This window comes from Zea mays, chromosome 5, assembly GCF_902167145.1.
Source record: "Zea mays cultivar B73 chromosome 5, Zm-B73-REFERENCE-NAM-5.0, whole genome shotgun sequence".
In the NCBI taxonomy this organism is placed as follows: Eukaryota; Viridiplantae; Streptophyta; class Magnoliopsida; order Poales; family Poaceae; genus Zea; species Zea mays.
Genome location: NC_050100.1, coordinates 178716812 through 178786597, shown reverse-complemented (window position 1 = coordinate 178786597; position 69786 = coordinate 178716812). Strand labels below are relative to the sequence as shown.

At 44.8% G+C, this 69786-nt stretch overlaps 6 protein-coding genes across 12 annotated transcripts; 5 read left to right on the top strand and 1 right to left on the bottom strand.

Annotated features, from left to right (window-relative positions):
* The first annotated feature begins 22805 nt into the window (after positions 1-22805).
* On the top strand, positions 22806-27023 carry LOC100280394 (putative protein phosphatase 2C family protein). The gene is made up of 9 exons (NM_001153317.1): positions 22806-23190; positions 23615-23786; positions 24137-24287; positions 24370-24433; positions 25259-25366; positions 25571-25696; positions 25768-26012; positions 26128-26330; positions 26427-27023. The coding sequence occupies exons 1-9, from the start codon at positions 22942-22944 to the stop codon at positions 26447-26449; spliced, it is 1341 nt and encodes a 446-aa protein (NP_001146789.1). The 5' UTR covers positions 22806-22941; the 3' UTR covers positions 26450-27023.
* A 1698-nt stretch (positions 27024-28721) lies between these two features.
* Positions 28722-30140, top strand: LOC100285323 (thioredoxin-like 2). 2 transcript variants are annotated; one of them, XM_023302514.2, is made up of 3 exons: positions 28722-29232; positions 29337-29515; positions 29639-29771. In XM_023302514.2, the coding sequence occupies exons 1-3, from the start codon at positions 28774-28776 to the stop codon at positions 29640-29642; spliced, it is 642 nt and encodes a 213-aa protein (XP_023158282.1). In that variant the 5' UTR covers positions 28722-28773; the 3' UTR covers positions 29643-29771. The 2 variants fall into 2 exon arrangements, with proteins under 2 accessions (XP_023158282.1, NP_001151688.2); NM_001158216.2 differs by lacking the exon at positions 29639-29771 and adding an exon at positions 29778-30140 and having other exon boundaries at positions 28753-29232.
* Positions 30141-30327: 187 nt separating this feature from the next.
* On the top strand, positions 30328-40130 carry LOC100303836 (uncharacterized). Of its 5 annotated transcripts, none has more exons than NM_001165459.2 (3): positions 30699-30958; positions 39410-39478; positions 39580-40130. In NM_001165459.2, exons 1-3 carry the CDS (start codon positions 30791-30793, stop codon positions 39778-39780), a joined length of 438 nt encoding a protein of 145 aa, NP_001158931.2. In that variant the 5' UTR covers positions 30699-30790; the 3' UTR covers positions 39781-40130. The 5 variants fall into 5 exon arrangements, 3 of the variants coding, with proteins under 3 accessions (XP_035824012.1, NP_001158931.2, XP_023155780.1); XR_002748254.2 differs by lacking the exons at positions 39410-39478; positions 39580-40130 and adding exons at positions 33344-38004; positions 38103-38917 and having other exon boundaries at positions 30727-30958; XM_035968119.1 differs by lacking the exons at positions 39410-39478; positions 39580-40130 and adding an exon at positions 31678-38917 and having other exon boundaries at positions 30328-30958.
* Positions 40131-40344: 214 nt separating this feature from the next.
* LOC100285861 (uncharacterized) lies at positions 40345-42790 on the top strand. Its single transcript, NM_001158751.2, has 4 exons — positions 40345-40673; positions 40807-40903; positions 42075-42227; positions 42380-42790. The coding sequence occupies exons 1-4, from the start codon at positions 40532-40534 to the stop codon at positions 42414-42416; spliced, it is 429 nt and encodes a 142-aa protein (NP_001152223.2). The 5' UTR covers positions 40345-40531; the 3' UTR covers positions 42417-42790.
* A 2248-nt stretch (positions 42791-45038) lies between these two features.
* LOC100273262 (uncharacterized) lies at positions 45039-51171 on the top strand. Its single transcript, NM_001351936.1, has 11 exons — positions 45039-45384; positions 47912-48011; positions 48107-48165; positions 48266-48468; positions 48803-48866; positions 49601-49673; positions 49777-49897; positions 49987-50074; positions 50160-50285; positions 50373-50482; positions 50572-51171. The coding sequence occupies exons 1-11, from the start codon at positions 45281-45283 to the stop codon at positions 50718-50720; spliced, it is 1197 nt and encodes a 398-aa protein (NP_001338865.1). The 5' UTR covers positions 45039-45280; the 3' UTR covers positions 50721-51171.
* Positions 51172-51249: 78 nt separating this feature from the next.
* On the bottom strand, positions 51250-57564 carry LOC100279778 (uncharacterized). 2 transcript variants are annotated; one of them, XM_008645257.4, is made up of 6 exons: positions 56794-57564; positions 54615-55051; positions 54252-54533; positions 54063-54149; positions 51807-52769; positions 51250-51695 (listed from the first exon to the last, which is right to left on the bottom strand). In XM_008645257.4, the coding sequence occupies exons 1-6, from the start codon at positions 56888-56890 to the stop codon at positions 51567-51569; spliced, it is 1995 nt and encodes a 664-aa protein (XP_008643479.1). In that variant the 5' UTR covers positions 56891-57564; the 3' UTR covers positions 51250-51566. The 2 variants fall into 2 exon arrangements, with proteins under 2 accessions (XP_008643479.1, NP_001146208.1); NM_001152736.2 differs by having other exon boundaries at positions 51263-51695; positions 54252-55051; positions 56794-57540.
* Positions 57565-69786: the final 12222 nt, after the last annotated feature.

The window sequence follows — 69786 nt, the reverse complement described above, 5'->3', positions numbered from 1 at the left end:
TACCGTGGGCCTACATGCTCCGCCACCCCGTGACGGGAACTTAGTATCTAGAGTTATAAGTCCTGCGTGTCCGACAACCTCGGGACCGGAGCTAGAGAACGGACATTAGTCTCCTAGTGTGGTCTGGAGCCCATGCAGCCGCTCAGCCTGGTCCCGTACCGTGGGCCTGCACGCTCCACCGCCCTGCGACAAGTGTCCTAGTATCTAGAACCGCGACCCAAGGGGTCCGGACACGCAACTTGGCCACCCGGACTAAAACCTGCAGGTCCCGAGCATGTATCAAAGGGCGACTAATGTCAGACGGAGAACCCTATGAGGTGTACTACTAATGCTTCCTAGCTAAAAGTTGTGGACAGATCCAGATCCCGGCGAGGTTGCCTCCCGAGGATTGTTGACAACCTTTTCAGAAACGCTGGTATCCAACCTCAACACATCAAGCCTGCATCCTAGGCGGGGGGCCAGGTACTAAGGAGGAGTCAACAACATCGCACACAACAGGAACAGGCGTTACACAGATAAGTGCTAAATGCTACTTAGAAGGCAATATTTATTTCTTTACAAAAACAGGGGAAGGCCTGGGGGCCAGTTCTAAAGAACGGATGCCCGTTCCATAGAGTGGTTTGGAGCCTGTGTGGCCGGTTAGCCTAGTTCCGTACCCAAAATCTTGCACACTCCACCACTCCGTGGCGGGTGTCCTAGTATTTAAAACTAAAGTCCTGTGCGTCCAACAACCTGGAGGTCCGGCTCTAAAGAACGGGCACTTGTCTCCTGGGGGGTCCAGAAACCATGTAGCCGCTCAGCCTGGTCCCATACCGTGAGCCTGCATACTCCACCGCCCTGCGACAGGTGTCTTAGTACTTGAAGCCACCATCTAGGGGGTTCGGACACACAACTGGGCTTCGCAGGCTAAAATCCTGTGTACATATGTTATTACATTTTGCTCTCAAGCAAATGGCATTACATTCCCTTACAAGCGGAACGCCAGCTCCATTTCTGCAGGAATGAACTGCCTCCACACCAGTAAGAGCCGCGGGATAACAAGCCCCGAGCGGCTCGCCAGCGGAAGCGACCGCATCAGCTCCGACGGCGACGGCCGCCTCTGCACCGACGACTCGCCAGCAGCGCTGATCATCTCAGCATGTGCGCCCCTACGGATAGGTCCTCGCCCCCGTATTCCTACGGGGGGCGATAACAGGCCATTAAAGCCAAAGAGTCGGAGGCCCGACGACAGGCAGCACAGATGGTCTCACCAGCGATGACACCCACCCCTGCACCGGTGGGCGACGGTTGCCTCGACGCGCTTGTAGGTCCTCGTTCCCGTCTTTGCTAAGGGAGTGAGGACATCCAAGAACACGGCCACCGCTCCCGCAACGTACGACGCCATGTACGGCCCACCAGTACGACCGGCGATGCGAGAGAAGCGTGGGTGTGGTGGACCTGCACACGGCGCGACCGTCGCCCGTGCGGTGAACGGGCAGCCGCGCCCCGACCCAGCAGCAGAAGGCAGCGTCGGAGGCAGCGCTGAAGCCATCCATGCCAAGACATCGGGCACGCGGTGGCTGGCGACACCCGCAGTCGGCCAGCCCCGCGTACCCGAAGTTCGCCTCCTCCGCATGAATAGCGAACGCCCTTCTCCCCCGAATACTGAGGGAAGAAGCGGACCACTACCCACGCGGAGGTGGGGCCCAACTCGGCACACCCTCCTCCCCAGCATGGATGATGAACATCCTTGAAGCTGAGGACAGAAGGGAGGCCGCGGCCTGACTTGCTTCTCCCCACCACAAGGCTGGTAGTCATCCTTCTGGATGACCACCGGCGGGAGACTGCAGCCGGGCTGCATGATGAAAATCCTTGAAGCCGAATGATGGTGGAAGGATACCAACTCCCATGGGGTTGCACCCCTCCAACAGCAGCAAGAAGAAGACGAGATCGGCAACACCACCACGAGCACGCACTCTCCGATGATGAAGTCGCCGGAAGAGACGGCCTTGACGCGGATCCCTCCAGAGAACACCGGCGCACCCCATCTGGAGGCCCGAAAGGCGAAAGGGCGTGGTGGTCGCAAGAGGAGCGAGGCATGTTTACTGACCGGGAGATCTACCCCTTCTTAAAGGAAGATCCCCCCACTCGCGCCCCTGAAGCGTCATGGGTGAAGTCTCCCCCGGCGTGCACCAAGGATCCCACCTTATAACACGGGGGCCAGGTCCCGCATGTCATTCAAAACCAACCCTAAGAAGGAGCGTGCAACTACCCTACGGTTATGTGCCCCTTCATTTTCGGAGCAACCAGCGGTCAGGAAGGCGAATCGCCGCGCAAGGGGCATGCAACCGCCCCACGGTCAAGCGCCCCTTCATCTTCGCCGTATCCAGCGGTCAAAGAGGCGAACCGTCGTGCAAGAAGCGTACAACCGTCCCACAGCTGTGCGCCCCCTCAGCTTCGCCACAACTGGCGGTCCAACTCAGGGGCCCAGGCCCACATGTCATGTAACCGGCGTGCCGGTTACCGAGTGTGAAGAAACCGCACCGCCGCTTGCGCTAATGCCACGTCTTCTCGGGGTTGTCACGGGAGTCTGAAAAGGTAAATTTTTCAGAACCAGTGCAGCGACTCGAGGCAGTCCCGCGCATGGCCCAACAGTGCCATTAATTACGATGGTCACGGGCCAGTCAGCCATGGGAATAGGCGTGGCAGTTGGCATGGCCATAGGCGGGCCGACAGTAATTGCAGCAACAGGCACGCAGGAGCAGCGGTCCAACCGCCAATCAGACTCTGGTCCCAACTGCAGGCTCGCATCCTCCCCTGAGGCGGGACCGGGGGCCACTGTCGGTACCCTAAATCAGGGGTACCCTCTTCTACAGCATGAAGACGCCGCACCCATGCGACGTCTCCAAGCCACACGGGGGACGACGCCTGACCCCACCGCATGGGCAGGCCAAAGGGCGCCACGTGGCAAGAAAAGACAACACATCCCAATAAGTCCGGACCCCCACAGAAGGACACCGGGACCCTATACATATAAGTCTGGAGCCTCCGGGTAGGTCCGAACCTCACCAGGCTCCGGGAACGAGAAGGACCCTGGTGTGAGCAGGGGTCCGGTGCTGACACGTGTCCGGGCCTTGCCCTCCACTTCCCGCTCAGGCGGAGACCCGCTGCTTGTGGCCCATGACATAAGCTATCGGGCTGAACCTGGCGTGAGGTCGTGCAACCCCTGCATTTATTGAAGAAAGGACGCGCCGCCTGCCACTGCGCTGATGGGCGACGTGCCCTCTCAGCACTTAATGCGTCCCGTCCCATCCGCCGGCAGGCGGTGTCAAGGTCATCCAGCAGGCGGCGCGCCTGCTGGGTCTGCTGGCAAAACAGTGCGCCCGTACCGAGTGGCACGCTATACTCATCCTCCCTTCTACAAGAAGCTTCCCCTGCATGCCAAGGATACGCAGATCTTGGGCGCCAGGGCACAAGAAGATTGTCTCGGCAACAGACATTAGTAGGCTCCAAGCACTATATTCTTTATGTCCCTGGGCCCACAAGTCGGGGCCCAGTCCCTTTGTGCATGCCCCCCTTCAGCTATAAAAGGGGAGGCATGCGACGTTACACACACACGCAATCTTAGGTCACACCTTAGACTCGCAAACTCATACAAGCTCACAAGCAATACATCTCACAGTGGAGTAGGGTATTACGCTTCGGCGGCCCGAACCACTCTAAATCCATGTGTGTTCTTGAGTTCTTCCTGTTCATTCCAACGATCAAGCAAAACACCTAAGCCCCTCCTCATCTCAGGATTTAGGGCGGGTGCACTCCGCCACCCGGGCGGAGATTTACTCTCCGATAGTTTTCCTTAATAAGGAATTCCTCTTGGCTATCCAAGAGTTCATCCTTCTCATGAATAACACCTATCAATTCATTCAATTTTTCTTTCTGTTGTATGTTAAGGTTGGCAAAAAGGGTAAGCAAATTATCCTCATCTTCACTAGAGCTACCCTCATCACTAGATGTTGTATATTTGGTGGAGGCTCTAGATTTTACCTTCTTCCTTTTGCCGTCCTTTGCCATGAGGCACTTGTGGCCGACGCTGGGGAAGAGGAGACCCTTGTTGACGGCGATGTTGGCGGCATGCTCGTCGGAGGAGGAGTCGGTGGAGCTCTCGTCGGAGTCCCATTCCCGACACATGTGGGCATCGCCGCCCTTTTTCTTGTAGTATGACTTCTTTTCCTTCCTCTTTCCCCTCTTGTCGTCGCCCTTGTCACTATCACTTGACATAGGACATTTAGCTATAAAGTGACCGGGCTTACCACATTTGTAGCACACACTTTTGGAACGGGGCTTGTAATCTTTTCCCTTCCTTTGCTTGAGGATTTGGCGAAAGCTCTTGATGATGAGTGCCATCTCCTCGTTGTCGAGCTTGGAGGCGTCGATGGGGAGCCTACTTGATGTAGACTCTTCTTTCTTCTCCTATGTCGCTTTGAATGCGACGGGTTGCACCTCGGGTGTGGAGGTGCCGCCTTGGTCCAAGTTGATGATTTGTTTGGAGCCTTTGATCATCAATTCAAAGCTCACAAACTTTCCTATAACCTTCTCGGGAGACATTAGCTTATATCTAGGATCACCATGTATTAATTGAGCTTGTGTAGGATTGCGAAAAACGAGTGATCTTAGAATAAACTTGACCATTTCATGGTCATCCCATTTGGTGCTCCCGAGGTTGCGCACTTGATTCACCAAGGCCTTGAGCCGGTTGTACATAGCTTGTGGCTCCTCTCTTTGGTTGAGGATGAAACGACCGAGCTCCCCCTCGATCGTCTCCCGTTTGGTGATCTTGGTCACCTCATCTCCCTCGTGCGCGGTCTTGAGCACATCCCAAATCTTCTTGGCGCTCTTTGAGAGCACCTAGAGGGGGGGGGAATAGGTGATCCTGAATTACTTAAACTTATAGCCACAAAAACTTGTTAAGTGTTAGCACAATAATCGCCAAGTGGCTAGAGAGAAGTCTCAACAAAACACAATACCACAAAGGATCAAACACAGAGATGACACAGTGGTTTATCCCGTGGTTCGGCCAAGACCAACGCTTGCCTACTCCACGTTGTGGCGTCCCAACGGACGAGGGTTGCAATCAACCCCTCTCAAGCGGTCCAAAGACCAACTTGAATACCATGGTGTTTTGTTTTGCCTTTCAATATCCCGTTTGCGAGGAATCTCCACAACTTGGAGCCTCTCGCCCTTACACTTGAGATTCACAAAGAAATACGGAGTAAGGGAGGGATTAGCAACACACACAAATCCACAGCAAAATGTGCACACACACGGCCAAGAATCGAGCTCAAGACACTATCTCAAAGTTCTCACTAGAACGGAGCTCGAATCACTGAGAGTGACAAACGAATGCGCAGAGACTGAGTGTGGATGATCGAGAATGCTCTAAGGTTGCTTGGTGTTTTCCTCCATGCGCCTAGGGGTCCCTTTTATAGCCCCAAGGCAGCTAGGAGCCGTTGAGAGCAAATCTGGAAGGCCAATCTTGCCTTCTGTCGTCGGGTGCACCGGACAGTCCGGTGCACACCGGACACTGTCCGGTGCCCGATTTCTTTCCTTAAACAGCGCAGCCAACCGTTGGAGATCTGGGAGCCGTTGGCGCACCGGACATGTCCGGTGCCCACCGGACAGTCCGGTGCCCCCTTCCGACCGTTGGCTCGGCCATGTGTCGCGCGCAGATTCCGCGGCCGACCGTTGGCCCGGCCGACCGTTGGCTCACCGGACAGTCCGGTGCACACCGGACAGTCCGATGAATTTTAGCCATACGCCGTCGGCGAATTCCCGAGAGCGGCCACTTCACGCCGAGTCAGCCTGGCGCACCGGACACTGTCCGGTGCACCACCGGACAGTCCGGTGTGCCAGACTGAGCTGAGTCTTGGCTGTACACAGCCAAGCCTTTTTCACCTCTTTTCTTTTCTTCTTCTTTCTGTTTCTAACACTTAGACAAGTATATTAGTACACAAAACCAATGTACTAAGGCTTAGAAACATACCTTTACTCTTGATTTGCACTTTGTCCATCCATGAGCATAAATTCACATTTAAGCACTTGTGTTGGCACTCAATCACCAAAATACTTAGAAATGTCCCAAGGGCACATTTCCCTTTCAATCTCCCCCTTTTTGGTGATTTATGCCAACACAACATAAAGCAATTATAACAAGTGCAATATCACTTCAAATAAAACTTCGAATTTATTTTGATTCAATTTTGGCATATATGGATCATCCTTTGCCACCACTTGGTTTGTTTTTGCAAATCAAACTCAAATCTCTATCTCTAAGTCAAACACACATGTTGAATCATAAAGAGAGTCATTCCAAAAGAGATTGATCAAAGATTTCAAAAACTCCCCCTATTTCCCATAGTCAACACTTTTCCCCACAAGAGGCCAACTTTTGACAAAAGGCAAAAACTCCCCCTATTTCCCATAGTCAACACTTTTCCCCACAAGAGGCCAACTTTTGACAAAAGAGATAATGCAAGAGTTTTGACAAAACAAAAAGCTCTATTTGGCTATTTTCAAAATTTCTCAAGTGGTAGCTGATCCATTTATTGCTTTGGCCTTTATTTTCTCCCTCTTTGGCATCAAGCACCAAAACGGGATCAATCTTGGCCCTTTAACCCCAGTGCCTCACCAAAATCTTCAATTAAGAGCAAATGGCAATAAGAGTTCATGAGATGAACTTGGAATAAGTTACCCTCTCATCGGAGTGCAGTGGAAGTCTTTCATGGTCCAAGTCCACCTTTTCCCTTTCAATTCTCCTTCGAGACTAAATCAAGCAAACTCAAGTATATGGTTAGTCTCAAAGGGTCAAGTTGTAACACAACTCCCCCTAAAAATGTGCATCACTTACACACGGACTTGTGAGGGCCAGGGAATGTTTGTACAACTTGAGCACCACAATAAGCAACAAAATGCAGAATGAACATGATCAAAGGCATAAGCACATGTATGCTACAATTCAATCCAAGTTCCGCGAATCTAAGACATTTAGCTCACTACGCAGCCTGCAAAAGGTCTTCTCATCTAGAGGCTTGGTAAAGATATCGGCTAGCTGGTTCTCGGTGCTAACATGAAACACTTCGATATCTCCCTTTTGCTGGTGATCTCTCAGAAAGTGATGCCGGATGTCTATGTGCTTTGTGCGGCTGTGCTCAACAGGATTTTCCGCCATGCGGATAGCACTCTCATTATCACATAGGAGTGGGACTTTGCTCAGATTGTAGCCAAAGTCCCTGAGGGTTTGCCTCATCCAAAGTAGTTGCGCGCAACACTGTCCTGCGGCAACATACTCGGCCTCAGCGGTGGATAGGGCAACGGAAGTTTGTTTCTTAGAATTCCATGACACCAGGGACCTTCCTAAGAATTGGCACGTCCCCGATGTACTCTTCCTATCGACCTTACATCCAGCATAGTCAGAATCTGAATATCCAATTAGGTCAAAGGTAGACCCCTTAGGATACCAGATCCCGAAGCAAGGCGTAGCGACTAAATATCTAAGGATTCGCTTCACTGCCACTAAGTGACACTCCTTAGGATCGGATTGAAATCTAGCACACATGCATACGCTAAGCATAATATCCGGTCTACTAGCACATAGATAAAGCAAAGAACCTATCATGGACCGGTATGCTTTTTGATCAACGGACTTACCACCTTTGTTGAGGTCGGTGTGTCCGTCGGTTCCCATCGGCGTCTTTGCGGGCTTGGCGTCCTTCATCCCAAACCGCTTTAGCAAGTCTTGCGTGTACTTCGTTTGAGAGATGAAGGTGTCGTCCTTGAGTTGCTTCACTTGGAACCCAAGGAAGTAGTTCAACTCGCCCATCATCGACATTTCGAATTTCTGTGTCATCACCCTGCTAAACTCTTCACAAGACTTTTTATTAGTAGAACCAAATATTATGTCATCGACATAAATTTGGCACACAAAAAGAACACCGTCGCAAGTCTTAGTAAAAAGAGTTGGATCGGCTTTCCCAACCTTGAAAGCATTAGCAATTAAGAAGTCTCTAAGGCATTCATACCATGCTCTTGGGGCTTGCTTAAGTCCATAGAGCGCCTTAGAGAGCTTACACACGTGGTCGGGGTACCGTTCATCCTCGAAGCCAGGGGGTTGCTCTACGTACACCTCCTCCTTGATTGGCCCATTGAGGAAAGCGCTCTTCACATCCATTTGGTACAACCTGAAAGAATGGTGAGCGGCATATGCTAGCAAGATACGAATTGATTCTAGCCTAGCCACAGGAGCAAATGTCTCCTCAAAGTCCAAACCTGCGACTTGGGCATAACCTTTTGCCACAAGTCGAGCCTTGTTCCTCGTCACCACCCTGTTCTCGTCTTGTTTGTTGCGGAACACCCACTTGGTTCCCACAACATTTTGCTTGGGACGAGGCACCAGTGTCCAAACTTCATTGCGCTTGAAGTTGTTGAGTTCCTCCTGCATGGCCAATACCCAATCCAGATCTAGCAAGGCCTCCTCTACCCTGAAAGGCTCAATAGAAGAGACAAAAGAGTAATGCTCACAAAAATTAACTAATCGAGATCGAGTAGTTACTCCCTTGCTGATGTCACCCAAAATTTGGTCGATGGGATGATCCCTTTGAATCACCGCTCGAACTTGGGTTGGAGGTGCCGGTTGCGCTTCTTCCTCCATCACGTGATCATCTTGTGCTCCCCCTTGATCACACGCCTCCTTTTGATGAACCTGTTCATCGTCTTGAGTTGGGGGATGCACCGTTGTTGAGGAAGAAGGTTGATCTCGTTCACCTTGTTCCTGTGGCTGCACTTCTCCAATTGCCATGGTTCGTATCGCGGCCGTCGGAACATCTTCTTCATCTACATCATCATAATCAACAACTTGCTCTCTTGGAGAGCCATTAGTTTCATCAAATACAATGTCGCTAGAAACTTCAACCAAACCCGATGATTTGTTGAAGACTCTATACGCCTTTGTATTTGAGTCATAACCTAACAAAAACCCTTCTACAGCTTTGGGAGCAAACTTAGAATTTCTACCCTTTTTCACTAGAATGTAGCACTTGCTCCCAAATACCCGAAAGTAAGATACATTGGGTTTGTTACCGGTTAGTAGCTCATACGACGTCTTCTTGAGGAGGCGATGAAGGTAGACCCTGTTGATGGTGTGGCAAGCCGTGTTCACGGCTTCCGTCCAAAAGCACTCGGGGGTCTTGAACTCTCCTAGCATCGTCCTTGCCATATCGATGAGTGTCCTGTTCTTCCTCTCTACTACACCGTTTTGCTGTGGTGTGTAGGGAGCGGAGAACTCGTGCTTGATCCCTTCCTCCTCAAGGAATTCCTCTACTTGAAGGTTCTTGAACTCGGACCCGTTGTCGCTCCTTATCTTCTTCACTTTGAGCTCAAACTCATTTTGAGCTCTCCTGAGGAAGCGCTTGAGGGTCCCTTGGGTTTCAGACTTATCCTGCAAAAAGAACACCCAAGTGAAGCGGGAAAAGTCATCAACAATAACTAAACCATACTTACTTCCTCCTATGCTCAGATAGGCGACGGGTCCAAAGAGGTCCATATGCAGCAGCTCCAGCGGTCTTGAGGTGGTCATCACATTCTTGCTGTGATGTGCTCCTCCCACTTGTTTACCTGCTTGACAAGCTACACAAGGTCTATCTTTTTCGAATTGCACGTTAGTCAAACCTATCACGTGTTCTCCCTTTAGAAGCTTGTGAAGGTTCTTCATCCCCACATGTGCTAAGCGGCGATGCCACAGCCAGCCCATGCTAGTCTTAGCAATTAAGCATGCATCTAGACCGGCCTCTTCTTTTGCAAAATCAAATAAGTAAAGTTTGTCGTCTAATACACCCTTAAAGGCTAGTGAACCATCACTTCTTCTAAAGACAGACACATCTATATTTGTAAATAGACAGTTATATCCCATATTGCATAATTGACTAACCGATAGCAAATTATATCCAAGAGACTCTACTAAAAACACATTAGAGATAGAGTGCTCATTAGAAATTGCAATTTTACCTAACCCTTTTACCTTGCCCTGATTCCCATCACCGAATATAATTGAATCTTGGGAATCCTTATTCTTGACGTAGGAGGTGAACATCTTCTTCTTCCCCGTCATATGGTTTGTGCATCCGCTGTCGATAATCCAGCTTGAACCCCCGGATGCATAAACCTGCAAGGCAAATTTAGGCTTGGGTTTTAGGTACCCAACTCATGTTGGGTCCTACAAGGTTAGCACAAATATCCTTAGGGACCCAAATGCAAGTTTTGTCTCCCTTGCATCTTGCCCCTAATTTTCTAGCAACTATCTTCCTATCCTTTCTACAAATAGCAAAGGAAGCATTTAAAGCATGATATATTGTGGAAGGTTCATTAACTTTCCTAGGAACATCAACAACATTTCTCCTAGGCATATTATGAACAACATTTCTCCTACTAATATTTCTATCATGCACATAGGAAGAACTAGAAGCAAACATGGCATGAGAATTAAAAGCATTATATGCATTATAACTCCGATAAGCATTTCTAGATTGTCTCTTATCATGATACAAAAAGGCATAGTTCTTTTTAGCACTACTAGCCATAGGGGCCTTCCCTTTCTCCTTGGCGGGAATGGGAGCCTTATGGCTTGTTAAGTTCTTGGCTTCTCTCTTGAAGCCAAGTCCATTCTTAATTGAGGGGTGTCTACCCACCGTGTAGGCTTCCCTAGCAAATTTTAGTTTCTCAAAATCACTTTTGCTAGTCTTAAGTTGGACATTAAGACTAGCTACCTCTTCATTTAATTTAGAAATGCAAGCTAGGTGTTCACTATAAGCATCAAGGTTAATATCTTTACACCTAGTGCACGTTACAACATTTTCTACACAAGAGGTAGATTTACTAGCAATCTCTAACTTAGCATTCAAATCATCATTAATGCTCCTTAATTTAGAAATTGTCTCATGGCAAGAAGATAATTCACAAGAAAGCATTTCATTTCTTTTAACTTCTAGAGCATGAGATCGTTGAGCTTCTACAAATTTATCATGTTCTTCATACAACAAATCCTCTTGCTTTTCTAAAAGCATATTCTTATCATTCAAGGCATCAATCAACTCATTAATTTTGTCTACCTTGGTTCTATCTAGGCCCTTAAACAAACATGAGTAATCTACTTCATCCTCATCACTAGATTCGTCCTCACTTGAAGAAGCATAGGTAGAGTTCCGAGTACATACCTTCTTCTCCCTTGCCATAAGGCATGTGTGATGCTCGTTGGGGAAGAGGGCTGATTTGTTGAAGGCGGTGGTGGCGAGTCCCTCATTGTCGGAGTCGGAAGAGGAGCAATCCGAGTCCCACTCCTTTCCTAGATGTGCCTCGCCCTTGGCCTTCTTGTAATTTTTCTTCTTTTCCCTCTTGCTCCCGTGTTCCTGGTCACTTTCATTATCGGGACAGTTAGCAATAAAATGACCAATCTTACCGCATTTGAAGCATGAGCGTTTCCCCTTTGTCTTGGTCTTGCTTGGCTGCCCCTTGTGACGCTTTAGCACCGTTTTGAAGCGTTTGATGATGAGAGCCATCTCTTCATCATTAAGTCCGGCCGCCTCAATTTGTGCCACCTTGCTAGGTAGCGCCTCCTTGCTTCTTGTTGCTTTGAGAGAAAGAGGTTGCGGCTCGTTGATTTGTCCATTCAAGGCGTCGTCCACGTACCTTGCTTCCTTAATCATCATTCGCCCGCTGACGAATTTTCCTAGGACTTCTTCGGGCGACATTTTGGTGTACCTGGGATTCTCACGAATATTATTCACCAAATGAGGATCAAGAATGGTAAAGGACCTTAGTAATAGTCGGACGACGTCATGGTCCGTCCATCGCGTGCTTCCATAGCTCCTTATTTTGTTGATAAGGGTCTTGAGCCGGTTGTATGTTTGGGTTGGCTCCTCGCCCCTTATCATCGCAAACCTTCCAAGCTCGCCCTCCACCAACTCCATTTTAGTGAGCATGGTGATGTCGTTCCCCTCGTGGGAAATCTTGAGGGTGTCCCATATCTGCTTGGCATTGTCCAAGCCGCTCACCTTATTGTACTCGTCCCTGCACAAAGAGGCTAGCAACACAGTAGTAGCTTGTGCATTTTTATGAATCTGTTCATTAATAAACATAGGGCTATCCGAGCTATCAAATTTCATTCCATTCTCTACAATCTCCCATATGCTTGGATGGAGAGAGAATAAATGACTACGCATTTTGTGACTCCAAAATTTGTAGTCCTCCCCATCAAAGTGTGGAGGTTTGCCAAGAGGAATGGAAAGCAAATGTGAATTCGAACTATGTGGAATACGAGAATAATCAAATGAAAAGTTCGAATTGACCGTCTTCCTGTAGTCGTTGTCGTCGTCCTTTTGGGAAGAAGAGGATTCGTCGCTGTCGTAGTAGACGATCTCCTTGATGCGCCTTGTCTTCTTCTTCTTCCCATCTTTGCGCTTGTGGCTTGAGCCCAAGTCGGTAGACTTGTCATTCTTCGGCTCGTTGAAGATAGACTCCTTCTCGTTGTTGTCGACCACCATCCCCTTTCCCTTAGGATCCATCTCTTCGGGCGATTAGTCCCTTCTTGAAGAGAACGGCTCCGATACCAATTGAGAGCACCTAGAGGGGGGTGAATAGGTGATCCTGAATTACTTAAACTTATAGCCACAAAAACTTGTTAAGTGTTAGCACAATAATCGCCAAGTGGCTAGAGAGAAGTCTCAACAAAACACAATACCACAAAGGATCAAACACAGAGATGACACAGTGGTTTATCCCGTGGTTCGGCCAAGACCAACGCTTGCCTACTCCACGTTGTGGCGTCCCAACGGACGAGGGTTGCAATTAACCCCTCTCAAGCGGTCCAAAGACCAACTTGAATACCACGGTGTTTTGTTTTGCCTTTCAATATCCCGTTTGCGAGGAATCTCCACAACTTGGAGCCTCTCGCCCTTACACTTGAGATTCACAAAGAAATACGGAGTAAGGGAGGGATTAGCAACACACACAAATCCACAGCAAAATGTGCACACACACGGCCAAGAATCGAGCTCAAGACACTATCTCAAAGTTCTCACTAGAACGGAGCTCGAATCACTGAGAGTGACAAACGAATGCGCAGAGACTGAGTGTGGATGATCGAGAATGCTCTAAGGTTGCTTGGTGTTTTCCTCCATGCGCCTAGGGGTCCCTTTTATAGCCCCAAGGCAGCTAGGAGCCGTTGAGAGCAAATCTGGAAGGCCAATCTTGCCTTCTGTCGTCGGGTGCACCGGACAGTCCGGTGCACACCGGACACTGTCCGGTGCCCGATTTCTTTCCTTAAACAGCGCAGCCAACCGTTGGAGATCTGGGAGCCGTTGGCGCACCGGACATGTCCGGTGCCCACCGGACATGTCCGGTGCCCACCGGACAGTCCGGTGCCCCCTTCCGACCGTTGGCCCGGCCACGTGTCGCGCGCAGATTCCGCGGCCGACCGTTGGCCCGGCCGACCGTTGGCTCACCGGACAGTCCGGTGCACACCGGACAGTCCGGTGAATTTTAGCCGTACGCCGTCGGCGAATTCCCGAGAGCGGCCACTTCACGCCGAGTCAGCCTGGCGCACCGGACACTGTCCGGTGCACCACCGGACAGTCCGGTGTGCCAGACTGAGCTGAGTCTTGGCTGTACACAGCCAAGCCTTTTTCACCTCTTTTCTTTTCTTCTTCTTTCTGTTTCTAACACTTAGACAAGTATATTAGTACACAAAACCAATGTACTAAGGCTTAGAAACATACCTTTACTCTTGATTTGCACTTTGTCCATCCATGAGCATAAATTCACATTTAAGCACTTGTGTTGGCACTCAATCACCAAAATACTTAGAAATGTCCCAAGGGCACATTTCCCTTTCACTCTTCAACCCTTGCACTTTATTATACTCCTCTCGACATAGAGAGGCAAGGAGTATAGTAGTGGCTTGGGAGTTGAAGTGCCGGATTTGGGCGACCTCGTTCGAGTCGTAGCCTTCATCCCCCACGGATGGTACCTGCGCTCCAAACTCAACAATATCCAGTATACTTGCATGGAGTGAGGTTAGGTGATGCCTCATTTTACCACTCCACATACAATAGTCCTCACCATAAAAAGCGGCGGTTTGCCTAATGGAACGAAAAGTAAAGGAGCGCGCTTTGAAATACGGGGATAGCGAAGTGGCATCTTACTATACTTCTTGCGCTCATGGCGCTTAGAAGTGACGGACGCGGCGTCAGAGCCGGAGGTGGAGGGCGACGAAGAGTCGGTCTCGTAGTAGACCACTTTCTTCATCTTCTTCTTCTTCTTGTCGCCACTCCGATGCAACTTGTCGCAGGGAGGTGATTTCTCCCTTCCTTTGGCGCCGGACTCTCTTGATGGGGCCTTCCCGTGGCTTGTGGCCTTATCGCCGGTTTCCATCTCCCTCTTGGCGGATCCTCCCGACATCACTTCGAGTGGTTAGACTCTAAATGAAGTACCGGGCTCTGATACCAATTGAAAGTCGCCTAGAGGGGGTGGATAGGCGAAATCTGAAAATTATAACTTTAAGCACACACTACAAACCGGGGTTAGCGTTAGAATGAATATTAAGTCCGGGAGAGAGGTGAAAACAAATCAACCAAGAAATAAAGCGGATGGACACAGTGATTTGTTTTACCGAGGTTCGGTTCTAAAGAACCTAGTCCCCGTTGAGGTGGTCACAAAGACCGAGTCTCTTTTAACCCTTTCCCTCTCTCAAACAGTCACCTAGACCGAGTGAGCTTTCTTCCTTGATTTCTCGGGTCACTTAGACCCTGCAAGGATCACCACACAATTGGTGTCTCTTGTTTCACTTACAAGGCTTTGAGAATAAGAATGAGAGAAAGAAGAAATCCAACTAAGCAACAAGAGCAACAAAGAAACACAAGAACGATCCTCTCACAAGTCCTAAAGCACTACAATTGAATTGGGGACTTTGATTGGATCAGTGGCTTTGGTTTGTATTTTGGAGTGTTGCACTTTGCTCTTGTATTGAATGGAGAGTGATGAATGCTTGGATGGTTGGAGTGGAGGTGGTTGGGGGTATTTATAGCCACCACCAAAACAATCGTTGGGGGTGGCTGCTGTCGATGGGCGCACCGGACAGTCCAGTGCGCTAGCCACGTCACCCAACCGTTAGGGTTCGGGCGTAGACGACCGTTGGAGGCTTTGTCTTCTAGTGGCACCGGACAGTCTGGTGCCGCACCGGACAGGTACTGTTCACTTTCCGGTGCGCCTCTGGCGGCTGCTCTGACTTCTGCGCGCACTATAGCGTTCGCAGGTGTCCGTTGCACGACCGTTCGCTGGTAGCCGTTGCTCCGCTTGGTGCACCGGACAGTCCGGTGAATTATAGCGAAGCGCGGCCTCAGAAACCCAAAGGTGGCGAGTTCGGAGTTGTACGGTCCTGGTGCACCGGACACTGCCTGGTGGCACATCGAACAGTTCGGTGTGCCATACCAGGGCACCCTTAGGTTCCTTTTGCTCCTTTCTTTTTGAACCCTAACTTGATCTTTTTCTTGGTTTTGTGTTGAACCTTTATGCACCTGTGGAATATATAATCTAGAGCAAACTAGTTAGTCCAATTATTTGTGTTGGGCATTCAACCACCAAAATCATTTATAGGAAAAGGTTAAACCCTATTTCCCTTTCACTGGGGTCCTAGTTTGGGACACCTCTCTTGGCCATGTATTGCACACATTGAGGACATACAAGCCTCCAAACCTCTCTCACTCACATTCATTGCTTGGAGTTGCATTCTAGTGAGTAGGAGAGAGTGTTAGTGCATCGATTCATCATGGTTCTTGAGGCACTAGGTGGTTCATCAAGCAAGCGTCATCAACTTGTTTGCCTCCTCGTAGACGCCTTGGTGAAGTCCCCATCAAAGCGATGGTGATTGTGTGAGACATGCACTTGCCTCACCGGAGCGGTGAAAGGCGGCGATAGTGGAATAGAAAAGGAAAAGGAAATATTTATAACCATAATCTTCTTTATATTTGGGATATTTGGAAATTTAAAAAGGAAACGAAAAAGGAACATTCGTGGAATATTCAAAAAATCAAATATTTGGGATATTTGGAAAATAAAAAATAAAAATGTATTTATGAGTGGAGTAACAGGAAATATTTATGGTTGTTCATGAGTAGAGATTCATGTTGGTATCAACTGTTCCTGCCTACGGTATCAAATGAGACACAATAGTTAGGTGGGATTGAGACATCTAGAATACTATCATATCGTGGCCCACGCGAGTTGGTATCTTGTCCTAAGGTTTTAATAAAAATGATAGCATATCCATACAAACAGGGTTTACCTTATTTTTGAAAGTCTGTCTCAAAATAACCTTTAAGTTAAGTGTGCTTAACTTGAAGAAATTATGTGATGTGTGACCAATTGGAAAGTTCTCATTGAAAGGAAAATCATAGTCATTAGAGTTCGTATGACTGATATACTAGCATAGTAGGTTTTAGATGAGCTGAAAAGGGAGAATTTCGGCAACATGATGGACGAACGGTGAATAGTTGAATGAATGGTCGAACGAACGATGAATAGTTGGACGATCGAACGATAGGACGAACGATCAGAATTTCGGCAGCATAATGGACGAACAATAAATTAATTGTATGAATGAATGGGCGATCGAACGAATGATGAATAGTTCAGTGAAAGAACGATCAGTCGAACAATGAATAGCTGTATGAACGAAGGGACAAACAGTGAATAGTAGGACAAACAAATGATCGAACGAACGAACGACAAATAGTTGGATGAACGAACCAATGATCGGACAAATGAACGATACAAGTGCTTGTGTTGTACTTGTGTGGGAGTGAATGAGAGGGAGTGGGTAGTCATGAAATAGCTCGGGGTCGCCCCTTACCCTTCTATTTATAGGCAAGCTGGAGGATTAGTGGGACAAGTGCGAGAATTAGTGAGAGATAAGCATGTGATTAGTTGCGGTAACTATAATTAGTATGTAGGTCTCATCGTATGATAGCAGGGGCGTATGTATGTGTATAGGCAAAAGCAGTGTAAGGGAAATTATTAATAAATTATTTGTAGAGATTTTAAAAATAATTTTGAGGGTACTTCTCATAAGGAAAAATATTTGGAGAAATATATATAGAAATATTTAGGCAGTATTTTTGGAAGAATTTGAATAATATTTGTAGAATATTATAGGAGACTTCTGCAGGAAAAATAGACCACATGTTTAAGAAATTTTCTATGTTAAATTTTTGAGGTGTTACATACATCCATATAGATATTGTAAAACCCAGGTGATAACATGTACAAATAGAGATAATTACTCGATAATCTAGGACAGACTCAGCTAGGCCTTGTTACTATCCATATCCTATAATCTATCTAAATACAATTCCTCTAAGCGCTGCTCCTCCTTGGACTATGAAGAAAGGGTCAGGCAGCCCAAAGAGAACAGACCATTAGATCCTATTGCATAGGCAATATACAATGCTATAAGTATGACATATGATATTATCTCATCTCGAGGCTTGAACCTATTTAAATTCTAGTCAGGGACATCCCTCTAGGCATGCAGACTGTGCGATTGCACAAGTCCCAAAATCTATATCAATATATACATATATATTGCAAATAAAAAATATTTTGTATAAAATATTGGCTAAAATGTGGTCTAGAATTGCAAGAACGTTGAAATGGATCCGTTCTTTCTATTGTTAATCAAGATATTTCTTCACTTACAAGAAGATTTTAAATAGTATTAAGGTTATAAAAAATATTTGATTTCTTATTTATATCTAGTGTGTTAATTCATTAGGTAAAAAAGATTAAAATCTTGTAGTCATCACCTAAAGGCTGCACTTAAAAAGATGAACAATCCGATTTGATGCAAGTTACCTATTTGTGGAGTTGACTTTTCCTCCAAGATTTTATTGTACAAGAAAATGTTCCCTGTTGATATTCTAAAATTTTCAAAGTAGCATGAATATTTTACTTATGCAACTCGTGCATACGCATATAGAGTTCTTTTTTACTATTCTTGTAACAGTCACATAAGACGAGTGAAGTTTTCTAATTTAAAGTTATTGAAGTCCTATTTGCACTAAAATAGTAATTATTTTTAATAAAGATTATGTAATTAATGCAATATTTAGTGATCATTATATTATGTGTACATGTATACATAATGTTATTTAATATTTTTTGTCATGTTTTGCGCATGGCCTCCAAGACACCCCTAATCCTAGTGTATCTTGTGTCTTTCCCTTCATCTTTTGATTATATGACTACCTCAAAAATTCACCGTTAAATAATATTCGACAATGCGTCAGGTATGACAAGTCACGCTAATCAAACTGTGTCCAACAGCTTACCCATATGATCGTTTAAACCACTGTTTTACACTGCACTGTTCGCAGTGTGGAGTTTGAATATAGGCACGTGGATGGTTAATGTGCTGGAGATAAACTAGAGAGTTGAATACAACCATGAGTTTCACACTAGGAGAAACATTCATCATCTTTGGTACCATGAGATTTTTCACTAATTCGCGCGAAAGCCTCAGACTTATCCGATCCTGCAACGTTTTCCGTGCTCCATGTTTAAGATTTGAAGATCCGGTCTACACACGTTAACATCAACTCGGAGTTGGCTTCGAGTCTAACTTAAACTTTAACCCGGACCTCAACTTAGGGTCGGACTTAAACTTCAACCCGGACCTCAACTTAGGGTCGGACTTAGATCCACACCATGCAAAAGATAGCATCTCATGCCGAGGCTCTAGCAATTCCACGGTCAAGACATGACCAGGCCGAGTCCTTGTGTTACCGAACTTAGAACGAGCAAGAACCTTCGGTAATTATCACACCCGAATTTAATAATAAATCTAGATACATCTCATATGTCTGCTAGAATCAAATTTCACACATTTGATAACTCAATTTATAGAAACAAGTGTCACAAACTTTAATATATAAGAAAAATGTCTTAACAAAATAACTAAATAATAGAAGCTAAAGAACAATTATGACGACGGTGGCCACTATCCCGATCACAAGCCACAAACAGGTTGATCGGATCGACGACAATCTAGAACTCGTCAAACTTATCATAGTAGACTTACTCTTATTGACCTGATTCTGAGCAACAAATCCTGCAAGGGTTAGCACACTTATAGTTGGTACCCAACAAGTGTGTAGAAAAAAAGTGCAGTGTGATGCTTACCAAGGAATAATACCAGCAATAAATATACATGTGATTTACTCATGTGAGAGGTCTTTGAGCCGCTATTGACCATGAGCATAGTTGATATATAAGTTTTATACTCTGCAGAGGTCACATATATTTCCCCACAAATCGTGTATCCCTTCTATCCCGAGTTAGCTAGACATTTAGACACTTTCGAGGTGAATGACTAGGGATACACTACGAGGTCTTTTCAAAGATCCACTTGTATGAGAAAACCCGCTACAAATTTAGACAGACGTGGTATAGATCATCATGAGGTATGAAAATCCATTGCAGCATGATCAGTCCCATCACTATACTTGATCAACTCATCCCACTTGCCTATTTTCGGTAAGATTCTCACACACTAGATTCCCTAATTAATTAGCCAAGACTAGAGTCATAATAGTCTTGTGGTTGCATTGTTTTCTCAATTTGGCGCTTCATGTTCCAATTAAACAAAATGACCTTATCATGTATAATAATAAAGCCAATAATAACTAACCATAATAAAACATGATCATGATTAAGGTATGTCATTATCCTAAAAACCAGGTATATCACTAGCAAGTCTACCCAATAATAAGTAATCCAGGTGTAAATAAGGTATAGGAAAAACAAATCTAAGGTAACCTATTAGATCCCGTCAGGTTAACATAACTGCGCAATGCATAAGTGAGAACATAATAGCAAATATTGTTAGGTCAAACAACGTTATCAAAGACATAACTTGCCTTCCATAGTAAACTCCTATTGCTCAGATGCTTTTGTAGATTGGGCAAACTCCTACTGCTCGAATGCTTTTATAGGTTGGGCTTCATGTCTCTCTATCTAGAATTTTCCCATAGTGAATCTATAGGGTAGGCTAGACAGGTTCGCGCTCTCGTTGTAAGATAATACCCTCCATCCAATTTTTTAGTGGCTAATAATTTGTTATGTTTTGGTCTACCCTCTCGGGGCTCCCCACCTCACCTAATAATATAGTTCACGAGGTAGACGATTACATAATAGATCTAATCTGGTAACCTAGTCTTATGAGAATTTAACTCTCCTTATTCGTTAGAATCATATCTTACCTGCTTAGGACTCTATCTTATATGTTGGGAACTTGGGATATTGTCCTATCTGTTTAGGATCTAACTTATCTATCCTATTCCAATAATATTTTTGTCATATTTATACTTGTAGAGTTCTTATATTAAATCTTTCTAAAAATCATGACGATTGAATCTAGAGACTCTAGATAGGAGATGACTTTAATAAGTAGGCCCTACGTGTAAGTCACTATGATTCTCGCTAGCACTCGGTGCTTGCGCAGATAAGGAAAAGTCCCAATCGTCCAGAGGGTACGTCTGGGGTCACAAATAAGAGAAAATAGGAAAACCTCTTTTTAAATTTCTAGAAAAGGGTTTAAATCCAAAATCAAATTTGTAGATGCAAATTTGAATTCTCACATGCAAAAGCAATGCTCCAGTATACAGAAACAAAGTATTTATTTTTAAAAAATATCTTTTAAATGTATGATCCATATAAGAGTCCTCCAAATCAAATAAATCATAGGAGATATTTTTATTTGAAATCAAAATTAGAATTTTGGATGTTACACACGATTTAGAAGTAGGATTTTCTTAAATTAGAATTTTAGGTGTTACACACGATTTCTTATAGGCATCCGCCTGTGGCCCCCTGCCCATGTCTCGCCCCCGCACCCCGCCTCGAGTCGAGCCGGCGCGCACCCTGCGCCCGCCCACGAGCTGAGCCGCTTAGCCCAGCACGCGCTCGCTCACAAAGTCGAGCTATCGTACCCGCGTGTGCCTCCTCACGAGCCGAGCCAAGATATAATAATTTACTGAGCATGAATGACTTGGCGCGTTTAAATAACTTAATGTTTTTGTACAGTAGATGACTTAATGATATCTAAATGCTTGAAATGACTTAATTTTGTCTAGAATAACTGAACTAAAAAGTAATACTTGAAAAAATATGAAAAAATGTCTGGAAACGAAAATGACTTAATGTTTCCGGTATGCTGGAATGACATAATGTTGACTATAATGACTAAACAAAAACAGGAAATGTCTGGAAAAACATGAAGAACGATTGAAAAACAAGAATTACTTAATATTTCTTGAAATGACTTATTATTTCTAGAATGACTGAATCAACATAAGAAATATCGGTGAAAACTCAGGAAAAACGACTTAAACAATAATAACTTAATGTTTTCTATAAAATGACTTAATATTTATGTTATCTAGACTTTGGAATGACTTAAAGTTACCTAGAATGACTTAAATCTTGTATGGACACTAGAATGACTAAATATTTTATGAAATGACTGAATCAATAACATAAGAAAATGTATAAGAAAACCCACAAAATGGCTAAAAACAATAAATAACTTAATATTTTCTAAAAATAACTTAATATTTACTAGAATGACTTAATATTGATTGAAGTGACTTAATGTGGCGTGGGGAGCGGAGCCGTGGCGTGGCAGAGCCGCTCGGGGCCGAAGCCACACGGGGCGCGAGCCATGCTGGAGGGGGGAGGCGCCAGGTGGTCTAGATATACAAGCAACTAACTAGTGGCATATCAATCAAATTTTCTCTAGGTTCGTCACCGAGGACCATGGTGGTTATCTCCGCTGTATAGTAATAAGCGGAGGGAGATGTTATAACGTCTAAAGACGAAAAGCGGAGAGAATTTGTGTTGAGGACGACCTGTTTATGTAAACTAAACGTCACTGCATAATACAATATTTCCCTTCGATCCTGACATAACCGAACAATTCTTTGACGAGGCTCGTAGCTTTCGACCTTGCCTTGACCCTCCGGTAGGCGATCGAGCCATGGCGAAAAGGGTTATTAAAGAGCGATGTGGATGGTTGCCGACTTGCCGTGTGCTAAGTACGCATAGTTACAACTGATTATCGATAGAACTTCTCATACCGGAGTACGTACGCATGCATGCCCCGTCGGTAATGCTAACGCGTGTCATTGTTTTCATTTATCTCAACGTGTGTCATTGTCGATGACAAAAGGGAATTTTGAATATGGAAATCAATTGACGCGTGCATAACATACTTGAGTGTAAATGGTATAGATATTATCTGTCTATATTTAAATTTAATCTGTCTAAGAGAGCTAAGATTAAATCTATATTCGAGTCTGACTATTTATTATTCAATCCGTATCTGTATACTCAAAGCTGAATATTTAAGATGTCGATATTCATTCTAATTTTATCCAACATAACTCAATAATATCTATACCAGATCCAAATTCGAAGAGAAAATATAAAAACATATAATATAAACAATATCCGTCCGTAGTAGATCTGTAATCACCCCTGATAGCATATGCATAGATCATGATCGTCGGGTCTGTACTTTGTACCCTGGAGCCGTTCAAAGAAAAAACGAAACCGGAGTACGGACACGCGGAAATCCAACCCGCCACGCGCATGTGACCCATCCGATCCGACCACCCTCTCCTCTCCTCTCTTCCTCTTCCTCTTCGTCGCACCACCACCACCACCACCCTCCCTCTCCTCGCCTCCCAAAAAAGGCGCGGCACCAAAAGGCGCGAGAGAGAGGCACGGGGACCGCCCGCCTCGCTCGCCTGCGCACCGGATTCGTCGCTGCGGCGGTGGTTGCAGCGGCGGCGGCCTGGCGGGGAGATGTCTTCGCGCTCGGGGTCCACGGGCGGAGGGAGCACCGGCGGCGGCAGCAGCGCGGGGGGAGGCGGCGCGGTGCCGCTGGCCGTGCTGCTCAGGCGGGAGGTGGCCAGCGAGCGCACCGCGTCGGAGCGCCCGGAGCTGCACTGGGGCCTCTTCAGCCAGGCCAAGAAGGGCGAGGACTTCACCTTCCTCAAGCCCGAATGCGAGCGCGTCCCTGACGTCCCGTCCTCCTCCTTCTCCGCCTTCGGCGTAAGCCCACGCCCCCTCCCCACCTTCTCTCCGACTCTCCACTCCCCTCACACCGCGATCGCTGCCCCCCGATCTGGCGTCACGTGGATCGCTGCCCTGCCTGGCGGCATCTAGGTGGGGTGGCGATGCGCGATCGGCTTGGTGCGCCAAATATTACTAAGTCTCGGGGTGAATTTCGTATCTGGGATAGGTGGTTATCGGAATTAGGATTCATCTGGTGCGAAACAGAAGCGCTCTGATTTTGACATTTCGGGCCGTATTCATTATAAATAAATGCAGCTAGTTTCACATCGAAATTCTATTGAAAGCGCGATGCTCCCTCCACGCCAAAGAGGTGGTTAAAAGTGTTTACATAGGGAAAACGTGTGCTTGAGCCTGGATCGCCAAACAAGCCCCATTTCTAAGCGCCGTCTTTTTGTTGCAGCTGTTTGATGGGCATAATGGGAACGGAGCCGCAATTTACACCAAGGAGAATCTCTTGAACAACATCTTGAGTGCGGTCCCAGCCGATCTGAACAGGGAAGACTGGCTTGCTGCACTCCCAAGAGCGCTGGTTGCTGCATTCGTCAAAACCGATAAGGATTTCCAGACTAAAGGTATGTTAGAAAAAAAACTGATGCAGCATCAACTAATCTTTATGTATTGTATATCAATTAACTTGTCTAGCCATCTAGGTTCTTTTCCTTGTCTGTTATCTTGTAGACAACGCATAAAGAAGATTGAGATGTCATACCATAATTTCGGATAATCGGATGTTACTGTTCCTATCGCCACTGTCATACATGCACAACATATTGAAGATAGCGTATCTCTAAATCTTAATAACAGCAAAAGGAAATATGTTTCCTACTACTAGATTATACTGCCATATGTTTTACCATGTGGACTATGACGAGAACCATCTTTACGCATTACTATATCGTATCTGTTGGGTTGTCTTTTACAGCACGTTCTTCAGGGACAACTGTGACATTTGTCATAATAGATGGATTGGTCATCACTGTTGCATCAGTTGGTGATTCCCGTTGTGTACTACAAGCTGAAGGTTCAATTTATCATCTATCCTCTGATCATCGGTTCGATGCAAGCAAAGAGGAGTAAGATTGTTTTCTCCTGATGCACGTCTCTTCCCCATTCTCATGGCAACTCTTTGCTCCTTTAACTTAATTTGGTGTGCAGGGTTGATCGTGTAACAGAATGCGGAGGTGATGTTGGAAGGCTAAATGTTGTTGGTGGTGCTGAGGTTTGAACTTCGCCCATATTTTTTTCCTGTTAGCTAATGTGAGGACTGATCATGTTGGTCATATTGCTTAAATTCATTGCATGAATATCCAATATGACATGCAAGTTCTCCTCATGTCACGTAATAGTTGGTTGTGCTTCATGCAGTTCTAATATTACATCAACAACTAGTTTAGGTGGCTTCTAGTTGCATATGCATGTTTTTTTTTCCAATTATGCTTACCTTTTGTTTTTCACATATGAGATCTTTGAATTCAGCCCTTCATTTTATGTTAAATCAAGAAATAGGTTTCGAACCTGATCTAAAGTGTTCTACCAATAGTCAATTTGAAAACCTTGATTATTATAATTTACAGTGCTCACCGTCCGTTTTATATATTTGCTACCAGGCCTAGTGCAGTGGTGAGAGCTGTCTCACTATATCACTAGGTCATGGTTCGAAGCAGCCTCTCAACATTTGCGGGGAAGGCTTGCCTCGATTTATCCCTTCTTCAGACCCCACTCATATGGGAGCCTTCGACACTAGGTCTCCCTTGCCATGTTATATGTTTGCCAGACATATAATATGTCTATAAGGAGTGTTGCATCTATCATTAATTGTAGGAGTGCCAGAAGCGAGTGCATGTGCCATGAGGGTGGAGGGAGGGGGGGGTGCAAAGGTATAGAGTGGGAAGAAGGAAAGGTGGTAGAGTGACCTCTGTCAGGCGGGGTAGGATAGGAGGGTTAACACCATGGGCAGGTGATGGTTTTGGAGTTTTGGTTAATTGCTCTTTGTATATTTTTTCTTTCCACTTGCTTGACCTATATTTAATTTTTTTACCTCCAGATTGGCCCCCTTAGATGTTGGCCTGGAGGTTTGTGCCTATCAAGGTCAATTGGAGATCAAGATGTTGGTGAATTTATCGTTCCAGTTCCTCTTGTGAAGCAAGTTAAGGTATCACTGTTTAATTCTTCACATCAGCTTCGCAGGACTGCACTTGTTTTGCTTTGAAATCTTATGCCTTACCCTTTCCTCTTGATCTCCAATATTACTAATAAAGTTACAGTTTCTCCAAGTCTCTCCTAATATGTGTAGCTATTCAGCATTATGTCAATATCTTCAGCATTCAGACCGTATTCTGCCTCATAATATGTGTAGCTATCTACTGCGGGTGGCCGACTCATTATTGCAAGTGATGGTGTTTGGGATGTCTTGTCTCCAGAAGTAGCTTTTAACTGTTCACGTGAACTTCCTCCAGTGCCTGCAGCTGAGCAAATCGTTAAAGTAACCTCCTTTCTATGTGCAGCCATAAATCTTGAATGATACTCTTATTTACATATCTGAAACTTTTGCAGACTGCTGTGCAATCAAAAGGGCTGAGGGATGATACCACCTGTATTGTTGTTGATATAATAGTAGAAAAAAACAACTCTTCCATGCCACTTGCTAAAAGGCAACCAGGAATTGGTGTCTTCAAAAATATGTTCGGCAAGAAAAAATCATCGGATTCATCATCCCATTCCCATTCAGATAGAGAATATATGGATCCAGATAACGTGGAGGAAATATTTGAGGATGGGTGTGCGCTTCTTTCTAGACGGTTGGCTCCCTAATTCATCTTGATAATTAGCTCTTGTAGAATTAAATGAAAACTTGATTTTATTTTAAACATTTTGCAGCAGGAATCATAAATATGGATTTTGTGTTGAATGCAGGCTGGATTCTGAATACCCTGTTCGAAATATGTTCAAACTGTTCATATGTGCCATTTGTCAAGTAGAGTTAAAGCCAAACCAAGGTATATCTGTACATGAAGATTCATCACAACCTGGGAGCTTGCGTCGCTGGGATGGTCCATTCCTTTGCCAGAGCTGTCAGGAAAAGAAAGAAGCAATGGAGGGAAAGCGTCGTTCACGAGGTCTTATTTGGAGACCTGATATCTATATTTGATTATTTATCACGAAGCATGAATATGCCTTTTCTTATACTGTCTACCACCATGAATATTCTGCAGATTCATCAAGAAACAGTGGGTAAGTGAATAGTTGACATGTGTAGAGTGATCAGGTAACTACTGACCAGCAACACCCCAGCACCACCATTTTGCAGCATTTCTTCTGTTGTGGCACTTCCTTGATCACATTCACATGTAATATCTGGGAGTTCTGATCTAGAACTAGATTGAAGTATTGAATTGCTACTGTGGAGGTGGCTGCTGCTTATAGCTCTCATCCCAAGTGAGGAGCATGCCTTGTCCTCAGCAAGGTCCTTGCCCAGGAATGTAGGCAGCTTTACTCAGCCCTTTGACCTTGATGGCACATACAGGTTGAAAGATTAACGATGCCAAAATGATATGGCTTGTATATTCTAAGGTCCATTGCTGCGACGATCTTCTTATAGAGTTCTGACAAATAGCTATGGCACTGTTTCTGAATTAGAACTAGGCGCTTACATCAATTCTTCCCCGTTCGAGCTAGCCTTAATTTATGGCTAGAGACCTTAGTATTATCAGTCCTGCTGAGGTCCAGCCTTCGCTGACACCAATGTAATTGTCATCTAAAATATTCTTTCAAGCAGCTGTGATTCATCAGTAAGACATTAGTTGTCATGTACAATGTACAAAATCTTGCTAACAAGACAGATCTGTTTCGTCATTACTTGGATGAAAATCAATTGGTGTCTCAATTGGAGGAAAGAAATTGTTCTAATAAATGTGGATGGTAGACTTGCTTGAGTCACTCGAAGTGTCACTGACCCTTTTTGTATATTTTATTTTAGAGTAAAATACACTCTAAACTTGTAGCGTTATGTCATTCCAGTCCTAAAACTTTCAAAGTGCACATTTAAAGTCTTTAAATTTGTGAAATTGCATCGTCCTTATCTCTAAACTTTTAATATGCACATTTCAATTCTTATACTTGTATGGTTGTGTCATTTAGGTCTCTAAATTCTAAATTTATTTTTAGTGTAATCAAAAGTCAAAACTATTTGAATCTGTGATAACAGTAAAAACAATTTTATGTACCTAGACGATACACAACCTAGAAGTATAGGGATTAGAAATATGTATGTTAAGAGTTTGGAGATACAACTTTAAGTTTGGAGACTTTAACCGTGTACTTCTAGAGTTTAGGGATCGGGATGATATAACACTATAAGTTTAGGGGCCGACAATGTATTTTACTCTTTATTTTATAATTTGTAATAATGTCTTATAGTTCTGAGTATGAAAAATGTTTCTGCACGAGAGATTCCCCAGCCAAAAGTATGCTTAAGGCTGTCTCTAGAAGATTGTGTATGTTCGTGTAAACTGTAAAATACTGTTTTGTAATGTAGATTATACTGTTTATAGAGTAAAGTTTGAGAGATAAGATAAGTAAGATGTTGGAGACATACCAATATAGTGTACGCAGTTTAGTCGAAAATACTCCATATGCAGAATGATGCAAACATGTCTCTATTCCATCAGAAGACTAATGACCAAAATGAAAACTAAGGCTGCAAAAAATTTCTATCTACTACAAGTCTATAATGTATCATTTAGAAAAAGTAAAATTGTACTTTACTAATAAACGTGTCTTTGCATTGTAACGGAATAATATGTATTGGACTTACTACTTATCACGATAGACGAGTTGTTTTGAGTGAATATCATGAGTTTGAGTCACATATGAGTTTACAAAGCGCATATGAAATCAAATTCTCTACATCGATATATGCGAGTTGTTATAACTTGGTTAATCATATAATATGGACGTGAGTTTTTATAACTCGTAGAGTATGGGTTATAAGTCTAGGTTAAATAAGAGTTTGAGTAAATAAAAAAAGCAGGACAAAAGAAACTCTTCACTATAGGTGCTTATCGAGTATATAGACATAGATACTTAAAAATAAATCATATTTGTAAAATTTTGAAATCTCATTTTAGAGTGATGAGCATTTTAATACTCTAGAGCTAATAGTTAGTTGATTGAAAAATTGCTAATGGAATTAGTTAGCTAAATATTAACTAATTTATTAAAATTAGTCAAAAATTAAATTATTAGCTAGTCTGTTTAGATGTCTCTAACTAATTTTATCCACTAATTATTAGCTTTGGTACATTCAAACACCCCTAATTCTGTCAAATCGAAACATTCAACAGTCAAGCCATGCTTGAATGCTTCAATGTCAACAGGTCTGCCAAATTCCATTGTGCAAAAAAGGGCGTATCTGCTTCCTGAGTTCCTGTAAAGAAATCCAGCCACATGGAGGTCCTTTTTCTCCCTTCGAACCCAGAATAAAAAAAAAAGTTTTTGTAAAGTAGCAATATCCACAGGCCCCTCGAGTTATCGACGCACACGTACCACTAGAATGCAGCCATGATCGTCTCCTCCTTCCTCCCGCTCCGCTCCTCCGTCTTCGTCCTCCCCTCCAGCGCCGCCTCCCGCTCCCGTCCCGCCACCGCCACCCTCCTTCCCTTTCCAAGGATCACCCTCAGCCGGCGCCGCCGCTTGGCCGCCGCCGCGACTGAGAGCAGCAGCAGCAGCAGCGAAGAAGGAGAAGGAGAAGCGGCGGGCGGGAGTACGAACGGGTCCCTCCCGGGCCTGCCCCCTGTGGAGGAGGAGGAGGAGCTGTGCCCCGTGGACTGCGTGACGGAGTTCAAGACGGACGAGGAGTTCCAGCGCCACCTGAACCGGTCCAGGGCCACGGGCGCTCTGGTGGTGGTGGACTTCTACCGGCCCTCCTGCGGCAGCTGCAAGTACATCGAGAAGGCCTTCACGCGCCTCTGCAAGGGGTCCGGCGACGACGGCGCTCCCGTCGTATTCCTCAAGCACAACGTCCGTACACACTCACAGGCTATTGCTGTGTGCAGCATATAATCGGGATGCAACGCAACACGCGTGGTTGATTTGGGGGTAATGCCGCGCCGCGGATGGTGCAGGTGATCGACGAGTACGACGAGCAGTCGGAGGTGGCGGACCGGCTGCGCATCAAGATCGTGCCGCTCTTCCATTTCTACGTGGACGGGGTGCTGGTGGAGTCGTTCCCAACGAGGGACAAGGAGAGGATCATTGCCGTCATCCGGAAGTACACCTCGGTCGAGCCAGAACCAGAACCTGAGTAAGTCACCACTCTCTGATATGCTTTGATTTGACAAAGATACCATCAGAATTCAGAACCCGATCTTGAACCAACGATCTCAACGACTAAGATGTGAAGATTTTTTTTTCCCCGAATATGTAGCTGAGTGTGGATAAGTGTCGATCAACGATCAACGATCGAAGGGACGCATTTTCTCTCTCTCTGAACATGAACACATCGCTACGCTTTTGCAGCTGTTGTAAGAATTCGAGTCGAGCTGACATTTCCATTTCCCTCGCAGGGAAGAGCAGCAGGAGTGATTCCATTTCCACTCCAGTGGTGGACATCAGTTTCCTCGAGGGTGCAGATAGCCTGCTGAATCAGAGATATCATGCACAACAGCACCACAGGATTGTTTGGAGATTGGAGTTTATACACCTATCCCAGCATTTGGGATGTGTGAGCTACCACCAGCAGTATATCATGAATCTGGATCAATGTACCACTATCTGTAATACGAGATGATGTATAGTTTCTGAATCAAACATGAGCACTTATCTTGTACGCCGTATCTCGAACGGAACTGTGCAGGACGCAAATTAGAACCTATAAAATTTGATATATCGGGAGAGTAAATAACAAAGTACATCAATACATTTTTTGAGAGGTTTGCATGAGTCTTGATAGTTTAATTATACGGAAAGTTTGATAATTAGACAGTTATGATTCCAGCCGCTTCAAAAATACAGATACTGAGAATGAAACTGTTCTTCATTGGTCTCGTGGATCCAGTCAAGTCAAGCTATACAAGATCAGTTGATCCAGTACTGTTTTCCTTTTAAACGTAAATAAATTTTTTTTTATAACACACCTACATTCGTTTAGTTGTTCGGGAATAAAATTACAAACACCATCTGGTAGGTAGGTAGTGACGAAAACCATACAAGTGCTGCTAATTAAAGAGCTTCTAGCAAACCTGTGTGCATTACCACCGTTGGTTCTGCGATTTTCATGAACAAACCACCTACCCCAATCCATATGGATTGAGGGGGTTTCAATCCCTAGCAAATCAAAATCTTCTCTAATCCATATCAATCCCCTACAATATATATGAATTGAAAATAACCGAACAAAAGCCAAACGGTGAAATGGAGCTTCTGGACAAGAATGTCCTTAGCCGGAGCCAGACCTTCTCTTCAGACCACACTTGTTGGGCTCTATCAGGGTTCATTGAGGCCCATAATCGGTTCGCTGATACAGAATGCAGTGAGGCCCACGTCCCTCTCGTCTCGTACAGACGACGACGGAAAGAGGATGATGCGGGGAGTCGGAGGTCCGCTGCTCACCATCGGGGATCTACTCAGCGACCTCGCTGTCGACGACCCACTCGTCGGCGTCGGAGATGCGTCTGTCCCATCATCTCCATCGGCGGCGCAGCAAGCGGGGAAGGCCAATCCGTCCGATCTCAGCCGGCTCTTTGAGGTCAGGGCTCGTTTCCCCCCCATCCTCCTCGCATGTTTAGATGTTCTCGAATCTGAGTACCCATGCATCGGTTCTTCCATCGTGGGGGTACTCGTATACCTTCTCTCCTCGGCTCGTAGAATTTATCCCCCAATTTGGAGTTAGCAAGTAATCGTAATCCATTAGTTTCCCGTTATATTAAGCAATCAGCTGTTGCGATATATGCCGGGCGAGCTGTTACTGGCGCCTGGCGGTGCTGCTTTCTTGCTGGCACCAAAGCACGCCTTCCTTGCTTGGGTTTGCATGCTACACGTGAGCGCGGCTTGGTTTGCAATCGCATTGTCGCGGCCGGTGTGACTGAAGCCGACGTGTCTAAGCCTGCAGTTGCTCTATGCAGCACCATATTTCTCATTTGCAGCAAGTGTTGGCTCAACTCAGACTGCATCAGCTATATATGAAAGTGAGTAAATGCTCCTTTGGCCAAACTTCTTTGCATTATTTGGGCCACATTATCTCTCAGGAGGGCGTTGCTACTGACCCAGCAAAAACAGATGCGATGTTACAGTGGCCCATTCCCACCACAGTTACTGAACTTCGGGGTTTTTTTGGGACTCACCGGTTACTATCGCAAATTCATCAAACATTATGGTCTTATAGCTCGACCCCTGACTGGTTTGCTTCGTACTAAACACTTTGTATGGACCCCAACAGCTCAACAAGCCTTTAATCAATTGAAACAGGCAATGGTCACTGCCCCAGTGTTGGCTATTCCAGATTTTTCACAACCCTTTATTGTGGAAACTGATGCAAGTGATACCGGCATTGGCGCTGTACTAATTCAGCGAGACCAACCAGTGGCTTTTCTCAGTAAAGCACTTGGGCCCCAACATCAGAAACTTTCAATTTATGAGAAGGAATTCCTAGCGCTTATCATGGCGGTGGAAAGATGGCGCACATATCTCCAACGACAGGAGTTTATCATCCGAACTGACCATCAAAGCCTCTCATACCTCACTGAGCAACATCTTCATTCAGACATGCAGAGAAAGGCCATGACTCGTCTGATGGGTCTGCAATTCAAAGTAGTCTATCGCAAGGGCAAAGAGAACATTGTGGCTGATTCCCTGTCCCGGGTGGGGCACCTTTGCAGCACTACAACAGTGTCTCATGTCCAACCAGTTTGGCTGCAAGAGCTTTTGAACAGCTACAATACGGACCTAGCAGCACAGGACTTACTTGCTAAACTGGCCCTCCATTCTCCGGATGAGGCAGGATTTTCTTTATCCCAGGGTATCATTCGATACAACAACAAGATTTGGGTGGCCAATAATTCAGCGTTGCAAACCAAATTGATCAACAGTTTTCACTCAACTGCGGTTGGGGGTCATTCAGGTTCTAAAGGGACTTATCATCGCATCAGCCAGTTGTTTTACTGGAAAGGTCTCAAAAGTGCTGTGGAGGATTTTGTGCGTCAGTGCTCGGTATGCCAACACGCCAAACACAGTAACACTCATCCAGCTGGTCTTTTGCAGCCATTGCCCATTCCTGTTGGCGCATGGCAAGACATCACTATGGACTTCGTCGAAGGGCTGCCATCATCTGAGGGTTATAATTGCATACTCGTGGTCGTGGACAGGTACACTAAGTACGCACATTTCATTCCATTGAAACATCCATTCACAGCACAGCTAGTGGCGCAGGCTGTTCTAGACAATGTGGTGAGGCTCCATGGTTTTCCCAAGACCATTGTTTCAGATCGCGACCGCATTTTTCTCAGCGCATTTTGGAAAGAACTGTTTGCTTTATTTGGCACTGGTTTACTTCGGAGCACAGCCTATCACCCTCAAACCGACGGCCAATCGGAGCGCGTCAACCAATGTCTTGAAATGTACTTGCGATGTGCAGTTCATGACAATCCCAAGCGTTGGAAGCACTGCATTTCCTTGGCTGAAATATGGTACAATACATGTCTTCATTCTTCCCTGGGTTGTTCTCCCTTCAAGGCATTGTATGGCTATGAGCCTGACATCGGTTTTTCCATTGCTCCTATACAAGACACTCCAACCGAAGCTCTCACTTGGGTCACTGAAAGGGATGCTCATATGCAACAACTGAAGGACAATCTTGCTAGAGCTCAAAACAGAATGAAGCAGCTCGTCGATCGCCATCGTGTGGATCGCCAATTCCAAGTTGGAGAACAAGTACTCCTAAAGTTACAACCATATGCCCAGAGTTCAGTGGTGAATCGACCATACCCCAAACTAGCATTCAAATTTTTTGGCCCATTTGCAGTGCTCCAGCGAGTTGGTTCTGCAGCTTATCGCCTTAAATTACCTGATGGCTGCCTCATCCATCCAGTTTTCCATGTCAGTCAACTGAAACCCTTCACACCAAATTACACGCCAGTTTTTGCAGATCCCAAAATGCTGCTGGATTTCAGTACCACTGATCTTCAACCTGAGCGGGTTCTGGAGCGTCGTCTGGTGTAGAAAGGCTCTAAGGCTGTCCCACAGGTGCTGGTGAAATGGACTCACCTTCCAGTGGACTCGGCGACCTGGGAAGACTGGTATGTTCTACAGGCCAGGTTTCCTTCGTTCGTTGCTTGTGGACAAGCAACCGCTGCAGGGGGGAAGCTGTCGCGGCCGGTGTGCCGGACGCGCCTCAATGACTGAAGCCGACGTGTCTAAGCCTGGGTTAGTGGCCTAAGTATGCCAGATGTCATGGAGTCTGTAATTAGGGCACCACCTGTGGGCCCAGTCGTCAGTGCCTATGTGCAGAGTATGTAATAAGCGAGACTTGGGAACTTGAGAGACAAGAAAGAAAAAGAAACAGAAACTTGCCGCCGGAAACTTTCCTGGCGAGCACCCACCTCTCCCTCGTTCGTTTGAGTACGCACCTCACGCCATCGGAGATCCTCGGTGGCCACGGGGCACAACAGTTGGTATCAAAGACCAGTTGATCTTCGGCACGCTACCGCGGGTGTCTGCAATTTCCGTCGATCGTCACCGTAATAGGCACGGGTTTGGTGAGTTCTCGACGTTTGCCGCGCAGCACCGGCGGCGTCGATTGAATCCCCGTGATTCCCACGCCACCACGGTCCGATTTGCGGGTAGTCACCACGGCGCCGCCGAAACCTTCCGTCCAGACTCGTTTCGTCCTAGACGCGATGGCCGCCGCGGGGGAACGTGAGGACTGAGGAGGAACGCTGGAATCACCTCAATCAGAGCATTGATCTGTTGTTTACAAGGCTAGGCGACGTCACGCGCGCGCAAGAGCAGATGCAGATCCACCAGGACTTGGGGGTGAAGGCTATGGAGCAGGTTCTCAAAGATCAAGCCACCTTCGCGCAACAACTCGAAGCCACAGGCAAGGCGGTGGATCTTCTCACACGCGAGCGCCGACCTTCGGCGGAGTGGGACACTTCCTCACAGTTCTCCAGGGAGGCGCAACCCTCTCTGCATCAGCGTCCACCCCGTCCCGCTGGTTACCACCCTGGTGAGCATCATCATCATCGCCCCCACCAGTTATTCCTCGCGATTGGAATGAAGGCATGCAAGGGTATCGTCGTACCACACCCAAGTTGAACTTTCCAGAGTTTAATGGGCGCGATCCACGTATCTGGCGCCGGCAGTGTGAGGATTACTTTCTGTTCTACAATGTTCCTGAGCACCTTTGGGTTACTTCTGCAACAATGCATATGAGGGATAATGCTGGGAGGTGGATGGAGGTGCAGCGCCTCAAAGGGGGGTTTTCCTTCCTGGGCCCAATTCATGACCGATGTGGAGGATAAATTTGGTGCTTATGATTATGATCATGCTATGCAGGATTTGTTCACTCTAAAGCAAACTGGTTCAGTTGATGAATTTTATTTCCAGTTTCAGTCTCTGCAATTTCGGCTAGAGATGCATAACAGTGGTTTTGACAGAATGTTCTTCATCAATCAGTTCACTCGCAATCTAAAACCCGAATTGGCTGCGCTGGTCCAATCTCACATACCTCGTACAATGGAACAGGCGGTGCATATTGCCAAGATCCAAGAAGCCTTATTCGATCGTCCACAATTCAAGTACAGTAAACCTGCATTTCCACACAAGGCTCAGTTTGGAATTTCTGGTCGCCCTGAGGTAAAGATGAGTTCTACTTTCAATTCTCCATTGACTAAAGAACGCCAGAAGAGGGACTATTGTCGGGCCAATAATCTATGTTTCTATTGTCTGGCTCCTTTTGACCCTGCTCATTTAGCCAACTGTCCCAAGCGTCCCAAAACACAGTTGAATGCTGTCGTGGTGAATGATTTGGATATTCCTCTCACAGAAGATATTCTTCATCAGTTGGACATGGAAGATGCTCTTTCCTCTGAGTTTGGTCAGTTGTCCCTAAATGCACTTGCAGGAACTGATACAGGCCGTACATTGAAACTCCGAGCTATGGTAAAAAACAAGGTCATGCTGACCCTTGTCGACAGTGGGAGCTCGCACAGCTTCGTCAGTGCCGCTTTCCTTAAGACTTGTGGTATTCCATCTACACCTCGGTCTCCTTTAACAGTGAAAGTAGCCAATGGAGAGCTACTGGTGGTTGACCAGCAAGTTCATCAACTAGAGTGGTGGATTCAGGGATACACCTTCTATTCAGATATGTTGGTACTGGACTTTGGGGCTTTTGATGCCATTCTAGGCTATGATTGGTTAGCTCCGCTTAGTCCCATGATCTGCCATTGGGAAGATAGAACTCTGGATTTTCAGTATCGTCACCAGTCAGTGCATCTACAAGGAATTATCCAAAATCAGTCCATTCTTCCAGAGGTTTCTCCACATGAGCTGGTCAAGTGGGCAGCAGGCAATGATATTGCAGCTTTAGCTGTCATCGAAATTCTTTCACAGTTGCCAGATGCCCAAGTTCCACTGGAACTTCGGCCTGTCCTACAGGAATATGCAGACGTCTTTAAGGATCCGAAGAAACTACCAACCCCTAGGCTCCACGACCATCGCATTCCCTTGCTGCCCAACCAACCTCCAGTAAACTCCAGATCATATCGGTATTCTCCTTTACATAAGGACGAAATCGAAAAACAAGTTAAGGAACTTCTGCAGACTGGTCTGATTGTGCACAGTACTAGTCCCTTTGCTTCTCCAGTGCTTCTCGTTCAAAAGAAAGATGGTACCTGGCGATTCTGTGTTGATTACCGGAAGTTGAATGCCATAACAGTGAAAAACAGGTTTCCTATCCCAGTGATTGATGAAATTCTCGATGAACTGGCGGGCACCAAATTCTTTACTAAGTTGGACATGAGATCTGGGTACCATCAAGTCCGCATGTGGCCTGAGGATGAACCCAAAACAGCTTTTAAGACGCACCATGGTCATTTTCAATTCCGCGTCATGCCATTTGGACTCACCAACGCCCCGGCTACGTTCCAATGTCTTATGAATACCATACTCGAGCCATTCCTTCGGAAGTTCGTGCTGGTTTTCTTGGATGATATCCTCATTTACAGTTGCTCTATGCAGCACCATATTTCTCATTTGCAGAAAGTGTTGGCTCAACTCAGACTGCATCAGCTATATATGAAAGTGAGTAAATGCTCCTTTGGCCAAACTTCTTTGCATTATTTGGGCCACATTATCTCTCAGGAGGGCGTTGCTACTGACCCAGCAAAAACAGATGCGATGTTACAGTGGCCCATTCCCACCACAGTTACTGAACTTCGGGGGTTTTTTGGGACTCGCCGGTTACTATTGCAAATTCATCAAACATTATGGTCTTATAGCTCGACCCCTGACTGGTTTGCTTCGTACTAAACACTTTGTATGGACCCCAACAGCTCAACAAGCCTTTAATCAATTGAAACAGGCAATGGCCACTGCCCCAGTGTTGGCTATTCCAGATTTTTCACAACCCTTTATTGTGGAAACTGATGCAAGTGATACCGGCATTGGCGCTGTACTAATTCAGCGAGACCAACCAGTGGCTTTTCTCAGTAAAGCACTTGGGCCCCAACATCAGAAACTTTCAATTTATGAGAAGGAATTCCTAGCGCTTATCATGGCGGTAGAAAGATGGCGCACATATCTCCAACGACAGGAGTTTATCATCCGAACTGACCATCAATGTCTCTCATACCTCACTGAGCAACATCTTCATTCAGACATGCAGAGAAAGGCCATGACTCGTCTGATGGGTCTGCAATTCAAAGTAGTCTATCGCAAGGGCAAAGAGAACATTGTGGCTGATTCCCTGTCCCGGGTGGGGCACCTTTGCAGCACTACAACAGTGTCTCATGTCCAACCAGTTTGGCTGCAAGAGCTTTTGAACAGCTACAATACGGACCTAGCAGCACAGGACTTACTTGCTAAACTGGCCCTCCATTCTCCGGATGAGGCAGGATTTTCTTTATCCCAGGGTATCATTCGATACAACAACAAGATTTGGGTGGCCAATAATTCAGCGTTGCAAACCAAATTGATCAACAGTTTTCACTCAACTGCGGTTGGGGGTCATTCAGGTTCTAAAGGGACTTATCATCGCATCAGCCAGTTGTTTTACTGGAAAGGTCTCAAAAGTGCTGTGGAGGATTTTGTGCGTCAGTGCTCGGCATGCCAACACGCCAAACACAGTAACACTCATCCAGCTGGTCTTTTGCAGCCATTGCCCATTCCTGTTGGCGCATGGCAAGACATCACTATGGACTTCGTCGAAGGGCTGCCATCATCTGAGGGTTATAATTGCATACTCGTGGTCGTGGACAGGTACACTAAGTACGCACATTTCATTCCATTGAAACATCCATTCACAGCACAGCTAGTGGCGCGGGCTGTTCTAGACAATGTGGTGAGGCTCCATGGTTTTCCCAAGACCATTGTTTCAGATCGCGACCGCATTTTTCTCAGCGCATTTTGGAAAGAACTGTTTGCTTTATTTGGCACTGGTTTACTTCGGAGCACAGCCTATCACCCTCAAACCGACGGCCAATCGGAGCGCGTCAACCAATGTCTTGAAATGTACTTGCGATGTGCAGTTCATGACAATCCCAAGCGTTGGAAGCACTGCATTTCCTTGGCTGAAATATGGTACAATACATGTCTTCATTCTTCCCTGGGTTGTTCTCCCTTCAAGGCATTGTATGGCTATGAGCCTGACATCGGTTTTTCCATTGCTCCTATACAAGACACTCCAACCGAAGCTCTCACTTGGGTCACTGAAAGGGATGCTCATATGCAACAACTGAAGGACAATCTTGCTAGAGCTCAAAACAGAATGAAGCAGCTCGCCGATCGCCATCGTGTGGATCGCCAATTCCAAGTTGGAGAACAAGTACTCCTAAAGTTACAACCATATGCCCAGAGTTCAGTGGTGAATCGACCATACCCCAAACTAGCATTCAAATTTTTTGGCCCATTTGCAGTGCTCCAGCGAGTTGGTTCCGCAGCTTATCGCCTTAAATTACCTGATGGCTGCCTCATCCATCCAGTTTTCCATGTCAGTCATCTGAAACCCTTCACACCAAATTACACGCCAGTTTTTGCAGATCCCAAAATGCTGCTGGATTTCAGTACCACTGATCTTCAACCTGAGCGGGTTCTGGAGCGTCGTCTGGTGAAGAAAGGCTCTAAGGCTGTCCCACAGGTGCTGGTGAAATGGACTCACCTTCCAGTGGACTCGGCGACCTGGGAAGACTGGTATGTTCTACAGGCCAGGTTTCCTTCGTTCGTTGCTTGTGGACAAGCAACCGCTGCAGGGGGGAAGCTGTCGCGGCCGGTGTGCCGGACGCGCCTCAATGACTGAAGCCGACGTGTCTAAGCCTGGGTTAGTGGCCTAAGTATGCCAGATGTCATGGAGTCTGTAATCAGGGCACCACCTGTGGGCCCAGTCGTCAATGCCTATGTGCAGAGTATGTAATAAGCGAGACTTGGGAACTTGAGAGACAAGAAAGAAAAAGAAACAGAAACTTGCCGCCGGAACCTTTCCTGGCGAGCACCCACCTCTCCCTCGTTCGTTTGAGTACGCACCTCACGCCATCGGAGATCCTCGGTGGCCACGGGGCACAACACGCATGCACGGCAGACGGCGAGCACACAACTGGCGAAGGGCAGCGCCTGCAACATTCTCAATGAAATGCCCAAAAGAACACAGTTCGCTTTGATTTACGTAGACGCAATTTTACTGACCTGGCTGTTGCGAACTTACTACATAAACGTTCAATGTCTTGCCCCAGGCTTCTCTGGCAATCGTGTCTGGAAGAGAAGGTAGTTGCATCGCTGCAGTTTTAGTCACAAGAGAGACTTTGCTGCTGCAATTTTAGTCATAAGAGGTACACTTGCGACCTGCGGGAAAACTGAATCGGAGTTCTAGATTTGTCGATGCAGTTTTGGTCATCCGCGCCTGGTCAAACCACACCCTTGGACATCATCTCGATTCCCACCCAACTAAAAAAAAGAATCTGATTGAATATGGGTCTGTTAACGATGCTACCAGGAACACTATGACGATTTGATGAAGGCTCTACAAGAGAAGGATCCTTCATGGCCCTCACTGATGCTGAAGGTATGGTTCTTGCTTCCACATCCCCCTTCCATTCCTTGTATATATAATAACTGTACCTGTTCCATGTGATTACTAATGCTATGTTCATGTCTGCCTTCTAGCTGTGCGCGGCGCTGAAGACTGCGGATAGGCTGATGAGTTGCGCGGACACGAACGCGGAACAGCTGCTGGAGAAGGTGAAGGCACTGGAGGGCGTCCTCGACAGGAGCGGTCATGCGGTGGCAGAGATTGTAGAAGCTCTCCAGAGGTCAGGCCTAGCCAATGATGGTCACGGTTCCCCGTCAAAATCGGCTAGCAAGTAGACGTTCTGGTCTGCTTTTTGTTCGTCTTCTATCCCATGCAAATCTCTGGGTATTGTGAGTGAGTTGTATGTCGACCTGTGCCTCCACGGCTTTGCGGCCTGCCTTGTTTTTTTTTTTTACCCCTCACCGCTCTTGGAATGCGCGTTTGTGTTTATCCTGTCAGAAGTAGCGGGCGATACTGGATTTGCGGTGTACAAGCTTCTTCCTTCTTGGATCATTAGCTTGGTTTCTTGCTAAGTTGCACCAAGTCTGAAATCAACTCAAAATTCTGGAGCAGAAAGACGCTAAAAATGCCAGATTGCGTACGCTTTGTGAAACGTGAGAACTTGACCGCCTTCAATGTTTGAACGCAGAGCATCTTCCGAACCAGTAAAAAAAAGCGGTTTCATCTCATTTGTGGACGAGTTTACATGAAACATTTCGATTCACATAAAGTCTACAGTCTAGCGTGCCAGGACGTCTCGAATTTCTTCCAAAATATTCCAAAATGGGCTATCAGCATCCGAATTCCGAAGGCACGATGAATTTGCACTTCATATTTGGGAGCTGGAACTACAGTCCCTCACCCTGTTCATTCATTCAGAAAAGTGCGGTGGTTTCTCGTGAACGAGCAACCCAGAAAAAGTACACCTGTCGCGTAAGCGTCCTCAGGCAGCAGCTCCCCGGTCGCGGTCTCTGTCTCTCTGAAGGGAAAGCTCTGTTTCCCCTTCCCGGTGCCGGAGTCGGGGAAGGTCACCGCGGGCGCGAGCCGATGGACAGCAACAACCTCCTGGCGGCGTGGCCGGTCCTGGGGCCGGGCGTCGCCGGCGCCGTATTCGGCGCAGGCTGGTGGTTTTGGGTCGACGCCGTCGTCTGCAGCGCCGCCGCCGTGCCATTCCTCCACTACCTCCCAGGTAAAGCCAAGCGCGCGCCGTTTCCCGCGACCCTCCTCGTCTCGCCTCCTTCACTCTCTGTGTTCCTCGTAAACAAGGCCTAGGCTAGGATTTTTCAACACGCTCGTGGGTTCTGACATTCTGTCTTGATTAGGGTTCTTCGCCTCGTTCGCCGCGCTCATGTTCAACTGCGTCAACCGGGAGGACATCGGCGATGGCTACTACTCACCGTACGACGACTCCGAGTGGAGGTGAGGGAATATTTGTCGAACCCTAGCCAGGTTTATGGTTTCTGGTTCTAAGGTGGTTTCGTTTCTAGTACTGATGCAATTAATTGAATCTTTTACTGTTCGGCGGTGAGATCCGGCAAATACCATGCTTGATTGCACTAGCTATGATGATATTACTTGCTCCATACCTGTGCATATTTATCTATCTAATCTACTGTGTTCTATCTGATCACAAGTGGAATTAAGAGTTTTGATGGATTGCTTCATCAATAGGGCATGCGATTTTGGACTTCTAGTTTTTTTTCTGATGAGAGCGGGGTCTTAGGCTTGTATTTGGCTTGGAACTTGAAGTGGCAACTTCTTAAAATATAACTGTAACAGAATAGTTTGGACAGAAATTGCATTGTGTCGAATGGGATTCACGTTCACACTTAGAAGCATCTGAGCCATGTTAAATGCATAAAGCTACTGACTCACGCATTTTCCTGTCGCTGGATTGCCATGAAAATGGGGTGAGGGCGACACTAACTAAAGTAGACAAGCAAAACAAAAGGAACAAGGTATAAATTTCACCATCTAAATTCAAAGAGCAGCGCAGGTTAGGCATGCCACAATTTGTAGCTGCTGTTTTGGTTCGCTTCCACACTACATGCCACAGATTATTACCCCCATGGCCCATGTGTCATAGATACATTTCGTCGCCAAACTTTGCTGCAATCATGGTTTTGATTTCGACAGCCACACTTTCTTTGGCAGACATATTTGCCTAAGGTTAGTTGTTGCAAATTTAGGCACCAACCAAAAATGACATATTCAGCCATGTATCTGAGGCTTCTGACCTTTGTGCAAAACAAACCGAAACTAGAGGAAGTAAAGGTACATATTATAATCACCATTACTTGTTTGCATAGATCACTCCAGAAATTATCCAACTTATTTATGTACCTTCTGTTTTTATTAGAAAAAAACGGTATGCTACTTAAAAAAATTCACTTCTATGCACACATCGGTATGCTACTTAAAAAAATTCACTTCTATGCACACATCACTTCACAGATTAACAGAATGGTGAACCAGTGTTGTGAGGAAGGATGTTGTCTTGAGTTGTTTGTGAGTTCCTGTCTGACGATTTAACATTTACCCCTCTTTTACTAGCAATAACCATATGACAATGGAGCGCGCTGAATTGCAGGGTGAAGCTCTGGCTTTTTATTTCGTACGTGGTGTCGTTTGTTTCGCTGGCCGGGGCAGTGGGTTTCTTGGTTCAAGATGCGCTTACGGATACGGGGCCATCTGCGTGGACTGGCAGTGCTGGCATCCTGCAGTGCGTGTTTGTGTTAGTGAGGTATCTACTCTTTCTTTATTTGTTCCGTTAAACCAGTATTGCAATGTGTGTGTGTGTGTGTGTGTGTGTGTGTGTGTGTGTGTGTGTGTGTGTGTGTGTGTGTGTTTGTGTTTTCTGTGAGCTTATGGGTGCTGGTGATGTGTATCTTGCAGTGGGCTGATCTACTGGACGTGCCACTCTGAAGATTGACTTAAGAAGTATAGGTATATATGGCCAAGGAGGAGGAGGATGGAGACTGCTTTTCTCAGAAGCGATTGCTTTTCCGTAGTACGTTTCTGGAGGCACCTTTGGACCGTGCTTTCCGAAACGGGTGGAATAAAGAGCCATTTTCTAGTTGTTTCAAGAGAGATGTAGATAAGCTGTACTACTATTTTACACGTGTTTATAGTCGTGTATCATGTTGCTTAAAACTACTTTGTGAGGTGTTGTTTTGGAGCAAGAAACTTATAGGGGTGCTAAGTACTCGCTCTGTTTCTTTTTAGCTGTCGCCGGATAGTTCAATTTTGCACTATACAGCGACAACTAAAATGAAATGAATGGAGTAGTCAGGAAACATCGTTACATTTTTCCCTGTTGGCGAATTTCTCGTGCAAGGTTTGACAACTCTAGTCTGCTCCTGTACCTCCCGAGGAAGTTTGGTGTTGCCAACATTTTGTAGACGCCTAGTCATGTTGTGTCTGGTTGGTTGGAGGCCTGCCAGGCAACAACACATCTTGGCCCAATCGGACGCCTGGGATGGATAGGCAGCTTTTTGCAGCCTCCCATCCAACCGCCTAGTCATGTTGTGTTTGATGTTTGGGACCTGTAATCTCTTTGAAGATTGGGCGTGTGACTATTAAGGTGCCATATCATTCACATGACCTGTTCAAGTCCAACCTAAATATGTTTTCTTTGACAGTTGACACACATGTAATCAAGCCATTGGCCTGTGGATCAGATGTTTTGCTTGCACGCTTGTACAGATGGACTGCTTGCATAACAGTCGTTGCCTGACTGACTGGTGCGCCACCACACTAAAAAATCTTCCAGAAGGAATCGTTGTTGCCTCGCACGTCCGGCAGACCGGCAGAGGAACAGAAGGGTCATCAGTCATCGTCATTTTTTATACAAGTCGTCGTCGTTTTTTTTTCCCGAGTCCACTCCAGTCGTCTCGGCCTAGGCTCGAGGCTAGTCCAGGAGGACCCGGGCAGTTTTGGCGTCAGTTCGTCAACAAACAAGTTTTAGGGCAGCAGGATAAACAAGAGAGGGGACGGCTACGTGCTCTTCACTACTTGCTTCGCATCGACCCAACAACAACTATCATGCATAGCACATAGACACAGGCACGCGATTGGTGAATGAGTGGTGATGGGCTGACGGCGCACACCCGTGTCCGTGAGCTGAAGATTGTTGGAGCATGCCGTGCCTAGTCATGCCCAACAACTATCATGCACTACTCATCCTCTCTTACCTTGTGATAACTGATAGGCGCATAATCAAACAAAGCACACCTTTTTCTTAAAAAAACTCATTGTTCGTGCCCGGTGACGTTTTTTTGTTTTTGTTTTCGAAACCGAGTAAATTCTCAACCGTCCCATGTCGTGTTTCCCCAACCTTTTGTCCTTTCTGCTACTAGCACAATGCTGTACTACAGTCCTAGCAGCAGTTCCCATGGCTTAATAAAATACTTCATCTCCGCTTCGTTTTTATTTATCATAGTTTAGTACAAAATAAATTAGCACAACAAAAATTTGAGTTTTTATTTATCACGGTTTAGTACACAAATAAACTAGCACAATAAATATTCGAGAACGAAAGTAATAATATATTAGAGCATCTCTAAGAGAATCTTTATTTGACTCTCTATTTATCTTTTAATAAAGATTATACTCTATATTTAGCATCTTCGTTCCAACAGATTATCTATCTAGTTTGACTAGTTAGGTGACTAGTCAAATTTGGCTAGCGAGGGAGCCAATTTGGAGAGTCGGATAGTTTGGCGAGTCAGATAGCTAGTCTGTTGGAGAGTTATTTTGTTATTAAATAGCTAAAATTTGGCTTAGTGAGCCATTTAGCTAGTCTTTTGGAGATGCTCTTACACTCTACTAGTTTTTTTTTCTAAAAACCTCCTCTCTCTCTCTTTTCGGTAGGACGTGAGGTTCATTTGTACAACAACAAGACCTGGATCTACGGGACCCAACTCAAAGCAATGGCCCAAGTCCAACCAACCACCAGCTCGACAAGGCTAATGATGTAGCTCCTGCTGCATCACGTCACATGATCGAACAAAGGAGCTGTTTTGATTCTCTTGGGCCATCTCCATCTTGCAGCCATGATCTGGTACAGCCTACCTTTAGGATCAAAGATCATTATAACAATAAAAGAAAAAAAAATCTCTAACGAGGTATTTGGATTCCTTCATTTGAGAGGAATTGGAATTCACTCAATAAAGTAACTTATTTAGTTTGGAATTTGACATTCCACCACTTTCCAAAGTTCAGATATAAGACTATCTCAAATTCATAGGGTGCAGGATGAGAAATAATTTTATACATTAATAGAATTTGTTTCTACTCTGTAACTTATATGACACTCTTTGCTCCTCTATAATAAAAATGTAGCATATAAATATATTCAACATCTTGCTAATAATAGTATACAAACATATTTTATATAAAAAAATGAATTAGCTTAATTGATATATACCTAAATTATTATTATTAGAGTGGAATTTAATTCCAATGATCCAAACGGGACGTAAAGTATAGAGCAAGAATCACACTTATTTGTGGAACCGAGGGAGAGGTACTGTTTTTGTCAGTCATGCGGCCAGCTTCCTCCCCGCTAGCTCACTAGCCAGGCCCGGGCGCCTCACCGCCACGGTGACCGCCGCCTTCTTTGACGCCTGCGGCCTGCCTAACCCCGAAGTCTCTCAGTGCGTGTTTGGCCGAAATCCACGGGGAGGGCTTGTCCTCGCCTTTGCTGAGCTGCTCCGGAGCGGAGCCGTGCCTACTTGAGTTCAGGTTTGTTTCGCCATCCGAGGCCAAGATTCGGAGCGTCGCCGAAGGGAGGCGATGAAGGGCAAAGGCGGGCCGGTGGACAGGAGGTCCTCCGCCAGGTGGAGGTTGCTGGTGCTCTGCGCATTCAGCTTCGGCATCGGCATGCTCTTCACCGACCGGTGGGTCTTCCCCTTCCCCTCTCCCTCTCTTCACTACACCTCTGCCTCCGCGGAAAGCTTTGGATCCCGCCGTGCGCTTCCTTTGCGCTTGGAGTTCTAGAGGGGTGCCTCACCTGTGGACTGGGGTAATGGCGGCTGTGCATTGAAAAGATTGTTTTTTTAGAGAAGACCCTCGCCGCGTTTCAGATTTGAAGTTCGAATAAGCTCTTGCGTCAGCCAGTGGCGTTTTGAGATTTGTTTGGAGGGAGGTTGGATTTTGAGCGTCCTTTTCTTTTCGTATTATTACATTTTTTTTGCTCTGGTCTGTCCTTCTCGGAGCTCATGACGATCTGGGTTGGTGGAAATATCCTTTTTTATTTCTAAGAATGGGAGATCGAGTTTTGATGTCGGCTGGTGGCGTAGGTATCTTCCTCTACCTGTACCTGCTCATGAGTCATGGCTGCGTGCGTGGTTTGGCGGAGCTTACTGCTGATATACTAAATTCATTCGAGCAAGAAAGCAAGGATGGATTTTACTAAGTTTTCTGAACGGGTTTTCATCGAATGCTTGTCTGAGATCTTACGAAAACGTGAAGTGGGGCAAAACTTTTGTGGCAAAAATGGACAAAGCAACTACGCTGAACTTTGTTCTAGCAAACAGCAAAACTTGGATCGCCAGCAAACTGCCTTCATTTGTAGAACACCGTCAGTGTTGTTAAACCTGCATGATTTGTTATACTTCGTTTCTGTTAAAGATATCATTTTGGGATAGTTCTGACCGCCGACAGTGAGCTGAGTATGTTTCTCAAACCGAAACAGTGATCTTATTTTCTCTTCTGGTCTTCCTACTCACGGATGAACAGGGGATTTGCGAAATGACCTATTGCCGAGTTGGTTATGTGGTCTGAGTAGCGCTCCTCAGATCCTAGGTTCTACTCTCGTGGGAGCCGCCAATTTTAGACTGTGGTTAAAAAAATCCCCTTGTCTGTCCCACGCCAAAGCACAGGTCTAACCGTCTAAAGTTCGGTCGCAGTCGTTTCTCACGTGGGCTCCCACGCCAAAGCACAGGTCTAAAGTTCGGTCGCAGTCGTTTCTCACGTGGGCTACGGTGCCGCTGTATATGGGTGGGCAGAGGTTCGGGAATTTTCGACCTGCGTTAGAATGTTTTCTTAATATAATGTTAGGGGATTCGTTTTCATTTATTAAAGCTTTGTGTTCGGAACAACATCGATGTAAATATAAGTTTGTGTAGTTTGTCAGAAGTCAAACTTTTTAAACTTGGACCACAAATATCTAAAAATTTATGTAGTTTGAAGGGCAGGCCTAATGCAAAAGCGAGAGCTGTCTGATTGAGTTATGAGGTCGAAGCAACCTTGCCTAAGGCCCCATTTGGTTCCACTGACTAAATTTTAGTCTCTGTCATATCAGATGTTAGTTACAAGCATTAAATATAATCTAATTATAAAACTAGTTACACATATGGAGACTAAACAATAAGACGAACCTATTAAACCTAATTAGTTTGTGATACTACCGTAAACATTTGCTAATCATGGATATATTAGGTTTAATAAATTTGTCACGTCGTTTAGTCTTTAGCTATATAATTAGTTTTATAATTAGACTACTCGTAATAGACATGCAAACATCTGTAATCCCTGGAACAACCCCCCCCCCCCCCCCCCCCAAGTTTATCCTTTTTTAGACCACAGTCGTGTGGGAGCCACCGAGGTCTGCCCTTTTATTCAGATGTGGAGCCAGCTGGTGGAGCCACCGGTGGTGTTCGTTCCACTAGACACTGATGTCAGTTTTATGGATGAACATTGCATATCAAAGATTTCTCACTTATTTTGCAAAAAGTCACCGGTGTCAGCTGACACTGATGAACAGGCATAGCACTATCCCTGCCTTTTATAGTTTTATTGGCATAAAAAATTTGACACCACCAGATATATTAGTCATTATGATAAATGCTTCCATATGAAATTGCTAGTTTCAGTTTAGATATATTTTTGTAGATATTGTTAGTCAGAATGAGATATGTTTGACTTAGGACAACCCTAGATGGACTTTGTGGGCAGAGGAAGTACTTGTGTACTTAGGTACTGCAGTTGATTTATTGTAGCTCGCCAACTTTACAAGTAGAAAATCAATCTTTAAAGTCAACTTGTATACTTTACTTGAAAGAGTAGTGATGGGTGTATTGTATTTGAATATAAACATGGGCCAAGGATTGATTTGGATTCAAGATCAAATTTTACTATTCAAAAACAAAGTTTTTATGCATTACGCACGACTGCTCATATTATATCTTGATAGAAATTTGCTATAGAGATTTACTTGCTGTCAAGACCAAACATAGTATCTAATGAATTCACTGACTGTCTTGAGAAGTAGACAAGTTGACAGGAGCCCGATTGTAATATAAGGGTAATTTTGGTTTCTTGATTCCAAAAGTTCATTTTTTTACACATTTTGAAATTGTATATAAAAGTTCCTTTTTATGTCTTTCTATTTTCCATGAGAGATCATTATGGATGGTTTTACAGGTTCTGGACAGCACCGGATACCAGTAGCCATACCATGTCTCAACGCTGGAGGCAAGAGCAAGAGCTCCAACTTGTATCAGAAGATTGCAACACAAAGAGGGTGGGTGTGGGTTCCATTTCAATTTGTGTGATTTGCCATGATTTCTTATTACTTAGTTTTGACTGAAAATCTCTAATATATCTTTTTGGATGCAGAAGCATGGGGAAGACAAGGATATAATGGGAGAGGTAACCAAGACTCATGAAGCCATACAGTGAGCTCCTTCAACTTCATATGGGGTTCAACTTAACCATGCAACTGTGTTGAGTTTTAGTATCTGAAGACTTTTCTTTGGAATTTGTTTATGGTGTTAGATCATTGGATAAGTCCATCTCAACGCTGCAGATGGAGCTTGCAGCAAAGCGGAGCACACTTGAGCTACTCCGATCTAGTGGTTCACCAGTAACCTCTGAAACTAACCAACCAAGGAAAAAGGCTTTTGTTGTCATTGGAGTCAACACTGCATTCAGCAGCCGCAAGCGCCGTGATTCTGTCCGGGAGACATGGATGCCTCAAGGTGTGTAGTTGGTCTAGTAGCAGTTAAAACAAATTATGGTATGGGCTCGTCTATTAGATTTGCGCAATGATTAACTTTTCAGTTCCTTGCGATCTCTACATATTGAGTTCAAGGCACATTGGTTTTGATTATTACAGCCTATATAAGATTATGCTTGGACTAACTTAACACATGGCATAAGCTATACTTCTACTTTGCCATCCTTCCATAGAAAACAAAGAGGGAGGAGGGTGTTATGGTTTTGTGGCATCTTGTGAGCTATGGAGAAGATTGTTTAATTCCTGTGGATATCACAGTCAACCGTTTTTTAGTAGAGTTCTCTTCTTTTTATTAGGAGAAAAGCTGCAACAATTAGAAGAACAGAAGGGAATAGTTATCCGCTTCACTATCGGGCACAGGTAAACAGATTGTTTTCTTGTATTCCTAGCACATTTTGTTATTTTTGATTACCGATTGCATTGTATTTTGTCTTTCATGCTCTTATTGAGATATTCCTTTTTATTTCTCATCAAACGAATGGCATCTTCTTCTGGAAATCCTAGCTATTCTTAGCATGATATTGGGGAATCTCCTTGCTATTACTCAAACAAGCATGGAACGTCAACTGTACAGTTTTTCGTGTTCCGTTATAGAATGAAATAACTCCTGGTGCTCTTATGTGTTACCAGACTACCACAGATATGACTAATTGTGATTCAGACGCGTGATTCGTCCATGTTGATATACTGAGCAATGTACTGGCAATATTACGGCATAAAAAATAATGTAGCTCTAGTTTCTAAACTGTAACTGTTGTCATTTTTTTTTATCTTGGAACTGCAAGACATCAAAGCCTGTAGCCCTGTGCTTCTCAGAACAACCTAGTCTCGCAGAGCATTAATGTGCAAAGCACCTCAAGTCCCTGAGTTTACTTGTTACTGTATTAAGCCAACTTATGTCTCGCTCTTCCTCCAGGCAATGTAAAGAAAAAAATCTCCAATCTTCGTTCTAGTCTGTCAGAATTCATTGTATCTTGCATAGGTCCCTGTGGATATTTATTTTATACCGTTACATGATTTCATCCTTGTTCTACTTAAAAATTGTACCTTCTAAAATCTGGATAAAAAAACTGCCTGATCTGTTTGTTGCACAGTGCTACATCCAACAGTATACTGGACAAAGCTATAGATTCAGAGGACGCTCAGCATCATGACTTTCTTAGGCTGGTGAGGATGTAGTCAGTATTCTTCAATAACTAGTGAATTCAACTATACTTTTCTGGCACTAGCCCTGACATATTTACTGTGCGTTGTTTATTGAACAACGCAGGACCATGTTGAGGGATATCATGAACTCTCAGCTAAGACAAAAATATTCTTCTCTACTGCTGTTGGCATCTGGGACGCTGACTTCTACGTCAAGGTCGATGATGATGTGCATGTAAACCTAGGTGCTTGGCTCTTCCTTTGATGCAAGTACTTCCTCTTAGAATTCTTTTGACTCGGTTTTGTTTACTGGTGCATGCACATGACCAAACAGGAATGCTTGCCACTACCCTTGCTCGGCATAAATCGAAACCAAGAACTTATATTGGCTGCATGAAGTCAGGCCCAGTTCTTGCTGACAAGTAATGTTTACTTCTACACTGTTACAACATGAATTCAAGCGCTAGATTTGATAGAGGCCTGCTTGAACCTGCTCTATTCATATAGGAATGTGAAGTACCATGAACCTGAGTACTGGAAATTTGGGGAGGAAGGAAATAAGTACTTCCGTCATGCTACAGGGCAGATATATGCCATTTCGAAAGATCTGGCGACTTATATCTCAATCAATCGGTATGTTTAATTCGTGTTCACGACATACAAAAGGGTGCCTGTCCATCTAAAGGGAAACTAACTGATGCTGCAAGCGATATTTTTCAGGCCTATCTTGCACAAATACGCAAACGAAGACGTGTCGCTTGGATCGTGGTTCATCGGTTTGGAAGTTAATCACATCGATGAAAGGAACATGTGCTGTGGAACTCCACCAGGTCCGTTTCGTTGTAGAGTATTCAACAATGTCTCCTTTACATGTCTGCCCTCTCTACTTTCTCCTGATTGTGAATACTGACTCCCCCAGACTGTGAGTGGAAAGGGCAAGCTGGCAATGTCTGCGTAGCGTCTTTCGACTGGAGCTGCAGTGGCATATGCAAGTCTGTTGAGAGGATCAAAGATGTACATGCTCGCTGCGGCGAAGGGGATTCAGCAGTTTGGAGTGCTCTTGTCTAGCACATACCCTCCTTTGCCCGTAAATATGTAGCATAATTGGTAAGCTTTGGTGGTGGTGGACACCAGCATAGGCGTTAGGCAACTCCCCAAGTAAACTTGACAAAACCCAGAGATCATGATCATGCCCCGTGGAACATTGCCAATGGTAACTCTGGCTGGAAAAATTCTGCGTAATTTTGGTCTGTCACTGTTCATGACCTTCGGACTTCGGTGGTGTTAGGAGCTCCAAGGTAGGGTTGCAACTGATGTTACTGATCTTACATGTAGGGGGAGAGTTTCTCAGCTGATGCGAGATCATGTAATGCAGAGGACATTGTTTTATGCAAATTTTGACATTCTTTTGCGGGTTCTTTCCACACATTTCTGTCATTCATTCATGAGAGTGCACCATACTGTAACATATGAGCCGTGGACGGATTGTTGATTTAGCAAATCTTGTTCTATTAGGAAATCTATTTTCTATTCGTGACTGTCTCGTAGAAAAGAATTACACTTCCTCGTGCAACAAATCAACATATACACTAGATCCTAATTAACCTTTTGAGACGTCTTTTCATGAATTAACCTTTTGAGATGCATTTTCATGCCAAAACCCATGTTTTTAACAGCAAACAAAGGCATGTGGCAGCATGATTCCAAGATCGGACTTACACAGGGAAAACCAAAGCTCCTTTCGGTGTGCGAAAAACATGTCAGACCTATCTGTGAGCACTAAATCCCTAACTGTTGGACACGCGGCAATATAGGAAAAAATATATCGCCTTGCTAACGATCCAAGACAAAAACTCATGCCAAAAATGATTCTCAGCGTCCCAACATGGCCGGCCTCGGGTGTTCCAATTATCTTTAGTCCCCTGTACTCTTGTGCTGCTGCTGCTGCTTCTCGTCCAGCTCAATATGGAGGAGAATGCTCTTGACTTCTTCATTGAACTGCATAGACTGAAGCTTCTTCTTGAGTTCCTCACAGCCTTTTACCTACAAAAGGATTGGAATTGATATCATAGAATGGGAAAATGGTGAAAATGAGCTAGTAACCACCGGAAAAGCAGAAATATCTGAACGCTAGAAAATTGAGGAAAGGCTTACCGTGTCTGCAATCTCGTCGAAATCCAAAGGTGTCACTTGCACTATTTCATCTTCTTTCCAACCAAGCAACATCATGAAACGCTTATCTTCTGGAGAAATGTCAGCTGGATGGAAATCATCATCTGATTCAGTATCCTCTGATAATGAACTTGCTTCCTCATTGCCAGATTGGGATCTATTCCATCCATCATCTGAATCTGCAAGTGTTGAGGACAAACTGACTTCTGCGCTGTCCGATAGGAACGACTGAAATCCTTCATCACCTGTGTCCGCAGGTTCAGATGATGAGTTAGCTTCTCTCCTTTCAACTAGAGGCTGCTGAGGCATTCCACCCATAACGCTCAGTTTCAAGGATGCAATGTGCTCCTCGGTATCAGATAGGTGCCTCTGAGACCCATCAGAAGAATTTGCTTCTTCACAGAAACACCTCCTGTGCTCCGTGCATTTGATCTCAGAACAGAACACGTGGAAGTCATTTCCAAGATTAAGAGAAGAATCCTGCTTCACATCAACTAAGCTGGATGGGGATGGTTGGCTTCCTGGCTCAAAGGCAGTGCTTGAACCATTTGAAGACTTGGTCCGTAGCATCTCAAAGAATCTAACCTTGTCTCTTGCATTTGACTTTCTGTCACGAGATGGACCTTGCAGGGGCAGAAGACTCTCATTGGTGCCAAACTTCAACTTTTGGCTCGCCACTGTTTTTTTCTGTGTTTCCAGCGACGCCAAAGGAGTTGGAGGACTCACAGGTTTCACAGGACAGTCTTTGGCGGTGTGTGCAGTACCGTTTTGCTCTCGACTGAGAACTTGGAAGCTTCCTGGCTGAGAGAGCTTTGAAACATCTGCTTTAACTGGAGCTCTAGAAGAAGTGTTGGCTGACTGTATTTTTAATAGTTGTGAGGTCTTACTAGGACCAGTAGGATGATCTCCAAGCCTTGTACCTTTTATTTTCAAAGAACTAAGAGCCTGGATAATCATTGAAAACAATTAGTTAAGCATGTAGAACTAATTCGTGCTACAGCAGCTCACTGTGTATAAAACATAATGCGGACAAGCAAAAACCAGAACTGCTTGAGGCTTCCAAGTTTGAGAATTTTTTGTACATTTTTCTTCAACGATTCAACTAGGATATGCAAGAACAATCCACATCACAGTTATAGCTAATAAACAAGGTTGATTTAAGCAGGCATAAGACTGAACTTTTTCATGCACATATGTATGGTATCATACTAGCTTCAATGGAACTGTAAGTAAAGAATCGGTACTTATGGAATGTAAACACAGTTTTTTTATCAGCAATTACACACTGATTGTTTGCAGTAGTAAGAAAAGCATGTGCCCCATGGCCCCATAAAGGCATAAACTAGTCCAAAAAAACCATAGCTATAATAGGGATATCATTCAATCACCCCAATGTAAGGGTTTATATTGATTGGCAATAATGTTATCATTATGCATCAAAACATACACGATACTACTTAAGTGAACAAGGTTATTAAAACGATAAAACATTGAAAAACTCATGGGTGAAGTTTTGACTTTTAAACGTATAAACGTAGTTTTAAACAACATAGGAAAAATACCAATATATCATAATTTCAGACAATAACATGAAGTCAAATACCAAAACTTCACCCATGAGCTGGATTGGACCCAAAAGAAACCAACAAATTGGACCCAGAAGTAGCTAATGGTCTAAAACACATGAAACACTGCATTTTACAGTTTAGAACGCCAAAACGTGGTTTCAACCTCTAATTAGTGTTTTGACGTTTACGTAGTTTTAATAACACTGGAAGTGAATATGTCGATTAGCACCACAGATATTCAAACTCAACAACTAAGGCATCTTCATACTGATGTGGAACTATTTAAGGTGTAAAGTAAGGTATCTCTGAAACTGAAACCATCACCACTTTGTGCAACACTGCAATGTTCAGCTTATCAGCTAGTAGCAAATATGTGGTATACTAGATGGAAAGTTATGGAATGAACGTTTTGAGTATGTCATCAAAATAATTTTATTATGTCCAGTTTCTTCTACATTCCATTTCCTTTTCGATGAAAAATTATTTAGTGTAACTCCAGAATCAATTGTTTCCTTTTTAGAATCAATTGTTTCCTTTTTACTTGTCATCCAATAATATATTATATTATCATATGTCCAAAGGCTGCATGCATGGTCATTTGAATGATGGAAGGCATAGATACTACTAAACAATATTATTCACATTTGTCGGAATTATATTAGGAACTTACAGAAGATTTGCTTGCTGGAGGTGTAATAGGTCTTAGAGTAAGCTGCTTCAAGGTTCTTTCTTCAATCTTCTGAGCCTCGGTCGATAACTACAATGGAAAAGGACAATCATAAACTAAACCCAAATTTTCAATGGTCAATGTCTAATGAAAAGCACACTGCAAGCATAATCTCAGCGGTTCACTAGTTACCTCAGGCCCAATGGAAATTCTCAGAGGAGCTTGCATCACTGTCTCTGCCATGCTTAATGCAGTCCCAGTGTTTGGCACCACTTCAGTCTGTTTACTAGGAGCAATGTGCAATAGAGAAGAAGTGGCTAGGCTTTTCTTTGGATCACTTAATAAAGGAAGATCTGCTAGCATGGAGCTCCAGCCATCAGAAGATACCAGAGGTACATTCTGAATTGAGGTGCTGATACCAGCAGATGGGATTTTGCTTATGCCTTGCCTTCCATTTTTGTCCTCTGAACTAAGCTGCGGAAATTCCCGTTCAAAAGTTATGCTAGCAGCATTGCTGGCATTGCTTACAGCATTACTAATAGAAGTATTTCTTACTGAGGTCCGTACAGAAGCATTGCTTATGGAGGTCCCCAAAGCTGCATTTCTAACAGAGTTAACAACAGTTCCAGTAGAGGAACTAACTGCATTATTTCTAGAGGTGCTACCGCTGGCTTTACTCCATGTGTCTGCCTTTGAGCGGGCATGATTCATCCTATCCCTTTCAGATTTGCATGTGCTGAAGGACTTGAAATCATCACGAACTGCACCAGCCGACCTACTCTCCCAATCACGGGAATCAAAGTCCCTCTGCCGATCCCTGTCCTTGGACTTTCCGAAATTGAAATAGTCCCTTGACTTCCCAATTGCATCCCGGTCAGGCTGGCGAGATCCATTCGAGCCTGAACTTCTCCTTGATGATGATTGCTGGGAACCATGGTTACGGTAATGTTCAGATGAATGGCTTCTTGACGAACCACCCGCAGCTTGATAATCTATGGCATCCAAGAAAAATACTTGTTATCGGTATAAATAACAGTTTTGCAACACAAAAACAAAATGGTGTTTATAGTTGATAGACATGTAGGACACTTCGATAAACATTCACTGTAATGTCACTTTGATGAACGAGTAAAACAAAGCAGTAGAAAACTCAGGAGTAAAAAACAATCACATAACTTCATTACAAAAGGGGTTCATAAAATGGACAAAATACAAAGTGAAACCTGTATAAAAAAGTCAAGTGATACTATGAACAATTCAACATAGTACGGTACAAACACACAACAGTGCAACAATGCATTTATTTTTTTTTAAATGACCTAATTAGTTGAACTAATTAATCAGCCAATACAGTGTGTTTTTCTTCTAGAAGCCAAAAGAACTAGTTTAAAGCATAACATAACTTCCCGTCAAACACAAATGCCATTTTAGTTATAACATAGCAAATATATATATTGTTTCCTACACCGGTTGAGGTGGTTTGGGCATGTCCACCGGAGATCCCAGAGGCACCGGTGCATAGAGGCATCATAAGACGGGACAATAATGTGAAGAGAGGTAGAGGTCGACCAAACTTGACATGGGAGAAGGCAATCAAAAGGGACTTGAAGGAATGGAATATCCCAATGGAGTTGTGTTTGGATAGAAGTGCTTGGAAAGAAGCTATCCACGTGCCCGAACCGTGATTAGACCTTTTTCCTTTTAGTGCTCTCAAAAGCTTTTCCCCTCTCCTTTCTCTCTCTCTCTCTCCTTTTGGTGACATCTTGTTGGGTTTCAACTCTAGCCTACCTCAACTTGCTTGGGACTAAAAGGCTATGTTGATGTTGATGTTGATGATGTTTCCTACTCATCCTTTTCCCATAAGAAAATGTATTAAATGCTGACTGATAGTAGTGCCCCAATTAGAGAGACATGTATCAATTAGAAGGTGCAAATACATGTCATATACTAAAGCATTAACACCTCCCTTGTTTTATGGGCATAACAAGTATATGCATTTTCCCGCCACAGTGCTAGCAATTATATAAATCATACGTCTCATCTATGCACCATCCATTCACACTACAAAGACCATGCAAACTACAATATGTTTCTTTAGTGTTTCCTCGGAAACAGCTTCATTAGTAGGGAAGACACAAATTCCTGAACAACTCCCATAGTTGCTCCATATCAACCATGATGTCCATCCAAGAAACCATCTCCCAGTACAACAAAATCTACATTTCCAGCATCAAGAGCCCACATCTAGAAACAGGGGCGAAGCTAGAGGCCGGAGAATCCTAGTGCACACTTGACATTTCAATATACACATGTATTAAAAATCTTCTCTAAATAAAAATTAGGGTGTGCACAAGTGGTAGAATTTAGTTTTTTAATCACTAGAAACTGTTTTTCCCTGGTGCACGTGCACTCGGCTTGGGCCCTATGTGGCTTCGCCCCTGTCTAGAAACAGCCTCTAAACTGCAGTCACGGTAGATTAAACACATATATACAAATGAAAACTGTTCCTATAAATAAACAGCCTTTGATGATTAATGCATTCGAAGCACAAAAACAAATCAAAAGCATCATTTTTTCAGTTTTTACAAGTGTTATTCGGTAACCCCAATTATACTGTGAAGTTTAGAACCTACCAATCCTAATGTGGTGTTACAATTGCATTGTATCTATAGCACAGCAGCCACAGCTAGCTGACATCAATAGGCTCAAAATTCGCAATAACAGTGGAGTTTACCTGAGTGGGAGGAAGCTATAGTCCAGATGTTTGGAGCGCCTGCTGCCTTGTCATGCTGCATCCATCCCGGCTTCAATGTCGGTGTGTCCTGATCCATGGCTCTGCAGGCACCACTCAACGTCCACCCACCAGCCACGCTTGAGAGGCCGGGCCAGGGGTGGACCTCCCGTAGGGCATGAGGGGACAGGGAAGAAAAACTGCACCAGCCCGTACCTGGGTGGATGCTTGTGCGCGCTTGAAAGGAAGAACCTAAACCGCGGATGGAAAGCCTAGACTAGATGAGATTACTCGATTGCATTAGCAGGGCACCACCAAGAGCCAAACGAATCCGTGCAGTATAAGGGAGAGGACGATGAGGGGCGACTCCTCCTGGTGATTGGGAGGAGGATGAAGGCCCGGCCTGCCTGCCGTCGGTTGCAGGCCGGCGGCAAGGCCGCAATGGGGACGACGAGCAGCGGCGGGAAGAACCCTTCAGCTAGATTAAACCTCCTGACCTTCCGGGCGAGGTCTTAGGGCGCAACCCACCACACGACGAGCGCCTCGGATTAAACTCTAGAAATCAATCAAAGGAGAAAAGTATTGGTGCGGAGATGAAGAACTCTGTCCCTGCGGATGAAGAACCCGGCGGCGGCGGCGGCGGCGGCGGCGGCGGCGAGATTAGTCGTCGTATTGAATTGGCAGTTTCTTTAGGCGAGTCGCTTGGCTCGGCGGCTGCGGTGCTGGGGCGAGAGGGGCCTACGGGAGCGCAAGAAAAAAATGCAAAACGGTTACGGATATATCGTGGGTGGGTTTTATACCAACAACTCGGAATAATCACAGTTAGTTGTTGTAGACAAAAGTTCACGGCATATTCTTGGAAACTATAATTTTATAATACTATCTCTACTAACTATTAATGGCCAAATGTAGACTGCCTCCGCCATCCCCTGTCTCCCTACACGCTCGGCCGCGCACCCTAGCCACGTCGCGATTCCGCCGGCGTCGCGCTGCATCCGCGGATTCCGCGCGCGCTCGGCCGCTCCAACCACGCCACGATTCCCGGCGTGCGCGACGTGCCTCCCGCGGATCCCGCCGCGCGCGCTCGGCCGCTCCAACCACGCGGCGCGCTCGGCCGCTCACCCACACCCCGGCGCGCGCTCGGCCGCCCACCACCACCTGCCGCGGATCCCGCGCTCGCGGATCCCGCGGAATCCCGCGCGCGCACGCCCTGCCTCCGGGTATCCCGCCGCCATGACGCGCACTACGCGCACGCTCGCCATCCCCTGTCTCAAGACCTCTCCGCGAACTGCCACCGCAAACGCCCGAGCTATCCGCCAACAACTGCCCGCATCAATCCGCCGTCATCAATTAGTTCATCCCTGCTCAAATCCCTGCCCTCTTCATTCCCCCACCCTGCCCCCTTCATTCCCTCGCCACACCCCCTTCATTCGCACGCCAGTGTGCCGCTGGAGAGGAAGAACGACGGAAAGGATCTTGCCCCCGCCATCCGGAGAGGAACGATATCAACCGCGCAGGCCTCGACCAAGGTATGCAATTATACTATGCATTATTTTGCTTGATTCTGATAACTTAGTTCTCATGTGAATTGCTCAAGCACACTTAGTATAGTATTGAGCTGAAGCTAATAAATTTCGAGTATAGGTCATAGGTGGATTTGACCCTAAAGCTGAAGCTAGGTTTCGTATAGGTGAAAGCCTTAATCGGTCAGAAGGTAGCAGCCCCAAATGTAGGCCTTGTTCGGTTATTAGTATGTCCCATGGATTGGATAAAGGATTGGAAAATAGTTAGTACATATGTTGACTTGCTCTGAATTTAAAACAGACCTACATTTCGGTTATTAGTATGTCCACATGGATGGGAGTAAAACAGACCTGTAGTGGGTACCCAAGGGATCACTTCTTGCTGGACGGATTTGTTCTTTTTTGCAATACAATCTGTGGCAAAAGATTATGATGCAGCAGCAACCACTGCTGAAGCTTGGCAGTAGGGATGAGACTAGGAATCCATTTAAATAAAGGTGTTTTGTGCTAGAAATATTTAAAGGAACCTAAAATTTTATCGTTTTAATAACCATTCAATATTTCTATATCCATGCTGAGCACAAGATATATTACTGCCATATGGTTGGACCAACTTAAAACCTTCTATGGCAGTGTGGCTAAAATTTTCTTGCCTCAAAACACCTCGATTGTCATCTTCCTTTTGAATGACACATATTTGGTCGGTCCAAAATAGAATGCCCCAAAGTGAAAAAAAACTTACCTGCAGACTTAACTTCTCTGACCAACTCTGCAATAGAACAGGGTTTTTGTGCATCTCAGGCTCATCTACTAGAGCCTTCTCTAATTCATCTATTTGCTCATTATTCATAAGGGTACGCTTCCTTCTCTTAGGTTGCCTTTCGTCATACATACTACTCTCTCCTATCCCATCCTCCTGGAGACCATTTTCGCTTTAGAAAGTTCTGGTGTTTTGAACTTATCCATGCCGGTGGATGCTGGGTCAAAATTCATTCTGTTGTGCTGCTGTCCAGTGCTAACACCGCAAGCGACAGCTGAAGGGCCACCACTTGCTGAGACCATGATGACAAAAGGTGTACTTTTAGCACTAAAAACAGGCAATAGTGTTACTTCAGAATTCAGAACACATATAAGTCCTCATGGGTGCTCTTAATAACATGAAAACCAGAAACAACTCATTACTATAGAAAATACCTGGGAGTTTTGAAAAATGTTTATTATATAGCAATTAAAGTCAGTACCATGTATTACTCCAGAACACAAAAAAGCTGAGACCATGATTTACAGGTATAAAGAAGCATATATCAAACTTCCATTTATTAGACTCTGGCGTTTGCGTTAATCGCCATAATAACAGGGATTCTGCAGCTACCTGTCTACTAGCCGAAACTCCTTTGTCAGTTCTTCCACACCTCGAGTAGCATGATTCTTTCCTATTGCCAACCATCAGTTTTGCTCTTTCCAGTGCTTTAAATATCTCAGACTAACAAAACAAGACGATAGAGCTTCTTGAGAAAAATTACTTTGGCAATAGTGAAGCAAACAGCTCAACAGGGTAATCACCTCAACTGTTGGTTTAATGTTACCTTCAGAAGAAAAACCATAGAATCTGCACAAGGACAAGCGGAATCATGTGAAGGGGGATAAAAGACAGATCACAAGTACAAGTTGCATAAGAACCAGCATGAACAGATCACATTAGCAGATTCTATAGAAGGTCAAACATTTTAAGGAAAAATAAAACATGTTATATAATTTAAGAAGCACGGTTTTTTACGATATGTATATTTTTTATTTGTTTGGGATCAAATGTAAGCAGTTTAGTAAATACATTGAATAACAACAATTGTTTTTGGTACTGACATGAGTACATGACTTGATCAACAAAGACATTCAGTTTAAGGGGGAAAACTCTTGACATGCAGCACTATAGTAGTTTGTTTCCACTGGATCAAAGAGTATTAGGGTTCCAATGAAAATATTCGCCAGAAACTGCTGGGCCTGTTTGGATCACCTGTCAGTTATAGTAATAATCTCTAGGTCATTTTAAAATACAAAACTCTAAGTGATCCAAACACCCTAGATTATGGTTGAATTATAACCAACATATTACTGGAATCCTAAAATCCATCTCAAACCTGCTAATACAAGATTATAGGTGGTTGGTGCTCAAAAGACCAAATCCTATAATCTAGCACCTATAATCCAAGGATCCAAACAACCCAGATTATTTTAACCAATAACCAATAATCCAGATTATTATAATCCCATTCACAAAACGGGTTTTGAAAATCCAAAGGTGATCCACACAGCCACTAAAAAACGACTGTCAATTCAAACATTATAAATAGAAGAATTCACTATTCAGAGGATAACACACCTCTGACCGAAATACATGACTTTGAGATCATTATTCAGTTTTACAGGAACTGATTGGTGTCAATGAACGAGGGGAGAGATTTCTGTCCTGTGTACTCCTTTATGGGAACATTATGTTATAAGGACTGATTAAGGTAATTTAGTTAACTTGCACTACTATGTCAGCAGGACAAATTGCACTGGTCCTCGCATTGTATGTAACATCAACATAACCTATCTTGTTCTGGGAATCTGGGTAACTACTATAATTACATGGTTTATGTACTGGATGACACATCATACTGATTCACTACTTAGCAGGAATATCTCCATGACCTGAAGCCTCTTCTTCATGTGGATGCGATTCCACATGTTGTTTTCCACTGCACTTTTCTTGCATATTGCCACAATGTCATTGCTGGTTGTCTGTTCCCTAGCTTTTGGCTGTGACCACAATCACCCTGCAAAATCTTGCAAACTTGTTTCCACTGCACTTGGATTGGATAAAGGATTGGATAAATGTTGACTTGCTCTGAATTTAATCAGAAGGGTTGGATCAATGCCGAAATATTAAGATCTTTGATGACAGACATTATAGCACAGCTGGCCTAAACATGATAGGTTCACGATAAAATACACATGAATAAGGCCATAGTCCATATTCACCTTCAAGAACGATAAGCATTATTTCGGCTTCCCTATTGTTGGATCAAGGCCATATTTCATAATCACCTTCAAAAGAACAATGAACTCTACATTTGACCCTTAGTAGAGATATGGTAAGCTGCCAAATTCATCACTTGTAGCACTGGTTTACACAGAAACCTTCTTATTCCCTCGTTACAACTACATATAACCAAGCAAAAATGGCTGACTGCTTGCTTGGTTTTCCCTTTTCCATACCCCACTAATGTGGGAGTCTCCTGCACTGGGACTGCCCTTTTCTGATTTGCACTCATCTGCTTCTGTATATATACTACCTTCTATCATTAGGCTGATTATTCTGCATTTGTTCATTGGCTATGTTGCATGCTACACCATAGTATTGGACTGTCGTTGCGGAGTTATTTTCAATGAATTTGTGCGATTTCTGGTACATTTCAGACTGTGCGGATTTGGTAAAGGGAGCCAAGGACAAGCATTTGAGGGTTAAGGGACCTTGATAGTCGCCTAGAGGGGGGGTGAATAGGGCGAAACTGAAATTTATAAATATAAACACAACTACAAGCCGGGGTTAGCGTTAGTAATAATAAACGAGTCCAAGAGAGAGGGCGCAAAACAAATCCCAAGCGAATAAGCAAGTGAGACACGGAGATTTGTTTTACCGAGGTTCGGTTCTTGCAAACCTACTCCCCGTTGAGGAGGCCACAAAGGCCGGGTCTCTTTCAACCCTTCCCTCTCTCAAACGGTCCCACGGACCGAGTGAGCTTCTCTTCTCTAATCAAAGCCGGGAACAAAACTTCCCCGCAAGGGCCACCACACAATTGGTGCCTCTTGCCTTGATTACAATGGAGTTGTGATCTCAAGAACAAGTGAGAAAGAAAAGAAGCAATCCAAGCGCAAGAGCTCAAATGAACACGGCAAATCACTCTCTCTAGTCACTAGGGTTTTGTGTGGAATTGGAGAGGATTTGATCTCTTTGAATGTGTCTAGAATTGAATGCCTAGAGCTCTTGTAGTAGTTGAGAAGTGGAAAACTTGGATGCAATGAATGGTGGGGTGGTTGGGGTATTTATAGCCCCAACCACCAAACTTGACCGTTGGCTGGAGGCGTCTGCTCGATGGCGCACCGGACAGTCCGGTGCACACCGGACAGTCCGGTGCCCCTGCCACGTCATCACTGCCGTTGGATTCTAGCCGTTGGAGCTTCTGACTTGTGGGCCCTCCTGGGTGTCCGGTGCACACCGGACATGCACTGTTTGATGTCCGGTGCACCGGTATGGGCAGCCCTGACGTCTGCGCGCGCTGCGCGCGCATTTAATGCTGCGCAGGGAGCCGTTGGCGCCGCAGAGAGCCGTTGCTCCGCTGGCACACCGGACAGTCCGGTGCACACCGGACAGTCCGGTGAATTATAGCGGAGCGGCTGTCGTGAAAACCCGAGGATGACGAGTTCCGGAGGCCGCGGTTCGTTGGCGCACCGGACATGTCCGGTGCACACCGGACAGTCCGGTGAATTATAGCGCGCCGGCCTCCGCGAATTCCCGAGGGCGAAGGGTTGAAGTCGAAGTCCTCTGGCGAAGGGTAGAAAACGAAGTCTACGGGCGCACCGGACACTGTCCGGTGCACACCGGACAGTCCGGTGCCTCCAGCCAGAGGTGCCCTCGGTTGCCTTATTGCTCCTTTGCTGAATCCAACACTTGGTCTTTTTATTGGCTAGATGTGAACCTTTTGCACCTGTATAACTTATACACTAGAGCAAACTAGTCAGTCCAATATTTGTGTTGGGCAATTCAACCACCAAAATTATTTAGGAACTAGGTGTAAGCCTAATTCCCTTTCAATCTCCCCCTTTTTGGTGATTGATGCCAACACAAACCAAAGCAAATAGAGAAGTGCATAATTGAACTAGTTTGTAAAAGGTAAGTGAAAAGGTTACTTGGAATTAGGCCAATATAACTATTTACAAAATATGCAAGGAATGTTTCTTTCTTATATAACATTTTGGACCACGTTTGCACCACATGTTTTGTTTTTGCAAATTCTTTTTGTAAATCCATTTCAAAGATCTTTTGCAAATAGTCAAAGGTAAATGAATAAGAGTTTGCAAAGCATTTTCAAGATTTGAAATTGTCTCCCCCTATTTCAAATGCTTTTCCTTTGACTAAACAAAACTCCCCCTAAAAGAGATCCACCTCTTAGTGTTCAAGAGGGTTTTGATATACCATTTTTGAAATACTACTTTCTCCCCCTTTTGAACACAATAGGATACCAAATGATAAAGACTTTTGGAAAGCACTAAGTTTTTGAATTTGGTGGTGGTGGTGCGGTCCTTTTGCTTTGGGCTCATTTCTCCCCCTTTTTGGCATGAATCGCCAAAAACGGAATCATTAGAGCCCTCGAAGTAATTTCTTCCCCTTTGGTCATAAGTAACGAGTTTAAGATTATACCAAAGATAAAGTCCGGTCCTTTTGCTTTTGAGCTTTTACTCTCTCCCCAAGGATGAAGTCCTTTTCTTTGATGCTCATTTCTCCCCAAGGAATAGAGAGTTGCTCGGAGTGATGGCGAAGCATGAGTTACGGAGTGGAAGCCTTTGTCTTCGCCGAAGACTCCAATTCCCTTTCAATATACCTATGACTTGGTTTGAAATAGACTTGAAAACACATTAGTCATAGCATATAAAAGAGATATGATCAAAGGTATTTAAATGAGCTATGTGTGCAAGCTAGCAAAAGAAATTTCTAGAATCAAGAATATTGAGCTCATGCCTAAGTCTGGTAAAAGATTGTTCATCAAGTGGCTTGGTAAAGATATCGGCTAATTGATCTTTAGTATTAATGTAAGAAATCTCGATATCCCCCTTTTGTTGGTGATCCCTAAGAAAATGATACCGAATGGCTATGTGCTTAGTGCGGCTATGCTCGACGGGATTGTCGGCCATTTTGATTGCACTCTCATTATCACATAGCAAAGGGACTTTGGTTAATTTGTAACCGTAGTCCCGCAGGGTTTGCCTCATCCAAAGCAATTGCGCGCAACAATGTCCTGCGGCAATGTACTCGGCTTCGGCGGTGGAAAGAGCGACCGAATTTTGCTTCTTTGAAGCCCAAGACACCAAGGATCTTCCCAAGAACTGGCAAGTCCCCGATGTGCTCTTCCTATTGATTTTGCACCCCGCCCAATCGGCATCCGAATAACCAAGTAAATCAAATGTGGATCCCCGAGGGTACCAAAGCCCAAACTTAGGTGTGTAAGCCAAATATCTCAAGATTCGTTTTACGGCCGTAAGGTGTGATTCCTTAGGGTCGGATTGGAATCTTGCACACATGCAAACGGAAAGCATAATGTCCGGTCGAGATGCACATAGATAAAGCAATGAACCAATCATCGACCGATATACCTTTTGATCCACGGACTTACCTCCCGTGTCGAGGTCGAGATGCCCATTAGTTCCCATGGGTGTCTTGATGGGTTTGGCATCCTTCATCCCAAACTTAGCAAGAATGTCTTGAGTGTACTTCATTTGGCTAATGAAGGTGCCCTCTTGGAGTTGCTTGACTTGGAATCCTAGAAAATACTTCAACTCCCCCATCATCGACATCTCGAATTTCTGTGTCATGATCCTACTAAACTCTTCACATGTAGACTCGTTAGTAGACCCAAATATAATATCATCAACATAAATTTGGCATACAAACAAGTCATTTTCAAGAGTTTTAGTAAAGAGTGTAGGATCGGCCTTGCCAACTTTGAAGCCATTAGCAATAAGGAAATCTCTAAGGCATTCATACCATGCTCTTGGGGCTTGCTTGAGCCCATAAAGCGCCTTAGAGAGCCTATAGACATGATTAGGATACTCACTGTCTTCAAAGCCGGGAGGTTGCTCAACATAGACCTCTTCCTTGATTGGTCCATTGAGGAAGGCACTCTTCACGTCCATTTGATAAAGCTTGAAGCCATGGTAAGTAGCATAGGCTAATAATATGCGAATTGACTCAAGCCTAGCTACGGGTGCATAGGTTTCACCGAAATCCAAACCTTCGACTTGTGAATACCCCTTGGCCACGAGTCGAGCTTTGTTCCTTGTCACCGCACCATGCTCATCTTGCTTGTTGCGGAAGACCCACTTGGTTCCTACAACATTTTGGTTAGGACGTGGAACTAAATGCCAGACCTCATTCCTCGTGAAATTGTTGAGCTCCTCTTGCATCGCCACCACCCAATCCGAATCTTGGAGAGCTTCCTCTACCCTGTGTGGCTCAATAGAGGAAACAAAAGAGTAATGTTCACAAAAATGAGCAACCCGAGATCGAGTAGTTACCCCCTTATGAATGTCGCCGAGGATGGTGTCGACGGGGTGATCTCGTTGGATTGCTTGGTGGACTCTTGGGTGTGGCGGTCTTGGTTCTTCCTCATCCTCCTTTTCTTGATCATTTGTATCTCCCCCTTGATCATTGCTATTATCTTGAGGTGGCTCGTCTTCTTGATTTTGCTCTTCATCATTTTGAGCCTCATCCTCATTTTGAGTTGGTGGAGATGCTTGCATGGAGGAGGATGGTTGATCTTGTGCATTTGGAGGCTCTTCGGATTCCCTAGGACACACATCCCCAATGGACATGTTCCTTAGCGCTATGCATGGAGCCTGTTCTTCACCTATCTCATCAAGATCAACTTGCTCTACTTGAGAGCCGTTAGTTTCATCAAACACAACGTCACAAGAGACTTCAACTAGTCCAGTGGACTTGTTAAAGACCCTATATGCCCTTGTGTTTGAGTCATAACCAAGTAAAAAGCCTTCTACAGTTTTAGGAGCAAATTTAGATTTTCTACCTCTTTTAATAAGAATGAAGCATTTGCTACCAAAAACTCTAAAATATGAAATGTTGGGCTTTTTACCGGTTAGGAGTTCATATGATGTCTTCTTGAGGATTCGGTGAAGATATAACCGGTTGATGGCGTAGCAGGCGGTGTTGACCGCTTCGGCCCAAAACCGGTCCGGTGTCTTGTACTCATCAAGCATGGTTCTTGCCATGTCCAATAGAGTTCGATTCTTCCTCTCCACTACACCATTTTGTTGTGGCGTGTAGGGAGAGGAGAACTCATGCTTGATGCCCTCCTCCTCAAGGAAGCCTTCAATTTGAGAGTTCTTGAACTCCGTCCCGTTGTCGCTTCTTATTTTCTTGATCCTTAAGCCGAACTCATTTTGAGCTCGTCTCAAGAATCCCTTTAAGGTCTCTTGGGTTTGAGATTTTTCCTGTAAAAAGAATACCCAAGTGAAGCGAGAATAATCATCCACAATAACAAGACAATACTTACTCCCGCCGATGCTTATGTAAGCAATCGGGCCAAATAGATCCATGTGGAGTAGCTCAAGCGGCCTGTCGGTCGTCATGATGTTCTTGTGTGGGTGATGGACTCCAACTTGCTTCCCCGCCTGACATGCACTACAAATCCTGTCTTTCTCAAAATGAACATTTGTTAATCCTAAAATGTGTTCTCCCTTTAGAAGCTTATGAAGATTCTTCATCCCAACATGGGCTAGTCGGCGGTGCCAGAGCCAACCCATGTTAGTCTTAGCAATTAAGCAAGTGTCGAGTTCAGCTCTATCAAAATCTACCAGGTATAGCTGACCCTCCAACACTCCCTTAAATGCTGTTGAATCATCACTTCTTCTAAAGACAGTGACATCTACATCAGTAAAAAGACAGTTGTAGCCCATTTGACATAATTGAGAAACGGAAAGCAAGTTGTAATCTAAGGAATCTACAAGAAAAACATTGGAAATGGAATGGTCAGGAGATATAGCAATTTTACCAAGACCTTTGACCAAACCTTGATTTCCATCCCCGAATGTGATAGCTCGTTGGGGATCTTGGTTTTTCTCATATGAGGAGAACATCCTTTTCTCCCCTGTCATGTGGTTTGTGCACCCGCTGTCGAGTATCCAACTTGAGCCCCCGGATGCATAAACCTACAAAACAAGTTTAGTTCTTTGTTTTAGGTACCCAAACGGTTTTGGGTCCTTTGGCATTAGAAACAAGAACTTTGGGTACCCAAACACAAGTCTTGGAGCCCTTGTGTTTGCCCCCAACAAATTTGGCAACTACCTTGCCGGATTTGCTAGTAAGCACATAAGATGCATCAAAAGTTTTAAATGAAATGGCATGATCATTTGATGCATTAGGAATTTTCTTCTTAGGCAACTTAGCATGGGTTGGTTGCCTAGAACTAGATGTCTCACCCTTATACATAAAAGCATGATTAGGGCCAGAGTGAGACTTCCTAGAATGAATCTTCCTAATTTTGCTCTCAGGATAGCCGGCAGGGTATAAAATGTAACCCTCGTTATCCTGAGGCATGGGAGCTTTGCCCTTAACAAAGTTAGACAAGTTCTTAGGAGGGGCATTAAGTTTGACATTGTCTCCCCTTTGGAAGCCAATGCCATCCTTGATGCCAGGGCGTCTCCCATTATAAAGCATGCTACGAGCAAATTTAAATTTCTCATTTTCTAAGTTGTGCTCGGCAATTTTAGCATCTAGTTTAGCTATATGATCATTTTGTTGCTTAATTAAAACCATGTGATCATGAATAGCATTAATATCAACATCTCTACATCTAGTACAAATGGAAACATGCTCAATGGTAGATGTAGAGGGTTTGCAAGATTTTAATTCTACAACCTTAGCATGCAAGATATCATTCTTAGTTCTAAGGTCGGAAATGGTAGTATTGCAAACATCAAAATCCTTAGCCTTAGCAAGCAATTTTTCATTCTCAATTCTAAGACTAGTAAGAGAAATGTTTAATTCTTCAATCCTAGCAATCAAATCATTATTATCTCTAGGAGTGGAAATTGAAACATCACAAGCATGAGAATCAACCTTAGCATTTAAAATAGCATTTTCATTCCTAAGGTTGTCAATTATTTCACGGCAAGTGCTTAGCTCACTAGATAATTTTTCACATTTTTCTACTTCTAGAGCATAAGCCTTTTTAATCTTAACATGTTTTTTGTTTTCTTTAATTAGACAATCCTCTTGGGAATCCAAAAGGTTGTCCTTTTCATGAATAGCACTAACCAATTCATTCAATTTTTCTTTTTGAGCTATGTTAAGGTTGGCAAAAAGGGAATGCAAATTATCTTCCTCATCACTAGCATTGTCATCACTAGAGGATTCATATTTAGTGGAGGATTTAGATTTAACCTTCTTTTTGCCGTCCTTTGCCATGAGGCACTTGTGGCCGACGTTGGGGAAGAGGAGTCCCTTGGTGACGGCGATGTTGGCGGCGTCCTCGTCGTCGGAGGAGTCGCTTGAGCTCTCGTCGGAGTCCCATTCCCGACAAACATGGGCATCGCCGCCCTTCTTCTTGTAGTACCTTTTCTTCTCCTTTCTTCTCCCCTTCTTGTCGTTGCCTCGGTCACTGTCACTAGACATAGGACATTTAGCAATATAATGGCCGGGCTTACCACACTTGTAGCAAACCTTCTTGGAGCGGGACTTGTAGTCTTTCCCCCTCCTTTGTTTGAGGATTTGACGGAAGCTCTTGATGACGAGCGCCATTTCCTCATTGTCGAGCTTGGAGGCGTCGATTGGTTGTCGACTTGGTGTAGCCTCCTCCTTCTTCTCCTCCGTTGCCTTGAATGCAACGGGTTGGGCTTCGGATGAGTCGCCAAGCTCGTTGATTTTCCTCGAGCCTTCTATCATGCACTCAAAACTTACAAAATGCCCGATAACTTCCTCGGGGGTCATTTTAGTATATCTAGGATTACCACGAATCAATTGAACTTGAGTGGGATTAAGAAAAATGAGAGATCTTAAAATAACATTTACCACTTCGTGATCGTCCCACTTCTTGCTCCCGAGGTTGCGCACTTGGTTCACCAAAGTTTTGAGCCGGTTGTACATGTGTTGCGGCTCCTCTCCTTTGTGAAGCCGGAACCGACCGAGCTCCCCCTCGATCGTTTCCCGCTTGGTGATCTTGGTGAGCTCGTCTCCCTCGTGCGCGGTTTTGAGTACATCCCAAATCTCCTTGGCGCTCTTCAACCCTTGTACTTTGTTATACTCCTCTTTGCTTAAAGAGGCGAGGAGTATCGTCGTTGCTTGAGAGTTGAAGTGCTCGATTTGGGCCACCTCATCCTCATCATAGTTCTCATCCCCTACCGACGGTACCTGTGCACCAAACTCAACAACATCCCATATACTTTTGTGGAGCGAGATTAGATGAAATCGCATTAAATCGCTCCACCTAGCGTAATCTTCACCATCAAAAGTTGGTGGTTTGCCTAATGGGACGGAAAGTAAAGGTGTATGTTTGGAAATGCGAGGGTAGCGTAGGGGGATCTTACTATACTTCTTGCGCTCTTGGCGCTTAGAAGTGACGGAGGGCGCATCGGAGTCGGAGGTAGAAGTTGATGAAGTGTCGGTCTCGTAGTAGACCACCTTCCTCATCCTCTTGTG

Excerpts from the sequence above, each read along its gene's own strand:
- LOC100279778 (NM_001152736.2), bottom strand. The coding sequence starts at position 56,890 with ATGGATCAGGACACACCGACATTGAAGCCGGGATGGATGCAGCATGAC. Across the intron at positions 52,770-54,062 it reads CTCCAGCAAGCAAATCTTCT|GCTCTTAGTTCTTTGAAAAT; the intron begins GTAAGTTCCTAA and ends ATGATTATCCAG. Across the intron at positions 51,696-51,806 it reads TCGACGAGATTGCAGACACG|GTAAAAGGCTGTGAGGAACT; the intron begins GTAAGCCTTTCC and ends ATCCTTTTGTAG.
- LOC100280394 (NM_001153317.1), top strand. The coding sequence starts at position 22,942 with ATGTCTTCGCGCTCGGGGTCCACGGGCGGAGGGAGCACCGGCGGCGGC. Across the intron at positions 23,191-23,614 it reads CCTCCTTCTCCGCCTTCGGC|CTGTTTGATGGGCATAATGG; the intron begins GTAAGCCCACGC and ends TTTTTGTTGCAG. Across the intron at positions 26,331-26,426 it reads GGGAAAGCGTCGTTCACGAG|ATTCATCAAGAAACAGTGGG; the intron begins GTCTTATTTGGA and ends AATATTCTGCAG.
- LOC100303836 (XM_023300012.2), top strand. The coding sequence starts at position 34,645 with ATGCTGGGAGGTGGATGGAGGTGCAGCGCCTCAAAGGGGGGTTTTCCT.
- LOC100273262 (NM_001351936.1), top strand. The coding sequence starts at position 45,281 with ATGAAGGGCAAAGGCGGGCCGGTGGACAGGAGGTCCTCCGCCAGGTGG. Across the intron at positions 45,385-47,911 it reads GGCATGCTCTTCACCGACCG|GTTCTGGACAGCACCGGATA; the intron begins GTGGGTCTTCCC and ends ATGGTTTTACAG. Across the intron at positions 48,012-48,106 it reads AAGATTGCAACACAAAGAGG|AAGCATGGGGAAGACAAGGA; the intron begins GTGGGTGTGGGT and ends TTTTGGATGCAG.
- LOC100285323 (NM_001158216.2), top strand. The coding sequence starts at position 28,774 with ATGATCGTCTCCTCCTTCCTCCCGCTCCGCTCCTCCGTCTTCGTCCTC. Across the intron at positions 29,233-29,336 it reads TCGTATTCCTCAAGCACAAC|GTGATCGACGAGTACGACGA; the intron begins GTCCGTACACAC and ends CGGATGGTGCAG.
- LOC100285861 (NM_001158751.2), top strand. The coding sequence starts at position 40,532 with ATGGACAGCAACAACCTCCTGGCGGCGTGGCCGGTCCTGGGGCCGGGC. Across the intron at positions 40,674-40,806 it reads ATTCCTCCACTACCTCCCAG|GGTTCTTCGCCTCGTTCGCC; the intron begins GTAAAGCCAAGC and ends TGTCTTGATTAG. Across the intron at positions 40,904-42,074 it reads TACGACGACTCCGAGTGGAG|GGTGAAGCTCTGGCTTTTTA; the intron begins GTGAGGGAATAT and ends GCTGAATTGCAG.